Source organism: Lepidochelys kempii, chromosome 2 (genome assembly GCF_965140285.1).
Source record: "Lepidochelys kempii isolate rLepKem1 chromosome 2, rLepKem1.hap1, whole genome shotgun sequence".
NCBI classification, from domain to species: Eukaryota; Metazoa; Chordata; order Testudines; family Cheloniidae; genus Lepidochelys; species Lepidochelys kempii.
In genome coordinates, this window is record NC_136381.1 from 234,126,445 (window position 1) to 234,198,533 (window position 72,089).

The 72,089-nt window shown below is 41.0% G+C and overlaps 1 protein-coding gene across 1 annotated transcript; it reads left to right on the forward strand.

The window, feature by feature from the left end:
* The first annotated feature begins 3,210 nt into the window (after positions 1 to 3,210).
* Positions 3,211 to 46,120, forward strand: SPAG6 (sperm associated antigen 6). Its single transcript, XM_073334224.2, has 11 exons — positions 3,211 to 3,457; positions 3,603 to 3,698; positions 15,689 to 15,855; positions 19,669 to 19,852; positions 27,897 to 28,102; positions 29,059 to 29,232; positions 31,163 to 31,315; positions 33,060 to 33,251; positions 34,330 to 34,446; positions 39,416 to 39,561; positions 43,301 to 46,120. Exons 1-11 carry the CDS (start codon positions 3,433 to 3,435, stop codon positions 43,365 to 43,367), a joined length of 1,527 nt encoding a protein of 508 aa, XP_073190325.1. The 5' UTR covers positions 3,211 to 3,432; the 3' UTR covers positions 43,368 to 46,120.
* The last annotated feature ends 25,969 nt before the right edge of the window (positions 46,121 to 72,089 follow it).

The following is a 72,089-nucleotide window of genomic DNA, read 5'->3' on the forward strand; positions in this document are numbered from 1 at the left end:
AACAAGAGCCAGGTCTATACGCTGCTTACGGCAGAGCCGCCCCCGCCTTTCGGTCCTCCCCAAACTCCCCCGATTTCCCAGGGCTCCAGGGAGCCTTGAACTCTGGGGGAGGCGGTGCGTGGGGGTGCGTAGCTGCGCCCGCCTGGCGCCTCGAACAGCTCGGTTCCATTCCTCCCTGCTTGTCCAAGGGGACTTTCTCTTCTCCGGCTTGGGGCTATGGCTTTAACTCCCGGCTGCTTGGTAGAGAGCAGCGTGCAAACGCAGAGGCTGCCGATTTCCTTTTTAAAAAAATTAATGTTTTCAAACTGGATTAATTCTTTAATCCAGTTACAGAGAAAGGAGGGGCAAAGGAAAATTATTTCCGAAGCTGAAATCTTTTTTGTGAAGACCTTAAACAGTTGCAGGAGACCCAGCTGGGCTTTGTTAAAATGCCATTTGAGTTCTTGTGAGATATTGATTTTCACTAAACACATTACTTTTTCATGCCCTCCAATTAATAAAGTGGAGAGAAAACCCAGAAGTAATGAAAGCAAACAGGGTTTTAAATTAAAACACAAAAGTAGACCTGCTAAATCTCACTCTGTTGAGGGGGTGAGAGATCCCTTCATTTAAGATTCATTTTAAAGCAGCATTTAAAGGCTTTCCCTCGGGGGAGGAAGGATTTTGCTGTGGCTTTCACTGAAGCATTTAAAATCTCATAACTTTATGAAATCTTTCTTCTCTGGAGTCTAGCACAAGGAGAAACAGTGGTGGAGAGGTTTTCCTTATAGGTCGTGAACACAGTGAATTTCAAATGAAGCTGAGGGTCTTCAGCACCTCTTAAAATCAGACCCCGTGTGTATGTATAGAAGACAGAAATGTCTGTATTATCATACATATACTACATTGACTAAAAATGACTCTCTCTCTCTCTCTCAATATATATATAAAACCTAAATCTTGCCACTTAAATATATAGGTGAAATACAAGTGATTTTATATATCACACATTATATATATATACACAGCAAATTTTAGGTGACAAATCTGAGGAATTGTCCCAGATTGAGGTGTTGTTAGCGGAGGTTTTGGAACAAACTGATAAACAGTAATAAGTCACTAGGATCAGACAGTAGTCACCCAGGAGTTCTGAAGGAACTCAAATATGAAATTGCAGAAATACTAACTGTGGTATGTAATTTATCTTAAATCAGCCTCTGTACCAGATGACTGGTGGATAACTATAATGTGACACCAACTTTTTAAAAGGTGTCCTGGTAATTAAAGGCCAATAAGCCTGTACCAGGTAAACTGGTTGAAACTATTGTAAAGAACAGAATTATCAGACACCTAGATGAACATGATTTATTGGGGAAGAGTCACATGGCTTTTGTAAAGGGAAATCATGCCTCACCAATCTTAGAATCCTTTGAGGGTGTCAACAAACATGTGGACAAGTCTGATCCAGTGGATATAGTGCACTTGGACTTTCAGAAAGACTCTGACAAGATCCCTCACCAAAGGTTCTTAAGCAAAGTAGGCAGTCATGGGATAAGAAGAAGGTCCTCTCACTGATCAATAACTGATTAAATGATAGGAAACAAAGGGAAGGAATTAAAAAATGGTCAGTTTTCATAGTAAAGGGAGGTAAATAGTGAGGTCCCCCAAGGATCTGTACTGGGACCTGTGCTGTTCAACATATTCATAAGTGATCTGGGAAAGGGAGTAAACAGTGAAGTGGAAAAGTTTGCAGGCCATACAAAATTACTCAAGATAGGTTAGTTAAGCCCAAAGCTGACTGCAAAGAGGTATAAAGAGATCTCACAAAAACTGAGTGCCTGGGCAAGAAAATGGCAGGTGAAATTCAGTGTTGATGAATGCAAAGTAATGCACATTGGAAAGCATAATCCCAACTATGCATACAAAATGGAGGGGTCTAAATTAGCTGTTAACACTCAAGAAAGAGATCTTGGAGTCATCATGGATAGTTCTCTGAAAACATCTTCTCAAAGTGCAGGAGCAGTCAAAAAAACTAACAGAATTTGGTACCATTAGGAAAGGGATAAATAATAAGACAGAAAATATCATAATGTCACTATAGAAATCCATGGTATGACCACACTTTGAATATTGCAGGCAATTCTGGTTTCCCAATCTCAAAAAAGATATATAAGAATTGGAAAAGGTACAAGGAAGGGCAACAAAAATAATTAGGGGTATGGAACAGCTCCATGTGAGGAGAGATTAAAAAGACTGGGACAGTTCATCTTAGAAAAGAGACAACTGAGCGAGAGACAATAGAGGTCTATAAAATCATGACTGGTGAGGAGAAAGTGAATAGGGAAGTGTTCTTTATCCCTTCATATAACACAAGTATCAGGGGGTACCCAATGAAATTAATAGGCAGCAGGTTTAAAACAAACAATAAAGTACTTTTTCCACACAAGACACAGCCAACCCGTGGAACTCTTGCCTGGGGATGTTGTGAAGGCTAAAAGTATAAAGATTCAAAATAAAGTTAAATAGGCTCATGAAGGATAGACCCATCAGTGGCTATTAGCCAAGATGGTCAGGGACACAACCCCATGCTCTGGATGTCCCTAAACCTCTGACTGCTAGAAGCTGGAACCAGAGGACTGGGGATGGATCACTGGGTTAATTTCCCTGTTCCGTTCACTTGCTCTGAAGCATTTGGGTCGGGCCACTGTCAAGACACAGTATACTGGGCTAGGTGGACCATTGAGCTGACTCATTATGGCCATTTTATGTTAATTAATGTGTTTGTGTTCCACAAAACACACAAAGGCAAACAGGTAATGGGGAGACAGCTTTTCTTCTAGGGAAAAAAAAAAGGCAAATAAATAAATGAAAGCTATAAGGATGTGATAAAACCCATGATATGGTGTCTATGCCACTATATATAGTATAAAGACATGCCATACATTTTATGCTGGATATGTAATATGTCCGCTAGGACAGCCGGATCCTGCATTTACACACTTGTTTAACTTTATGCCCAGCGCAGTGTCTCTACCGTCTATCGCTGCTAACAGACCCCGCAGCCAGCAGGTTCATTGCGCTTTCCCCGCTAACCGCCCCCCACGGATCTGCGTGGCAGGTTTGAGCAGCCAAACACCCGCACGCTCTGCGCCCATGGCCCCGCCCGCGTGCGCGACGTGTCGCGAGGGGAGCAGCTCCGCGCGCTGGGCTGCGGGGTCAGCCGCCTGATGTCACAATCCGGCGGAGGCGGCTCCCGCCCCCTCCTCCCCCCGCCGGCGCCCGGCTTCCGTTTGGTTACCTAGGAGAAGGTACACACTGCGGCGCGGCCCTGCTCCTCGGCCCCGCCGGCAGCGTCAGGGGGTTCGCGCCCCGCGCCCGCAGCCCAAGTCGAGAGCGCCAGGGGCCCCTTCAGCCCCGTTCATTGGCTCGGGAGCTTCACCGCCGCCCGGAGCCATGAGCCAGAGGCAGGTCTTACAAGGTATTTATTTGGGGGGCCGGCGCAGCGAGCCCCTGGCCCTGGCCGTGTGCGGGGCGGGAGGGACTGGCCCGGCTCGGGATCTCTAAGGCGCCACAAGGGCTCCTCGTTGTTCATGCTAACTCCGTCCCCCCTCTGCCACTTGCAGTTTTCGAGCAGTATCAAAAAGCCCGGACTCAGTTTGTTCAAACGGTCGCTGAACTGGCTACCAGGTCACAGAACATCGAGACTCTCCAGAATGCAGGTAACGCGCTTCCTTTCTTCCGCCGATCGGGGCCTCAGCCCCCCGGGCAGGCTCCCGCCCGCAGCGCGTGCCGGGGGTGACTCGAACCAGTCTGCACTTCGGCTGTTTGCGCCTTAAGGCCGGTCTGCATTTGCTTATCGAACTGATATGCCCCCAGCAAAGGAACCCCAAGCGGTGTGGCTGCATGATTCCCGATCGCTATGCCAGGAAACGAGAGAAAGGGAGGAGGCTCAGACTCCCCCACCCAGGAACGAGTCGCTAGTTAACCGTTTTTACTTCCCTCCCTCCCCTACTGCAGTTTTATGAAGGTTTTTATGAAGTTTTATGAAGAGCGCAGGTGTTACATTTAAGGAACAAATGCTAGGGTTTACAGAGTGCTACTATCTAACTTGTGTGTTTAAACTATTGATGGTAGATCGGAAAGGAATGGTAGGAGGTTAGCATTTTACTTTGCCATTATAACGGTGTCTGACAATGTTGGAGTAGAAATATTGATCTCATTGACAGAGGTGAAGAGAAAAACTTTGCAGCTTTACAGGAATACTTTAAAATATAAATGGTTCCTGTTAAGTTCACAAAAGCTAAAAGTTTTTTAGGCACAGTGTGCTGACTGAGAAAATAAAATATCTGTAATTTTTAAATATTCAGCATATATCTGTGGAATTCTTCTGGAGACAGCTCAAGACTTTTTGTTTTGTTTTTGTTTTACCTGTTGCTTAGGTTTCCAACTAATCAACATGTAGGTACTGTATAGTGCTCATTGCAATCATATTTGGGCACCCTGTCTGTTGTATCTTCTTGGGTGAAATTTGGAAGTTTAACTATACTCTTGGATTGCACACACATATTGTCTTGCTTGACTGCAATTTTATTTCTAATTTTTTTAAGACTATGGATACCTATGATATGATCCCCTACAAATTCCAATTTATTTGTATTTTAAAGAAAAATTTGGCAGTATAAATGAACTTTTTTATTTTATAAATAAAATTGTATTTGGAAGCATGAGGAATCATTAATAAATGGACTTTTAAATGAGGCTAGCTGTGATATTGTAAAGCAAAATCCTACTCAAACGGTAAGCAGGTATATATTGTGCTAGTTGTTTATAAATTGTTGAATGCTTTCAGCCTCTGATGTGTTCTTCAACCACCCAGAAATTCAGACTTATTGCTATTCTGGAATTTAATAAACCAAAATAAGAATAGTAAGGCATGTGAACTGATGAACAGTACAACCTGACAACTTATTTTATGGTATTGATAAACTAATTAGAATACTGTAAGCATTTTGTATTAAATACTTGTTTTCCAAGTCTGTTAAACCAGTAGTTTTCCTGAAATGCGATAGACACAAAGAAAACATGTACAACTCGATTAATAAATTTTGAACCAAACCATATCACTATACCTAAGTTCTTGTTAAAGAAAGGTTGGGCTTGACTGTGCAAATGATCCATGAAGGGAACACCCATTAAGTAAGCCTTTTATAGTATTATATGACTGTGTATACCTCTTGATTTTGTCTTCCACACAACATGATCTTGGTGTCCTTACTGATGCAATTTGTCCTCATTTCTGAAACAGGACAGTTTGCTTGAGTATGAATTACTCATGATTAAGGGATTTGGGATCAGGCCGAATATTTTAACAAATTGTATTTCTTTTGGAAACAGTTCTGCAAACTATTCAAGTCAGGATCAGGCCTTATATTTGCTATTTAAAAAAATGACTAAAGAAAGTTATTGTTTTCAGAGAGTGAATAAAAAATCCCAACTAATCAACCAGATCAAACCCACCAACCAAACAAAACACCCCTAACCTCCAAGCACAGTTATACTCTACTTTGTTATTTTAAAACACTTGTGATTGATTAACTTAGTGTAAAGCTATTTGGCTAGTTGAAATTCTGATCACTTTACAAACTGGAAGGAAGAAGTGCAATGTCTCTACAACTAACTAACAATTAGAAAAAGAAAATATCAAAACAGCTTTTTTGAACTTAAGTAAAATGAAAACAATGATATGGTTTAGATGAACAATAACTAATTTTAAAAAATAGGAAATGGGTTTAATGCACTAACTAGCATTTCACTTCAATGTCCTGAGGTCAAATAGTAGACTAGCTCAGGGGTTCTCACAACAAATTTTTTGGTGGCCTCAGAGAGCAGCTATCAGCTCTTGCTTGTGGCTGCTATGACAATTTTTCTTAAAATACTTAATTAATTTTAGGAAAAACAAATAAATATGCACGTATAAATGTCCAAATCATTGTAATTTATTTATGTAGGCTTTTTTTGCACACTCAATAATAAAAATAATGTACAGTTGTCCCTATTCTTTACTGGACCTAAATAGAATAGAAACACAAATAAGGTGCTTTGCATGTTTTGCTTTTTTTGGTTGATTTTTTTTTTTAGACTTGATAGCCAGTAAGTCTACTATTGTGAAAGTGATATTTGTATATTTGTTAATATCACTTTGCACAGCAGACTTACTCATCCTCGGCAAGTTGGGGGACAAATTAAACCCTGGATGGGGAGGTGGGTACGGAGACAGGGGGGCCAGGGGTGATGCGGGACTGGATGGGAGGATGGAGGAGGGAGCGGGGGTCAGGGTGATGGTGGGGCGGGGGGTGAGTCCGGGTCTGAAGCCTTGGGTCCTGCTGCATGGGTGGGGGCTGGAGGCAGTGGGGGCCAGTGGTGAAGTGAGGAGGGTGAGCCCGGGGCCAGAGCCCAAAGCCCTGTGGCTGGGGAACAGAGCCTGCTGCCGTAGGGACAGAGCCTTCTGCCCACCACTGAAGGGCTGAAGCCAAAGCCCAAGGCCCACCACCCCCAGGAAGCTGGGGAACTCACACTGGTTGCCTGCTCCTCCAGTGTTTGTGGCTTCAGAAGGAGGCAGGGTCCAAGCCCTGCTGGTGACCCCGGGGTAGGGGCCGCTGCTATGCTCCCCTTCCACCCCCCCAGTCACCACCCAGGAGGCTGTGGCTGCAAGAATAGCCCCTGGTGACTGCATGTGGCCACGGTGGCCGTGTTTGAGAAACGCTGGACTAGCTTACAAGTGAAAACAATGACTCAATACTGCACCCACTGACATAAATGGAAGCAGGACTGGGGGATGAGTTTCATAGTTTTATCCTAGTTTCCACTTGTGCGCATCATAAAACCATCAAGCAAATTGGCATGATTCAGCCTGTTGACAGTTTCTGTTCAAAATAGGCCCAGGACTGGGATATCTGAAGTACTCCAGTTCAGTATTCCAGTTCTTTTTTCTTTTCTAAAATATGTGTTCTAGGAATTATTTTGGGGAAGTCCTATGGCCTGTGTTATACAGGTCAGACTAGATGATCACAATGGTCCCTTCTGGCCATGGAATCTATGAGGGGCCTGATACTGTATTTGTTGTGCAGCCAAAATTCCTACTGAGTTTTGGCTGGACATTGAATGCAGGATCAGGCCCCAGCCTACTGGTATATTGGAACAGCAATGCACAATGTTTGGGTGCCAGACCTGTTTCAGTTTAGTCCTGTTACTCCTGTTTCATAAGTTTTAAATTTTCTCTCAAATTTTTAGATAAGAAAAATATTTGCAATGATAGTTTTTGTATAATTTTTTTTAAACTGCTGACATTCACAGACATTAAAAACAAAACCTGAATTGCTCCTTGAAAACCAATTCATAATCATATGATTGTAACAACGGCTGTTGGTATTGAAATACTTCAGCAAGTGTCAAAGTGTCAAATGCACAATTTCTAAAACTGAATGTGGTTAATTGCTTAAAAAAAAAGAACTAAGAACCATATTTTGAGGCATTGTTGTCTAGCAGACAACTGTCATGTCTTTTTTGGTGATCCTGCTATATGAAGCTGTTTCTAATGAAACAAGGGGAGAGGGCAATTCCTTTATTACATAAGAATGAAACCATTCTGTATACACTTAAAAGTTGTCTCTTTGCTTATCTTTGTAAATAAAGCTCATTGTTTAAAACAGAGAACTGTTTTAAGAAGATGTAGCACTGGATCCTGAAAGATGCTGGCTGTCTAAACTTCCATTGATTTTAACAGGAGTTGAGGGTGCTTGTCACCTTACAGGAGAGGGCCCCATACTGAATTTAAAGGACTGTCAGGCCTGATCCTGCTCCCAGTGAAGTAAATGGCAATTTTGCCATTGAATTAAATTTGAGCAGCATTGGGCCTTTAAATAACTTACTTTACATCAGTCAGTGTAGAAATCCTTAGCAATAAATACATGAAATTTCCTAATGTCAGTTCAAAAATGAAATACAGTTTGAGAGGGCTCTTGCTCTTTATAAAACAGTGTCCTTGATCAAAAGCACCCAAGCTGGAGATGTTATTTTTAAAAATTTTGATTATACTTCAAGCACCACTTATCTAGTATCATAATAGATGCCATTTGAGGAGGCATGTGAACTAATAGTGAGTAACAAGAAATGCAATATCAGTGGCAACTGTATTGTGGTAGTAGATAGATAATAATACTAACAGTGTAATTGAATTTAAAATATAATGGCTCAGATTGAACTCCTAAATCTGCGTACACAGATCTCCACCACCTTTTGCACAAAAACAGGGTCAGTGCCGGTGCTTAATTTGTAATGAAAGAGGTGTGGGGGCTCAAGCAATTCATTTACTTTTGTAACTGACACACCAAACTAGGAGGTGCCAGGGCTCAGCCCTGGCATAAATTAAACACTGTTTAATGCCCTTAGCAGCACAATTTTCCCCTTTCAGACTTTGTGGAGGCCTTTCAATATGGTCTGGGCTCCATACTAGTGGAGACTGGGGATGTGTTTATGCTGCAACTTGGAGTGAGCCTCCCAGCTTGGGTAGACAGACTCGTGATAGCAGGCGTCAACCTAGTGTGTTAAAAGTAGCAGTGTGGACGTTGTGGCTCTGGTGGAGACTCGGGCTAGTCACCCAAGCTTAGACCTATGGTGTCAGGTGGGCTTGAAAGCCCAAGCGGCATCGTCCACACTGCTATTTTAAGCACACTAGCTTGTGCACCTCTGTCTACCCTCACTGGGAGGTTTGCTGTCAGCTGCAGCCTACGCATACCCTGGGAGGGCTGAAGGGAAGATACATATCTTCCCACCCCGAATACACGCATACCTTCTGGACTTTGTGGCGAATTCTCAGTAAAGACAATATAGCGCCGGCTGTATTATTCTGTCTGCAGAGCCCCCACCCCCAATCCTGTAGCCACAGTTGAGTTAGGGGCCATTACAGATAATGCTTCATGCAGGTGACTCTGGCTTTCCTCTGATACCCACATTTGGTGCAGAGTGTGCCAAGTTTGGAGGCTACCCTATGGCTTCTTCCATGGGGGAGCAGTTCCCCTCTGGGACCGTGAGAGATCATTGCGAGAGAACCTTCACAAAGATTTCCTCCAATAGAGCTCCTTCCTGTATGTGTGCTTTCTTGCTGGCCATTGATGTTTTTGTGAATGGGTCTACTCACATGAGTAAGTGCTACTGATTACTCAAGATGAGTAAATGTTGCAGAATTGGGCCTTTTAATTCATAATTAATGCACATGTCTGGAAAGGCAAAAAAATCCTCCCCCAGAAAACCTGCGTCAACTGGTAAATGTGTAACTGAGACACTGAAAAACAATTCACTTATCAAATTTCATTCTAGTGGGCTGGGATTTATGGAAGAAATCTGTTTTGATGTTAATACTTTTACACATTTCTTTTAAAAATAAATCTGTTCCTTTGGCAGGCACAACCCATGAATTTTGGTATCAGAATGAATTATTAAAAGAAAAACAATGATTTCAAATATTAGAAATTGCATGTTTTCAACAATAATTAAAGATGGACTTGAATCCGCCCCTCCACCCCATGTGATCCAAACTTCTACCTGCCTTGAACTTTGGGATAGTTTGGAATCAAGTCTGAACTTTTGGCACAGGCCCATTTCTACTAGTGAAAATCTTATTCACTGTGAGCCTAATTCTGCCATCCTCACTCATCCTTCCTTAGAAGTAGAATATTCCACAAGTAGTCCCACTGGAATGAATGGGATTACTTGCTGGGCAATTTGATATTCAATAAGAATAAGTACAGCGGAATCAGGTTCTATGAGTTTAGTGGTTTCTTAATTTCTGGAATCTGGTTCTGTACTCTCACCTTCAGCTTGAGTGAGAATTTAAGTTATAATACATTTTCTTGCAGTGGAGCTTGCACTGATGAGGGTTGTTGCTCTTAATTATGAAGTTAGACATCCAGTTGGAATTAAGAATCAGTTTTATTTCACTGACTGAAATGGCCTCAAAGCCAACAGACTAAGGAACAATTCTTGCCATCCTTTCTCATGGCTAGATCATGCCCTTCCGAATAAAGGCTCTGGGTGGCTAGGAGTTGGGTAGAAAACTGAGGGTGGAATTTGAGAATTTGAAAAATGGAATTTGAGAGGCAGTGTAGTCCAGTGGATAGAGAACTGGATAAGGAATTGGGAGACCTGCTGCCGACCTGCTGGGTGACCTGTGCAAGCCACTTTACCGCTTTGTGCCTCTGTCATGTCTATTCAGACTATAAGCTCTTCAAGACAGTGGCTGTGTCTTATCTGTTTCTACAGGGTCAAGTGTGATTGGGTGTGGGGCTTGAGGTCAGTTGAGACTTCTAGGCACTACTGTAGTACAAATATTAAACATTTCCAGCTCTCTATTGGTAGGGTGGTTTTTCTAGAGAGGGCTGAGTGCATGGCCAGAAAAGGATAGTGAGTACATAGAGTGCAGAGAAAGGAGGATGTACACAGGAAGCTTGAATGGTTTACTCAAAGCCACATAGGAAGCTCATAGCAGACCTGAGATAGAGTCAAGATCTCCTGAGTTCCAGTCCACTATCTTAACAACAAGACCATCCTCCTTTCTTTTCTTTTTGAGTTTCAGGTGTTCTCCCCCAAGCAGTAGAAAGAACCAAACAAAGGCTGCTGTCTGTGGCAGACTACTCTTTGTTTGGCTACAGAGTCTTGGAAAGGAAAACCTGGAACCTGTAGCTACCCTGAAGGCTTTTCCCTGGTAAAGTTAGGCAGCAGCCAACACTTGCCTGCTGAAATGAGGCAAATCAGGCTTTTGCACAACACCACCACTTGAAATGTGTGAGTTAAAGGTGATTCAGTTTATAAAGGCTATAAGGTTTCTTTGAAACAAAAATGATGAATTAGAAACTGTGGATAGAAAGGGGAGTCATTCCCTGTCCAAGGTCAGTCACTGTGAGGTTATGTAAGGGAGAATATTTGCCTACTGTTCTTAGTTACTTCATCTCTGAATAGCTAATAGGATCTCTTCAAAGACAAATCTAGACTGTTGGTATATGTAGCATACTTTGTTGTTATTCTTTACTTTCTACATTGCTGCATGCAAACAAAAGTTAGAGAATTCATGAATAAAGTTTTCCTGCCTCTGTAACAAGAGAGGTATCTACAGCAAGTCCAAAAAGCAACCCCCTATCAAAGCTCTATAGTAGGGCACTGCTACTTCCAGTTCTCTGTCTGCTCCTTCTGTTTCTACATAGGAATTAATTCAGCTATCCCCGAAATGGGCGGTAGTGGTGAAATGAAGAGCTCCCTATTCTTATTTGGCTGTGTGCCAAAACATTCTGCCCCTCCCCCCCATCCAGTAATTTTTTTCTTGTTCAGTTCCACATACTTGGGTCTAGTGGTGGCAGTCCTCTGTAAGATGTCTTCCTTTCCATCTCTGGTCATCTGTATTTGTGGGGCAAGGAGATAATGTTCTTCAGGCTACTTCCTTTCTATGGCTGAGTTCTATTTTGGAGCTCAGTCAGGAAAAGGTGATATGGGTCTTTTATGCTTGTTCCCTCAGTAATCATCTAGGGAAGAACCTTCCCCATCCCAATGAACCAAACGGCAGCAATTCGAAGTAGATTGAATCTTCTCTGTGAAGGATTTGGTTTTGCTTCTGTTCTATTCAGGTTCTTATGTTGAGCCCATCATCATGGTATCTGAGTACCTTCCAGAAGAAAGAAGACTAGTATCTGTTGTGTGCTATGTGTTGCTTAGCAGGAAAGTAAGGGTGAAAAAGAAAGTTTTGCATTTTCACCAGAATGTGATGAGCATTGTTGATTGACATTCATGTTAGCAATGTTTGTGCCAAAAATGACCTGATGCACTTGCTTTGAAGAGGTAAGTAGATTGTGTAGTCACCAAAGCCTCCTGAGCATGCTGTGGGATCGTTCCTAAGTGGGCACTAGTAATGTTGTAATAAAAAGGGAGAATGTGCAGAAAAGCAATGGAGGATGTACTGGGATTAACAGACATGGGCAATGTGAGTTGTGTTGGAATAGGAATAGTAACCTTTCTTCTCTTAAAGGCACAGACTTGTTAAACTGTGTAGTATTTTATGTTATACAAAAAACATTTTTAATCTTAAAGAGGGTGTCTGTGTCCATATACATTCTATGATAGGTTCCCCTAGCAGGTAAGCACAAATATGTGTTTTGTTGTTTGTTGGACAGGACCTAGCTAAAACTGCAGCAGAACTGATACTATAATTCTAGTACATGGTCTCTTTCTACTTCTCTCTGCTGTGCTGGGGCAATGTCCGATCCCAGTTGCTCTGATATTGTAGCTAAACTTTTTTTTTAAACTATTTTTTCCCTTCCCCTTTTGGCAGCTATTGGTTTCAATGTGGGAAGGGAGGGAATGGAAATTGGCTTGTGTGGAGGTATGTATCTGGTGTACAAACCTGGATGGGGAGGGGCAGGAGTGGTGGTGACAACTTGTTCCCTCATGTACAGAATCCCTGATTCCTTCACATGCTTATACTTGTGAGTGGTTCCATTGAATTGCATGAGACTACACCTGTGTAAAGTTACTCATGTGCATAAGTGTTCACAAAATCAGGGTCCTAGATTGTCTGGGAAGCAGTAGCCAGCTGGAATATATAGACCTTGTATTAGAGGGCTAGCAGGGCCTTGACACTAATAGTGAGAGAGCTATTACCATGGTCTTACAGGGAGAATAGCCACAAGCCTTATTGCTTTTTAAATTAATGTAAAAGTTCTTACTTATGTTTAAAAAGCAAACCAAACTTAAAGTATCCTTACTGTTGGGCTGTATAGCCTAATATGTGTGTCCATATATTTGTAAAATGAGGAGGTAGTTGGGAGTTTCTTATGTCTAAATGTTGCACTGCTGTTCTAATTTTATGCTTTTCTTTTTAAAGTTAATGTTACAATTATTTTGATTCAAATTCTACAGATTCCCATGGGGTGCTGGTTGGAACATTTTTGGGAGATACAGGGTGTGGACTTTGCTGTAGATGAGGATGAGGGGGGAAATCAAGAGACTGTTGGAGTTGCTGCTAAGTACTGGCATGTTAAGGGAAGGAGCATGTATAATGGGTCATTTGATTTCAGTGGGGCTGCTTGCATGAGTAAGGATTGCTTGAGTGAATAACGGTTGCAGAATTGGTGTCCAAGGAGCAGTTCTGTCCAAGGAGTCTGCTCCCATTGAAGTCACTGGAAAAACTCCCATCGACTTCAGTGGGAACAAGGTTGAGTCCACCCTCCAAAAGGAAAGTCTTCCTTTGTGGCAGGCTGATCTGCCCTTTGCAGACAGAGCTGTCATCACCAAAAGCTGTGGAAAAGGAGGTAGATGCCTTTGCTCTTTTTACAGCCAAGATTGAGGTTAAAACTTGCACTTCAGAGGAGAATTTACAACCTCTAAGTAACCAAATTGAAACATATATATGGAGAGTATAAAACTATTTAACGAGTGCTAGTCAGAGAAATGCTCTGGCACACAATAAATGAGAAATCATAGGATGTGGGGGGACTTTTTTTGAGGAGTGGATTTTTAAGAGGGATCTCAGATCACTGATAGGATCTAGACCAGGAGAATCAAGCTCATTGTGCAGAAGGGTCCAGCTTTTGCTTTTAACCATGGCCTGTGGGTATAGTATAGCTTTAGAACTATATACTGTCCTTAGTGAATCTCCCACTGTTGTCAATACAAGGTTTACATGAAGATCAAGAATACAATATGGCTGCTTTGAGTTCAAACAACAACAAAACTTTTATTCAATACCTTTTGTCTCATTGATATATCACTCTGGGAAAATATGTTCTCCTCTATGACCACCACTATTACTACTCTGTTTCTCAACCTTTCCCATCCTTCTCCTTTCTTCCCATTTCATATTTCCTCCCCCCTCCATTCAATGGTCTTCACACTAAATCCCTTCCCTATTGCATCATCTAACATGATCATCAGTGAAATATTTGTAAGGCTAATATTCAAAGTGGTGTCACTAGGGGTATATTTACACTTCGAGATGGGGGTAGGATTCCCATCTCGAGGAGACATACATGTGCTAGTCTCATTGAGCTAGTGATCTAAAAATAGAGTGTAGCTATGGCAGTGTGAGCACTGGAAGAAGCTGGCTGCCCCAGAACATGCCCATCCAAGACCCTTTGCCTGTACTTGGGATGGCTAGCCCATCCTGCCACTGCCGTGCTATACACTCTTTTTAGCGTGCTACCTCAATGAGAGTTGCGTGAGTAGGTCTCCTTGAGCTGGGAATCACACCCCCACCTCAAAGTGTAGACAGACCCTGTAATTCAGCTTTAATACTCAAATTAAATTAATAGCCAGCAGGAGAGTTCCCCCATCAGCGCAGTTGTTTCAGGCTCAGGCTGTCTGCATTGTCTCAAAGACAAATCTGCATCATACCGTCTTGAGGGCGTTAATCTCTGTGTTTTCACAATCATAAGGGCTAGAAGTATATTTCTGAGAAATGAAAGCTTAAATTTTGCAGAATCTGGATATGTCATGAAGGCCACAAATGTCACCTAGTGTGGATCTGGCACTTGGACCCCTCAGACCTAGACTGCTTCAGTCTCTGTTGCATTCAAAGTTTGATCCACTCAAAATGTTAAAAAGGTTTGTTGACTCTCAAGCCCACCCACAGATGCTCATAGAAATACAGGTTTGGATAAGGCTTGGAAACAAAAAATGTAGAATGATTATTTCCTTCTGCTCTGTTGGCAACTTAGATCATTTTATAAATTGACCTGAAAAAGAGGGATCTGTGCTTTCTGCTATGACAAGGGAAGTTGAGTGGCACAAGTTTAACATACATTAAAAGCAGAAAATCCATCATAGTTAGTGTAAAAGTAACACTGCTCTTGTCTACTGAATTCTATGTAGTATGGAGATGCAGAGAGTGTCTGATCGCTCTGTGCTCAACCGGATCTTCAGTGGGCATTGTGCATTGTGTCAGGAATGGAGGATTGAGCATGTGTCTGAGCCATAAGGGGGACAAGGGCATAGCTGGTAGATCTTTAAACGTTGTGGGTGAAAAAAATCTGTGTCCGGCAAAGCAGACCTGCTACTCTTCCCATAATCTGCTATAGGAGCTGTAGCCTCTGTCCAGATGTCCTGGCCTGTTGGGGCCAGGATGACTTCATGTAGAGCAAAGCCCAAATAAAAAGATTTTGCTTGATTTCTCAAGATTTGCCCCCAAATACTCACCTGCTTAGGTATATTGTTGTATACCAGATGGACTATCAGGAGAGGAGTGGAAAGATGGTTTTGTGATTATTGTGCTGAACTGGAAATGAGACTTGCTTCCTCACATGTATAATGGGGATAACAGTACTTCCCTACTACGTAGGAAGTTCTGGTGATAGATAAGTATCTGAGAACTTTACAGACATTAATTCAAGTGCCGGGAGGAGAGGAGGGGCAAATCAGTACCTAGATATAATACATCGCCCACCCATGTGTTGCAAATACATCTTTACTTGCAGGAAAACAGATGGGAATGTTAGACATTAGCAGGAACAGGCAAATATTTGATTAATTTTCAGTGGAACATTTGTGAATTTACCACAAGTTTCTGCTACTTGTAAAAGTCTATTTAATTTGTTTTTATGAAAAAAAGTCTGTTTAGATAAATCTTTGCTTATTGTGTTGTTTCTTTCTTCTTCTTCTGAATGCAACTCAGGTGTAATGTCTTTGCTGAGGCCTCTTCTGTTGGACGTGGTCCCAACTATTCAACAGACTGCTGCTTTGGCTCTTGGGAGACTTGCCAATTATAATGATGACCTGGCAGAGGCGGTTGTTAAGGGAGACATTCTTCCACAGCTTGTATATTCACTGGCTGAACAGAATGTAAGGAATTTTTATTGTGAAAAAAAATTCAGTGAAAAAAACATAATGAACTGTCTTGACTCTTAGTGCAGTAATACATGTACTGAAGTTACGTATAGCATGTACATTGGTCTCCTGGTAGGTCAAAATATACTGTAGTCATAATTGTAACTCAATGAGACGTTTAAAAATTCTTATTTTGCATTATCTGTAATATATTCATGGAAGCTTTATTTTTCTGAAGTGTTAATGAAAGGATTTGTAGAAGGCTAATTTTTTTTAAATAATCAGAAATGCTGTACTGATAATTGGTTAGAATTTGTCTTTAATTCTGAATGCTTATAAAATGCACATAAATTGAACTGCAGTTATCCTGTAGTTAACATCTCCAAACATGAACATTTGGAAACTTTTATAGCATAAGGAATATAAAATCTAATTATTGGCACAGACACAGTACAATACATTAAAAGGATTTAATCTGCTTGTTTGTCAAATAAAATGTCATATGATATAGCACAAATATATCTGACATGCTCTTCCCCACTTTTCCTACAGTATTTGGATGGATTCCAATTTTAGGATCCTAACTTAGGTTAACAGCAATGTTTTCATGCTTAGTTCCTAGTGATTGGAAAATACAGAAATTTGAGAGTTAAAATATGGCTACAATTCCAATTTATTTAACTGCATTTAGATTGTAGTTTTGTTGTTTTAGATTTAGAAGAATTAAAAATATCAATGCTTATCACTGAAATGAAATTACATAGCTTTTCATCTTTTGAGAATTCAGAAGTTATCACTAATCAAGTAATATTTTCATTGTTGCATATCTGATTAATACTTCTACAGTCATAATAAAATTACATATTATTATTGAAGGAAATCACCCATTCATTCTAAAATATGTGTATATAGTATGGAAGCAAAGTAGGACTTAGACAAAGTTATAAATAATTTGGTTATTTAACTGTATTTTAAAGAGAGAAAATTATGGTCTTTGTTGTTTGTTTGATGTTACACCATTTATTTGATAGCAGAAACTATACAAAGTTAACATAGATGCTTTGACTTATCTTTTCCATTTTAGTGTCTATACTGTCAATGCATCCAGGAGGCAGCTGTGATTCAAAATCACTTGGGGCATCAGCAAGATTAGTGTGAGGTCACAGAAGGCCTACCGTGCTTTAGTGACTGAGGGCAAGTGAAGGAAACTAATTATCCAGTTCATACAGAGTTTAGCAAGACATACAAGTAATTTGTTAGTTCCTATGGGCAATTCCCTATGCATTCCTTTTCCATTCATTTTATGCATCAGTATAAAAAAGGATCAGATCCTGTGAGCACTCCATACGTGGAACTTCCATTGACTTGTACATGTGCAGGAATTACAGGATCAAACATCAGATCAGTGTTTTGTCATATAAACTGAGTGAAAATAAAAAAGGTTTTATAGCACATTCTAAATGCTTTTTGTGAATGTGTTTTATTTCAAGAACAACATATTGTGAATAAGAATAAACCGTAAAAAGTGTCTTTTCCCCACAGTATAACAGGAATAATGCACATGCACATACAGGAGGGTGTATAATGGGGCAGATCCTCAGCTGGTGTAAACTGGCATAGCTCCATTTAGCTATGCCAGTTTACACCAGCTGGGATCTGCCCTATCATGGATATATTATTCCTATTAAATTATGCTTTGGGCAGAGAAACACATTTTTTAGGGTTATTATTCTTATTCAAAATATCTTTTTCATTAAAAGCAACCTATTTTTCAATTTCAGAACCAGGTTCTTCTGCCACTGAAGTCCTGGGGAGTTCTGCCATTTTAATTTCACTGGGATCAGGCCCTTAGGCTAACATCTGTCAATTTGCACACTAACTACATGAAGACTAGATTTTGTCTGGCCCATTTTTATAGGTGTAGCACGGTTCACTTAGGGGCCAGCAGGCCTAGTAGGTTGGCCACAGCTCATTAATTTCCAAAGTCCTGAGGGAGGGGTCCTTGTCAGGCAGTCTGGGGGCATGTTAGCCAAGTTACAGTCTGTCCTTTTCTGGGTTGCCCTCAGTTGGGCTAGGGGAAGACGGAAGGGTAGGGAGAGCTGGGCCCTCCTTCTCAACTGGATCCTGGACCAGGGACCAAAGGGAGGATGGGGGTGCTATGCTTCCATCCCCACTAACTGATACCCCAGATCAGCCTTCCGTGGGCCACTTCCTATCTTCACAGTGCTCTCTTCAGTTTGGAACATGGTCACAGCCCTCTGCTTCCCTCCTCACAGAAGGTTGTTCAAGCAGTCTCAGTGATTCAGGTAGTCAGCTGGGGCTTCCAAATTGCGGTGTCCAATGATTTCCCCCTTGTCAGGTAGAAGGGGAAAGAAAAAGCGGTCAGGACCCTGGCTGTCCATTGAGGTCTTACCCACGGTCCAGGTTCTTCTCCTAACTGGCTTCCTTCTTATAGACAGCCTTTCCTTCACTCTCCCCCCAGCTTGATTCCCAGAGTCCCATTTTAAGCAGGTCCTCCATTTGGAGCATATTCTGCAGCTGCTGAGGGGCAGGGCCTTCTTGGCTTGGTCTTGCTCCTTTAGTCTTAGTGAGGGGTCTGTAAACCCCATCACAATAGGCATGTAGGAGGTGTTGGCCCTCAGATGCTTCACAATCACCTGTGTACTCCCCACACAAAGCCAAGGCACAATCTTGGTAACTGCTCAGAGAAAGGACAAGGACTGCTCCCTAGGGAGCGTTACCTAGGGAGGTGGTAGAATCTCCTTCCTTAGAAGTTTTTAAGGTCAGGCTTGACAAAGCCCTGGCTGGGATGATTTAATTGGGGATTGGTCCTGCTTTGAGCAGGGGGTTGGACTAGATGACCTTCTGGGTTCCTTCCAACCCCGATATTCTATGATTCTATGATTGATTCTAGTGCCCACAGGGGCACAAGGAACCCAAAGGGGGTAGGGAAGAGAGGTGGCCAGGTGTACAAAGGGGAGCATGCTATGCTGTCCTAAGAGAGTTAGAGAGGAAGGGTGATCCAGTGTTTAGGGTACTAGCTTGGGACTTGAGAGACGTTGAGCAGATCATTTAGGGCCAGCATTTTAATGGTATGTAGGTACTTAATGATGTACATAGGCAGCCAGTGGAATTTATAACAGCACATAAAGCAGGCTAGTGCCTAATTCTCATAGACTTCATTGAAACTTAGGCATCCAACTCACTTAGGAATTTTTGAAAATCTTATTAGGCATCTATCTGCATCATTAGGTGCCTAAATACTCTTGAAAATCTGTCCATTAGTCTGTGTGTTCCCCATCTGTAAAATGGAAGTAATATTATTGGGCTTGTGAGGATAAATACATTCTACAGTATTGGAGGCCATATAAATACCTTAGATAGAATCTGTCCTGGAGCTTGCCCTGTGCTGGGGGCAGATAGGTGCATAACATACACAGTCTGGTCCAACAGATCAGATTTATTGTATTTGCATAGCTTTTGTGAGTTGTGAGCATTCATTTATGCAGATATATGTATCTTTCCTGTTACCTTTTTGTCACACCTCCTCAACCCTCCCATTTTGTCTGTTTGTTTATCTATTGCATATTGTCAGCATCTTAGATTGTGAACTGACTATGGCAGGGTCTGTATGTGTTAATTGTCTGTTCAGTGTCTTGTACAATGGAGCCTTCATCCCTAATTTGGGTACTTATGTGCTACTGCAATAGGAATTAATAAATAGTAATAGTAAAATACTTATTTTAATATTTGTTCTGATCTTTTTGATTTTTGAAGTAAATGATGTCAGTAAAAACGTATGTTTTGTTTTGTTTCCAATTTGTGTAGCGTTTCTACAAGAAAGCAGCTGCATTTGTGTTAAGAGCGGTTGGTAAACATTCTCCTCAGCTAGCCCAAGCAATAGTTGATTGTGGAGCACTGGATACACTTGTGATTTGCTTGGAAGATTTTGACCCTGGAGTAAAGGAAGCTGCAGCCTGGGCACTTGGGTATATTGCCAGACATAATGCAGGTAATAGGTTTTGTGTGTGCTATCTTTCACCGTACTATTGTTTGTTTAAAAGAGATTACACATTGTGATAAGTTGATTTATTCTAATTTATAACTCAGAAAATGATTTCTCCCCAACATTAAATCTTACATTTGGAACTGAATTCTACTCTATTTTACCAATCCACCAAGTTTCAGATCTTGTGTAACACCTGTATATTTGGCAGATCTTAATGCCTGGCAACATGAGAGAGGCATTCCCCCATGAAATGCCCTTTGGCTTAGGAGGAGATGCATTGGGATGAGGACCAGCAAACCACAGATTCTGACTTCACCCCTTTTACTGAGTGGTTTTAATATTTCTGTGCACTTCATAGCCCTTATTACTGAACAAGGACTCCTAATCCCTCCAGCATTTATTCCCTTACTTAACAAATAGCATAACTGAGAGGTTGTACAACATCACTTCTGGGAAAACTCGGAATAGAACTGATGTCACCTAACATCACAGAACCAAATCTCATCTGCTTGGCTGCACTGCCTTTCAGAACAAATGTGCCAAATCTATTGGCTTGACTATACTATCTGTAATCATTGCTCTTAACCTCTAGACCACACTCTTCTCCCAGAGCCAGGAACAGATCCCAGGAATCTGGTACCCAACAGTCTACTACTCTCTCACATATAGTTGTGTAACATTACTTTTAATGTGTATATCATGTTCCTATTTAAGGGCTGATCCAGGGTAATAGCTTACTTCTACCAGCTGTTCCTTTAGTTCAAGTGGTAGAGGGTTGTGCTGTGGAGTTAAGGGTTGTGAGGTCAAATTCCCCTGACCACTTGTATTTGGGGGGGAAATAGCTGGTGTTTATTTGGATGAAAGAGCTTAGTGTGTTAACCCTGGAATAATTGTAGCTGTTGAAATGATTTTATATTCTGAAATATTGTATTTAGTATGAATTTTGTTGTTTTTATGTGAGTGTGCACTTGATTATAGATTGTGGGAGATCTTGCTTATATGTCCAGAGAGTAGGAGACCTTGCTTGTGTAAGCTCCCAAAAGGTCAGCACTTGACTTAATAAAGTCATCTTTCCAGAACTTCTGTCCATGTAGACCAAGCTCCTACCTCTTCCTGATGGAACAGCTCAACTTCTGACTTTTGACAACAACTTCTGACAACAAATCCGGCTTTTTCGTTTCTGTCCAGCCCTCTTCCCATCCCAGTTTCCTTTAGTGAATCACAGTGCTAGCTCTTCCAGTCCGACACTGCTACTTTGAACATTTTGATACTACCTTGTGAGATGATTTGGGCCATAGGTGTAACTGTCTCATTACAAAGGGTCAAGCATGGTCCACAAGCTAGAGAAAGAAATCTAGGAAGAAAGGTAGGAAAGAAAACACTTTAATTTCTGATGCACACATATAAAAAGATCCAAGTGTAATTGATAGGAAATAGCTTCTGCTGGTTCTGATTCCCAACATCACCCCCAAACTTCAGAGTAACAGCCGTGTTAGTCTGTATTCGCAAAAAGAAAAGGAGTACTTGTGGCACCTTAGAGACTAACCAATTTATTAGAGCATAAGCTTTCGTGAGCTACAGCTCACTTCATCAGATGCATCTGATGCATCTGATGAAGTGAGCTGTAGCTCACGAAAGCTTATGCTCTAATAAATTGGTTAGTCTCTAAGGTGCCACAAGTACTCCTTTTCTTTACCCCCAAACTTGTAAGTCCTAGAATTGCAGTTCTTTTTCAGGTGTTTTCAAGTATTGTCTGAGTAATTGGCCCTAATTTCAGACTGCTTCAGTGAATGTGTGATCTTGTCTCATCAGGTCCACTTAGATAACTGGCTAGGTGATAGTACTGATGAAAAGGATCTGAGGGGTTATAGTGGATCTCAAATTGAATATAAGTCAACAATGTGATGCAGGTGCAAAAAAGTCTAATGTAATTCTGGGGTATTTTATCAAGAGTATCGTATGTAAGACACGGGAGGTAATTATCCCATTCCACTCTGCATTGGTGAGACCTCAGCTGAAGCACAGTCTGCAATTCTGGGCTCCACACGTTAGGAAAGATATGGATAAATTGGAAACAGTCCAGAGGAATGCAACAAAAATTATGCCAGGTTTAGTAAACCTGCCCTATGAGGAAAAATTAAAGTAACTGAGTATGTTTAGTCTTGAGAAAAGAAAACAGGAGGAGGACCTGATAACAGATACATTAAGGGCTGTTACAAAGAGGAGGTTATCAGTTGTTCTCCATGTTCAAGAAGTAATGAGCTTAATCTCAGGAAGATTTAGGTTTGATATTAGGAAAAACTTTCTAATTATAAAGGATAGTTACGTTCTGGAATAGGCTTCCAAGGGGCGTTGTGGAATCCCCATCACTGGAGGCTTTTAAGAACAGGTTGGATAGTCTAGATTTACTTGGTTCTGCCTCAGCACAGGGGACTAGGTTTGATGACCTCTCAAGGACCTTTCCAGCCCTACATTTCTGTGATTATATGAAAACAAGCCACATTCTCAAAGCCATTGTCTCAGGGCATTGGTATGAGATAGAGCTTTGCACCTATTTGTCATCAGTTTGAATCCAGTCCAGTTCAGTAGGGATTAAAAATTACCATCTAATGGATGTTTGGTGGCCCCTGTATAAGAGAAGTTTGACAGATCTCAGTTCCAGCTCCTGCATCATAAGCTATGCTTTGCATGAATTGGCAGACCTGAGAGAAAGACGAACAACTGGATGAATTGTGGAGACTGAAATACCTGTTTTCCCTAATGGAAGTTCTCCTCCAGCACCCTGTTTAGGATTGATGCATGCTGGCAGTGTGTGGGACTTCATCAGAGCCATCAAGCAAATCCTCTAATCAGCAATAAATTCATACAATTTGTTTAATACTAACATTATTGTTATATGCAAATTAGTTAATTAAAATATACATAAAATGTTACACATGAAGGGGAATCTTTCATACCATGAGGCTGTGAGGTTAAAGCCCTAGAATCCCCCTCTCTCTGATTCTAGGACTTGGATCCTAGTTGTTGCACAAAACTTGGTGGCTATGATTTTAGTTTATAAATGAATAGAAATAAGGCCTGGTTGGTCGCTTAGCAGTATAATCTCATGGCTTCATAGAGAGAACAATAGTTGGAATACTCATCTCAGTTCTTCATGAAGATGTGTGAGTATTGTATCAATCCTGTGTCAGCTTCAACTGACTGATCTGGATGGGATACAATGTTCTAAAGGTAACAAAGGACTCAGGGCCCAGTCCAACTCCCCTTGAGGTAAATGGGAGTTTTGCATTTGTGATAGCTGCCATCTTGGTCAACATACGAGAAAGATTGATCCCAGAACTGCTACAGGTCATACAGGGGCCACCAAACATCAAGAGCCAAGGCTCTGTAGCTGTGGAACATAACTCCTATCCTTTGCAGAGTGGCACAGAGGAGGGACCTGTGATATACTCACTAGTGGCAGGTTTTAGAGGAGTAGCTGTGTTAGTCTGTATTAGCAAAAACAACGAGGAGTCCTTTTGGCACCTTAGAGACTAACAAATTTACTTGGGCATAAGCTTTCATGGGCTGTAACCTACTTCATCAGATGCATGGAGTGAAAAATACACTGATGAAGTGGGTTATAGCCCACGAAAGCTTATGCCCAAGTAAATTTGTTAGTCTCTAAAGTGCCACAAGGACTCCTCGTTGTTTTTGTTGATACAGACTAACACGGCTACCCCTCTGAAGCCTGTCATTATAGTTGAATTTGTCTGCCTACACCAGCAGCTTAGCTGTGCATTTGGTTCCCTGTAGCCATGCTTCCACTCTTACTTATCGGATTGCTTGCCCTCTTTCTGACTCTGGTGGTGATTTCCATTTTGCACCAAGACCTCTCCTCTATGGAGGGCCAGAAGATTCATTTTGTAGCCCCTAGCTTTTCACTTCCTGCCCTCTTATCTTTACAATTCATCATCATCATCACTCCCATAACCACATTGGTCGTTGGGGCACCATCACTGATGAGCAATCAACCAATTACTATTAACTAACACTTTTTTACACTAGTAATAGTCAAATGTTCATTTCTTTTGACACTTCTGGGGCCTGATCCCAAGCTTTTGGAAGTCAGCGTAAAAACTCAAATTGACTTCATTGGACTTTGAATTAGTCTCTTAATGACTGCTGCTCCCTGTTCACTTTCCATTTCTGGTGAACAACAAAACTCATGACTTGATCTCAGCTTCATTTAGGTACAACTCCATCCTCTCCATTGACTTTCCATTGTCTGTAATCTTGGTGTCATTGACTCTGAGGTTTCCTTATCCCTTCACATTTCCCATGTCTGCAAATCTTCCTGTTGGCCTCTCTACAGTGTTGCCATGTATGTCAGTGCCTTGACTCTACCTTGCTGGAATCCTCCTTTCATTTTTGGTTATCTTGACGATAGCAATTCCTTTTCACAGACCTCTCCTGTTGCCCAGCATAATGCTTCCTGCTTTCTCTTGTGGACAGAGAAGAACTGCCACATCATCCATGTGACCAGACAATTCCCCTTGTTCCCCATTTCAGGTTCCAGTTCAAAACTACCCTTCTTGTTTCCTAAAATCTTTCAAGGACCAGCACCAGACTGCCTCAGGAACCTCTCCTCTCTCTGCTTCTCCTCCCTCTGTTCATTAGACACTGGCCTCCTCTCTGTCTCTCCACATAATCTTTCTACTTTTTGTGATGAAGATGCTTTTATTGTATCTCCTTCCATCCAGATCAGCTTCCCTATCTTTTTTTGTCTCTCCATTTGCTTTCAAACTTCATCTGAAAAAATATTTTTTCTCCCTTTCCTTATCAGTTTTTCCACCCTCTCTCTCCCTCTGCGTGTGTGTGTGAGAGAGAGTGAGAGAAAAAAACTTTGCAATTGTATAATTTAACTCTCTAAAGTGTCTTGGGGGGGTATAGTTTGAATGAAAGACACTATAGAAAGTGAAGCTATATTGAATCTCTCTTTTTGAGAAAAATAAATTTTGTTTCACATGTGCACTTTGCAAATAAACACAAGCAAATGAGAAGGTTTCTGAAAACAGATGATGAGTGTTTCTTTGACCACTGCTCTTTCTTAATGCATGTTGGCAGGGCTTAAACTGGGCTGTGTCAACTCAAAAAATGTATGGATGGAAAAAATCATTTGGCCACTAGTGGAGAGAGAACACAGACCTAATGACAGCATTTGGGAAGTACATTTGGGATTTTGGGCACGGAGAGCAAGGGAAATGATGGGGTAGGGTATGACAGTGAGGATAGGTAGCAAGATTGGGGGCAGGGGGAAATGAATGGTTGGAATCTTGCGTCTCTCCTTAAACACTGACATGAGCAAATATGGGGCCTGATCCCCTCCCCCATGCTACAGGAAAGCTTATAGGAGAGGGCTAAAGGAATTAAAATCTCCACAAGGTAAACATCACAGAGATTTCTCTGCAATTTTTCTGTTGGGGGAAGAATTTGTCCCAGTCCCCCCTAAAGAACAGGCCACAGGGACCACACACAAAGCTCTTGAATCTTGGGGAATCAGAGATAAGCCAGGGCCACTGAATTTGTCATTGGCTGACCCTACTCTTTGGCAGCGTAGCTCCAACAAAGCCATGCGGAGAAGGAACCCTTTAAATGGAGATTTTCCCATCAGTGTTATGCCCCAGGCCATGTTACATTTCCGTCTTGGGCTATGCTAGGCATTAGTGGTGTGGGGGGATGGGAATGATATGTGTTTCCCTGCAGCCCTGTCTCAACCTGCTCACTCCTCTGTCAGCCCACCTTCCCCCTACCTTTGTGGATCTTAGGGGTGCAGTTGGGAGCCTACATTAATTATGTCTTCAGCCATGCAAACAGATACATCTTACAAACAATATCAGAAAAGCAGATACTCATGGTTCATATTGGTCATGTTTAAATAAGTATTTAAATGTCATCAGTCTTCTAGACCTTCAGAAAAGATTTAAACTAAATCACACTTAGTTTGTGTTCCTTTTTAAATTTTGTGGGTCATTAATTTAAAAAAAAGTGTTAGGGCTTAGCGGTGACCTTAAGACATTATACCACTTCTCCTCTTCATCCTCTTTCTTTATAAAAGGTGATGACAATATCCTGACAGTAAGCCACGAAATATATTTTTCCAGCAGCGTCACCTATCTCCTTGATGTGATTTCCTTGGCATCATCTCCTTGGCAGTCTTCAGGCAATTGCGATGGTGCCTTTGAAGTTGCCTCTAAAGAGGCTGTTACATTAGTAGGCTGCTCAGCTGGACTGTCTGTTTTTATTTTTCTGGATATTCTCTTTCTTTAACTGACCTTTTGATTAGGAGTAAATCATGTGTCTATATCAATTAGTATACAATACCAAAACATATTTTTGGTGGGAGTCAAGTATTACTTTACACATTTTTCATTAAAAATACATAAAATGCAACAGTTTGTCACTTGCATTCAATATCTTTGTGCTCAAATAACCTTCTTTACTAAATTTTGTTTTGAAGTCATGAATTGTAAATGCACACTCCAACACAGAGTTTTGTTGAAATCCTGGGCTTTGTATATATATGTATCGCTTTACCTTTTAGAGAGAGAGATCTGCTGTGTGAGTGTGTATTAGATGCATATGACTTGGGTACATACGCAAATCCCTAATTTTCAATAAAATAGTTCTTTGAAAGTGAACCCTGGAAGATTAATTGTAATAATCTTTTAAAAATTCCTGTATTTATAATATAAATATTGCTTCATAAAAACAATTACTTTAACCATGTAAAGTCCTAAGTACAGTGTAAAAACATGTGTGTTCAATGCATGTCAGGGTGAGCATCTGTGGTCTACTAATTCAAAAAACACATAGAGTCATAAAGATGATTTGGGTACTAACAAAATACAAGCAGCATAATGACTGCATAACTATACATACTTAATGAAAGATTGTGTGTGTGTAAAAAATGTGTGTGTGTGTGTATATATATGTATATGTTTCTTAATATGGATTAAGTCCTTGATTGATGGACTGTAAATGAAAAGCTAAGCTAGGTCCTTGAAATACAATAGCCATATGTTGCCATGGTACTGTAAACCAAGTTAAATGTTAAAGATAAGAATGGATGTGCATAACAAGGATAGAACGTAGCAAAACCTTATTTAAGACACTAAAAGGTTATTTGAAACTAATGTGTTTTGTATTCATTCCTCAACATCTTAAAATGGCTATCATGTAGTTTTTGCACCTCATTATCTAATAATTTCTTATTTCATTACTGTGATTAATGCCAGATACAGGGAAAGAGCTAATGAATTTCTAATACTACAGTTCTTGAATAAGTCAGCTAATTACATGTTTTTTTTAAATTAAGATGAAGTTAGCTAAGGATGTTGTGCTAAACTCAAATGCATAATCTCACAATGACAATACACCTCATTTAGCTAAATATATGTGGTAGAATTTGTATTTTAGTGCCATCAAAATGTTCTTCTTTTAAATGGACGGTGGCAATTCCTAGTGGGGTTCTGTTACAAAACAAGGTGCATTTTTTTTTCAATGAACAGTGTAAAACATATGTTTTTTAAAAAATAGTAATACTGTATTTGGCACATGATCCATATTAATATCTGCTTATCATTTAAATGGACAAAATGTTGTCTAATTAGGGTGGTTGGTAAAATTTTGGTACTTTAGCTTTCTCTGTTGTTAGCCATGCATAAAATGCTTGCCTATTGATCAGTGCAGAATAGCCAGGGCTTAAACAGCTGACATCTGCTTACTCTTTTTTTTTTTTTTTAAACACAGAATAACAAACCATTTCAGCTTAATCTACCTCAAATGTGTGCATGTAAATGGGGGTCCATCTATTGACCTGTATTCTTTTCAGTTGTGGATTGGTCCACATGGTTTATGAAACCAGGAGGGCTGATTTGAAATGCAGATGTCGAGACAGTGAAGTACACCCTCCCCTTTTTCCTTTGCTCTATCTGTCAGGGTGAAAAATGGCTTGCACAAGGGTCAGTCACCCATACTCACTTAATTACTTTTCTTGGACCTACAGAACTGTCACAAGCTGTGGTGGATGCAGGAGCTGTTCCTCTTTTAGTACTCTGTATCCAGGAGCCAGAAATTGCTTTGAAAAGGATTGCTGCCTCAGCCCTCAGTGATATTTCAAAGCATTCTCCAGAGTTAGCCCAGACAGTAGTGGATGCGGGGGCTATTGCTCACTTAGCTCAGATGATCCTGAACCCTGATGCTAAACTGAAGGTACTTAAAATTTTTTTTTCTAAATTACACCAGGCATTATTTGTTACTAAACTGAGGACATTGGTATCCATATTTATTTAGAAAGATCTTATTGAAATGTCTAACAAAAAAAGCATAACTACACAGTTGATAAAGAGTTCTGATTATTTTTGTGTGTTCAATAGCTCCTCAATAAGGAACAGTGAAACTAGTCTTTCAAATGAATAGTGTTTGTGTTCTAGGGCAGCAGTGCACAGAGAGGTTTATGTAGTGACATCTAAGAAACAAATTTGGTGTTAAATGTAAAATCCAAGCCCCTAAACTTTAAGACCTGTTAAATGGATTTAATAGATATTACGTGTACAACCCAGTTACTGGAAAGCAGAGTTACACATTTCTGGTTGTGTTATAAAAACATTTTAGTTTAATATTTAAATACAATAATGTATTTGTTTTTGGAATACATTGAATATGTGTTTCAATAGCTCTTAAGTTGTCATATTTATAGTTTAGTTTATAGAAAATATAGTTCCATTCCTGTGTACAGTTTTACTGTCTTATTGTTACAGCTATAAATAAATAATAAAATATCATGATTAAAAAGAATATAGCTAAACACTTAAATGGAATATTTTAAATATAAGAGCTGTGGTCTCAATCTTATGCTTTGCAAGCAAAAGCAATTACTATAGGTTTCTATATTTTCTTTTATGATATAGTGTTAAATTATGACTTGTATTTGTGTTTCTGTTATATAGCATATTTTAAGAGGTAAACCTAAGGAGAAACTTTTATCAGATACTAGTGAATACTCTCAGCTATTAGACTGGTATGTGAATTGACTCAATATAGCTTTGGTTGTTTGCTCAGTGTTGCTTTGTTTTTTCATGGAGCAGATTGTGTGTATGATGATACTTTGTGTGTTGTGGGGTGTTTGTATAATAATAATAACTTATAAAACATTTTCTGTTTACTAGCGTCAGGTGCTTTCAGCTCTCAGCCAAATAGCAAAGCATTCTGTGGATCTTGCAGAAATGGCGGTTGAAGCAGAAATTTTCCCAGTTGTACTCACATGCCTGAAGGACTCAGATGAATATGTCAAGAAAAATGCTGCAACTTTAATTAGAGAGATAGCAAAGCACACGCCTGAGGTAACACCTTGAAAATGCAAATACAAGGTCGCATCATTAGATTTTACATTTTAAATACAATGCCGTATTATTCCGTCATTTGCTTTTAAAAAGGGAGGGCAAAAGGCTCTGTCATTTCCACTAGAAAAATATGGAAATGTTTTTGTTGGTGTTCTGAGATGTGAATTGAATATGAATTGGATTAGGAAACTATGAACAATGTACATAATTAGCTTTTCCTTACCAGTATGTCTCAGTGCAGAGAATGGGGAGTGCACTAATAATACTTCAACCACAAACATTAAAAAATTATGAGTCAAGATACCCTCTTATCCTTCCAATCATGAGATTGGCTTAAACATCACGAGGCATTTTAAAATGCTGGGATTTTTTTCTTTTCCTTCTGGTTGTTGAACCTTTAGGTGATACTTGAGTCACATTTCAGGTTTTTTCCACAGCCATAAAAACTTGCTTTTAAAAAGCAAGAAAAACTTGCTTTTAAAAAGCCTAGAAAGCTGAGCTTCTGAACTACAGAAACTGGAGGCTTGAAACTGAACGCTAAATATCATAAGACTCAAGATAAAATCACAAAAGTCGGCAACAATGGTCTGTGAATAATTGTGCCCTAACCAGGCTCTAGATAGAATCCTAATGACTCTCATTGACACTGGAAAGTTCTAATCCACAAGCTTGACTTTAGACTGATAGCTATTGGACCAAAATCATCCCTGCTGTAAATCAACTGAAGGAATTTGTGCAACACTAGAGCTGACTCTGGCCCCAGGACTTTTCTAAACTAGTCAGATATATCAGTTATATGAACATTCTGGAAATTGTCCCCTTGGCCTCCTTCTGCAAACACAAGGGAACTAGTGCAGCAGTAGGATTTGGTGAGCTCATGCAGTGGTCCAAACCCCCTCAGTGCTGTGGAGCACATCTCTACTGGACTTCCCTATGCATATTTGAGGGGACAGTGGAGTGGGGTGTGGGGCTGGTAGGTCTGGAGGTTGCAGTAGTAGTCATGGAATAGCTTTGTGGCTGTTCTACAGCCTAAAGGGAGGATTCCTTCCCCTCTCTCTTGGATTTCCCTTCTGTTTTCTGTGGCTGTGCACAGATACAAGTTTGACCCTAAGTGACTGCAGTCAACAGCCATGTAGAGTATTTATATTTTTAAAGTACTTAACTTTTAAAGCGGTCATCTTCTAACCAAGCTGTTGCATTAACAAAATGGTCCTGTTCCTAAAATGCTTTGGGAATTTTAGATAAAACTGAAAATACCCGTCAATATAGGTGGAAAAATCCCCCATAATAATATGAAATTAATATAATCTCTAAATGTTTGTGATGTCCTAAACCACTCAAATGATGCTGTCTAAGTGATGTTAGAGGTGACATCATTTGGAAAAATATAAACCACAGTTTAATCTACTCTGTGGGCATTAAAGACCCCAGTCCTGATTATTCTTTGCACCAAGGCTTCTTAGAGCAAATTACACATGAACCTGCTTTAAGGACTCTTCACACACTGAGTGGTGTAATTGGGCCTTAGTGTAAATGAGCATCTGGCTCAATATGTAAATTTCTACAAGTCATTAGCATGTTAAACTTTCGTCTGCATAATTCATCAATAAATACTTACTAAATAGATTTTTGGATTAGGCAAGTCCATAACGTTCAATGTCCAGCTTATCTTGCAGTAAAATTAATAGAAAACAGAGACATTCATCACACTGTCGACGTTTTGCTACACTATTAGCACTCATAAGTCCAAAGAATGGATCTGATTCATCACTCCGTTATTCCAGTTTTACTCCAGTGTGACTTGATTGTGAACAATAGAAATACACTTTTTAAAAAACAGGAGTGAAATACTTAATACTCTCCTGAGTATACTGCTTTATGGTTATAGATACGCTACAGTATCTAATTTCTCTAGTTTATTTTCTTTCAGCTTTCACAACTTATAGTCAATGCAGGAGGAGTTGCTGCTGTGATTGATTGTATTGGCAACTGCAAAGGAAACGTCAGGCTGCCTGGCATCATGATGCTTGGCTACGTAGCAGCTCATTCTGAGAACCTGGCAATGGCAGTGATCATCTCCAAGGTTAGCTCCTGCTTCCTTGTTTTCTTATAACCCTCACAGTGAGTTTCTGAGAAGAAGAGGTAGAATATAGTCCCACAAATGATTGGGTGGAGTGGTTTATTGATTTGTTTAGCAATGCACATCATAGAAAAAGTACCAGCATATTTTTCTGTTTTGTATGTCCCTTAGGTTTTGATCCTGCAAACACTTAATCACATGCTTAACTTTCAGCACTTGAGTAGCTTCACTGAAATCAGTGAAGTTACTCAAGCACTTAAAGTTAAGTACATGTTAACTTTAAGATCAGGGCCCTGGTTTTCAGTTATGTACTTACAGGTAACTATTAAGGAAAGAGTAAAACTACATCAGTATTAAATTTCACACTTGGCAGTAACAGTGCACTTAAACTGCTGATAAAACATATCCATTCTTTTCAATAATGAGACTAGGCAGTTGTATGTAATTTTTAGGTTAAATTATTCAGTATAAGAATTATAATTTGTGTGCCTTTATTAAATAAACAACTTAACCATATTACAATTTTTTAAAACATGTATAGTTTTGATACAAGATTACATACCCAGTGATATGAGTGCATCTTCTGTAATATTACTCAAAGTGTTCAAAATGATCGGACAGTCTGGAAAAGTAAGGTCCTTAATGAGTTGCTGCTTTTGTGCAATGTTGGTACGGATTGGTTTACCAGAAAAAGTATCTGTTGAAATGTAAAATTATGCTGAGTTGCATTTGCACACGCAAAGAAAAGAAAAGGTGTGACTTTATATAGCATGTTTCCTGTTAAAATGAATATTTGTGCCCACATAATAATCCTTTTTGAAACAAAAATTTATAATGGCATATCATTTACTAAACCACTATGACTGCACTGCTACTAGTATAATAAATTTACAACAAAAATCATCATGCTTACACACAATCTTGGTCCCTGAAATGCATTATATAGCTTGATTCAGCTGTGCATATGATACTTTGGATTTAATAAGTTTGATGTTTGTAGATTTTTCAGTTTTAAATGAATGTGTTTGATAATAATGTTGGAGGGTAGGTGAATTACCCTATGTGGAATAGTTGAGAAGAGGGTTTAATATTTCTTAAATATAATTGTATCTAACATAATGTTTTGATGTGTGTTAAGGCCAGTGGATAGTTGAATAGGTGTTATGCATTATCAAAATACATAATTCTAATTATAAACTGGGCATGACTAAGGGAGCAATCTAACTGACGAAGGTCCCAGCTCATGTGATTATGGGTCAACATCTCCCTAAGTAATAAGGTATTGGTCGTTCTTAGATCAATTGTGTCCAATGAAAAAGGAAAAAATGACATTATGAAAGACTCCTGTTCATAAAAAAAGTATAAAGTAAATAAAAAAGTACTAAAGACCTTGGAACATCAGTGTCTGACAAAAATGGCAGCTTTGCTTTCAGCTGCAGCCTGAATTGTGGCATCAGCTCTTTGAATCCTTTGGAGTAGCTGACATGTTCACTCAAACTGCCCTCAAACTTAGAGAAACTGGCAGATTTAATATTCTCTCTCCAGTTAGACTTGTATAGATTTTTTAAAAAATTCTTTCTGGCCACATAGTTCACTTGAAAAATGATAGCTCTATCCCATGTTCATCTACAATTTATTCAAGCCAGAAAAATAGAAATAGAAAAAACAAGCTTTTTCTAATAATCTGTTTCAGTGTCTAGTCCTGCCCTAGATTCATAATGTTTTGTGTTTTTAATGAATACTACAGGGGGTGCCACAGCTGTCTATCTGCTTGTCAGAGGAACGAGAAGATCATATGAAGGCAGTGGCTGCTTGGGCCTTGGGACAGATTGGAAGACACACTCCAGAGCATGCACGTGCTGTTGCTGTAACGAATGTGTTACCAGTGCTGCTTTCCCTGTATATGGAAACAGAAAGCTCAGAAGATCTTCAAGTAAAAGTAGGTGCAGTGTCTGAAATATTATGCATTGTTAATCGTCAGATTTAAGTCCTTCAAAATTAGAGTGTTAATTGTTATTCAATATTATCATGCTACCAGTCAGTGAGTGATGTCTAATGGTGTATTTTTACTTTTTGTACACATAAGCCTTTCTTACAACTTTATAAGTGCTGTCAGCATGAAATGTGTTTTTGCTGGCTTAGAAAAACCACTCTTGGGTAAAGTATAGTCCATATTTAGGGCCATCATTACACATTTACAAGGGGGCCAGTTACTGTCTGCCTATTACCCTTTGTTGAAATAGATTTTTGTGTGACATTACAGGAAATGATGTAATGGTATAATATCTATATCTATATCTATATCTATATCTATATCTATATCTATATCTATATCTTATCATATCATGTCATGCCATTGTGAAGGCAACTAGAGAATGATCAGCCCCAAATCTGTTGAGTAAGAAGACCCCACCTTCATATAGCCATTTTCAGAGTTTTAAGGCCAATGGTCACAAAATAAAAATTAAAAAAAAGGCCAACATTCTCTGAACCTGCAGTCCTACTCAGTTAGGTCATTACTTTCTGTACTTTCTCTGGTTTAAGACCCAAGCACTGATGTACACTCACTTCCCTCTGCAGAGGTGGTAGCGCAAGGTGTGGCTCCAGACTGGCAGGTCTCCTAATAAACTACTACTCAAATACAATCTTTTAAAAACATGCTTTTAATTTAACTTTTTTGTCATATTACAGTACTTTCATTTATATTTGTTTAGGGGGCCTACTCCCTTTTCCCTTGTACTCAGAGGACAATTGCCATTACTTTGAGTAGATAACTTAATAGGAATATGATGCACTGATGGTTTGTTTTGCAGTTTGATAAGATGAGCCGACAATTGGTTCTTCATTAAATTAATTGATGGATTGTATAGTTTTGATTCAGAAAAATGCCCTTTTGAAATAATTCTGACCAAAAAAGCAAATTGATCAGACTTCAAACCCCAGGAGGGTGGAACATAAATTCACATTGTTGTTTCATTGGTGTCTTACTATAGACATTTTGTTTTGCCTTTCAATAGACTAAAAAGGCCCTAAAGAACATCTTGCAGAAATGCACATATCTGCCAGCACTTGAACCCTTGCTGCATGATGCGCCTCCCAATATTCTGAAACACGTAGTTGGGCAGTTCAGTAAGGTAAGAAAAGGCTTTGCTTGGTGAATGATAGATTAGCCATCTGTTACCTAGACAGCATGTTTGCAGTGTTGTTGTAGCTTTGTTGGTCCCAGGATATTAGAGAGACAAGGGGGGTGGGTGAGGTAATATCTTTTACTGGACCACCTTATATTGGAGAAAGAGACAAGCTTTTGAGCTACACAGAGCTCTGTCTCTTTCACCAACAGAAGCTAGTCCAATAAAAGCTATTATCTTGACCACCCTATGTCTCCAGCTTAGACAGCATGTCATCCAGTATTCCTGAAGTATTCCTAAAATCAGTCTGAGCTGTTCTTTCAGGAGGTGGGTGGTAGGGGCCTCAAATATATCCATTTTCCTTTTATTAACCTAAGATCCTACCTGGGACTGACCTGTTCTAGCTGAAGAGGGGTAGATACTGCTGTCTCTGGAACTGTCAGTGATAATCCTGGATGGGGAAGAAAGCAGTCACCATAAGTAAGGCTACGATTTAGTCACGGAGGTCACGGCAGTTACGGATTCTGTGATTTTACCGGATGTCCGTGACTTCTTCAGCTGAGGCTGTGGCTGGAGCCAGGGCTATGCTCCCCACATAGCCCCATGGCTTCCACCGGTGGCCACTGCCGGGGCTGTGCGCCTCTGCCCCATAGTGAGGGCTGCAGCTGGGGCTGTGCACCTCTGCTGTGGCTTGCATGGTTATTTTTAGTAAAAGTCACGGGCTCGTGAATTTTTGTTTGCTGCTGGTGACCTGTCTGTGACTTTATTAAAAATAACCGTCAAAAAATCTTAGCCTTACTCATAAGCAAGACACTGTCTTCCTCCTCTGCCAAAGTAGAAAATTATCCCTTATGCAGAGAACCCCACTAGGTCAGTGCATCGCTTAAGTTCCACTGAAGCCATGTTTTAGGTCTAGTGCAAGCTCTCTGCACGGGTGAATTGAATCAATTATTTGAAAAATTGTTTTAAAAGTAAAAGCTTCTCCAGTTCTGTGTTTTATCTTTTGACTCCAGTCCTGGACTAGGTGGAAAAATCCTAAATCTTCTTCCAAACTCTTTAAAATGTGCAATTGTGTCTGTTATTTCAGTAACAGATTTGAGCAAAATATAAAGAAAGGTAAAAATTAATGTAATTAAAATATTTTATTTAAACTCTGAATAATTGTCATGGATTTTAGGGATTTTAGGGATTTTAGTTGTTTCTGCCATGGTGACCAGCTGTTAGGGAATCCCACTCCACTATAGGCCTTTCTTCTTTCAAATACAATATTGCATAAACCTTTAGTAGAGAGTGCCAGATTGTCCTGCTGTGGTATTCTTTGCTGGAAATGCCCAAATAAAATGTTCTGATATTATCTAGTACTACATTTCACAGGTTTGTTTATACATCTGTCTAAACCAATAAGGATTGCACATTTGTTCAAAATACCAGTGCCACGTTGCTTATGTGTGTTGACCACTGGAGCTGGCCAGGAAACCATTTTCCTATCCTGCAAAAAATTTTGAGGTACTGAAAAGTTCAACATCAGGATGAAAAGTCAATCTCAAAAATGTTTGTGAACTGAAAATCTGAAAAAATTCTTGGTTCAGCTTATTTGAAACATTACATTTTGATTTTGACCATTTGAAATTTTTATATTCTTCTTTGAGTGCTGTCCCTATGGGTGCACCACTTCAGGTGTTGGTGCATCCTGGTGCTGTTGATCAGAGATCTTCTGTCGCAGTGTTTGGATGGGATGCGCATGTGCAGTAGCTGTCTCACTGCACTGTTGGAGTCTCAGCTAGTGTGCGCACGACCCAACCCCTTCAGTTCCTTCTCAACCATCCTTGGCTGAAGATGGAACTTGGGGCAGTGCGTCAGCGTCTTCCCCTGTAGAAAGAGAAAAAAGAAAAATATTAGGTAGATACCTTAGATAAGTTAGGGTGAGAAATTGCTATTTGTAACCAGTTTCTTTAGTGAATTAAGCTTAGGATGTGTATTTGTTTATTTTGCTCAGTGATCTGCTTTGTTCTGTTTGCTATCCATTAGAATCACTTAAAATTCTAATCCTTTATAGTTAATAAACTTGTTTTGTTTTCTGAAACCCAGTTTGTGCAATTCATAACTGGGGGGGGCAAAGAGCTGTGTCTATCTTCCTCCACGTTCAGGGAGGGGGCAATTTTCATGAGCTTATGCTATATAGAACTCTATATAGCGCAAGACAATCTAATTTTGGGTTTGCACACCAGAGTGCTGGGCAATCCCCTAGCTGAGTCCTCCCACACAGCTGATCGCAGTCTCTGGGTGTCATTCTGAGTTGGGTGTGTCCCTACTTGTGTGTGTGCGCTGGAAAGGGGCTTGATAATCTGTCACAGCAGCACAGAGTAGGGGCAGCCCAGGCTGGTGGGACAGGTGGGCTCAGTGGGACCTCCGCACATCCGGTGGCACCCCAAAAAGGAGGTCCAATCCATCACATATCTCAGAGATCTGCAGAGCAGCTACATGGGCCTCAGAACATGTGTTCATTAACTAGTGAGCAATTACACAAGATTCACAAGCTGATGCCATGCTGGGTCTACCAGTCCTCTCCTCCACTATGCATGTAACTCCAAAGTCCCCCCAGCCATAGTGGACACTGTTCTACAATCACCTGAAGTGGAGCATCCACAGGGACTGCACTCAAAGAAGAGAGAGTTACTCACCTGGTGCAGTAACTGAGGTTCTTCAACATGTGAGTCCCTGTGGGTACTTCACTACCCACTCTCCTCCCCTCTACTTTGGAGGTTGATACAAGGACTCTACGGTAGAGAAGGAACTGAAGAGGTCGGGCTGCATGCACGCTAGATGAGACTCCAACAGTGCAGTGAGACAGCTACTGTGCACGCATGTCCTGACCGAACACTGCTACCAAAAATCTCCAATCAACGGCACTGGGACATACCAGCACCTGAAGTGGAGCACCCAAAGGGGGACACATCTCAAAAAACTTCAGTTACTGCACAAAGTGAGTAACCCTCTCTCTCTTTTTTTTCTTTCTTACTATATTCAAAAGGAAAAGCAGTTTCAACCTGGAAAAATGGATTTTTTCATTTAAAAAAATGTTAAAACAAAATGTTTTTTCAATTTTGAAAATAATGGTTGAAACTGACTCTTCCGCATGAATGGTTTCAACAAATCAGCATTTTCTGAAAATTCCCAACCAGCTCTGCTGACCACAGCAAGTCATGAAGGGAGTTCTTAATAGCTAGCTGCCCATTGTATGGATTCTTGCTGTTTCTAATGCTGTAAATGGCTTGGACACAGTTTATATTGGATGACATGTTGGTTCTTTATGCTTCTCCTCACCCAACTATGCTTGGGTGGTTTATGTGTAATGTATACATTTATATGAAGTTCTTTGCAGTAAAAGTGTTTCTTTTGCACCATAACTCGGAAATTCTCTGTCCTTGGACATTACGGAGATTGCTTCCATCAGCTAACTTATAGCCAAGTAAAAGCCTTATTGTCTAAAGTGCACTTCACTGTGGGGAGGCTATGGCCATTTGAACAATGCCCTGAGTACAGGTCTGTGCATCACCACACTGTCTCAGTGTGGGTTGAGGGAAGGACTGTGCCTCTCTGAGAAACACAGTCCCTCCCTAAGATCTCTCTTGCTTAAGGGGAGGGTGCATCCTGCTCCCCCCAGCCAGCTTTGGGAGCCAGTATGGAGGGAGGAAGGGGTGTGGCTTACCCCCTTGCTATCCCCTTTTAGGTAATTTGTGCCCTTGGATGCAGCAATTCCACAGTGAAGGGATTGTAATTGTTCCTGGCCCTTGCATGAAGTGGTAATGGGGACAAGCTCCTTGCTTTCTCCCTTTGCCCTCTCTACCTGAGGGCCAGGACAGTCTGTTGTTTAATCCTTCTGGGGGTGTTTTATATGGTACAAAAGGAACTAGAGAAATGAAGTTTGTCTGATCAAACTGTTAGCTCATCTACATGATGGGGAACGTGTCTCATTCCTTTTCCCCACTCTTTTAGCATAGTTGCTCTTTTTTTCCAACATGCTAGTTAACAACAAGTGAAACACAACCAAATTTAAAACTTGGTTTGCCCAGCCAGATTAAATGGGGCCAGATCAAGTTATAAAGTGCTTTTGCCCATGTAGGGTTTAATCTACAGGGTTGGGTACAACCATGTTTAATCAATCATGGCTATTTTTGTGATGTAGATGTAGTTGTAACAGCTCATTGTTTCACTCCACATACCATTCTGGCCTAGTAGACCCACTGGCCAACTACTACCATTCTTTTTGCCTGCCCACAACCCTCCTCCTCCTCTGGAGAGAGCTGCATATCAGCATCATTCAGGGGGCTGCAAAATCCCTTTACTTACCACTTCTGCTTTCCATCCCTTTTTTGCAGAAGAAACGTTGCATTTTTACTATCTGTAGGGGCCATCCATGGCTACACAGACGGATTGCGGGATTTGATCCATGATTTTTAATATCCAGAAATTTGAGTTGATAGTAACATTCCATATTAGATCATAAGAATGATATGAAAATCTGCTGTACAAATAAACTGAGTGAATCAATATAAAAGATTTAAAAAACTCAGTGGTAATGGGACAGGTGCAATTATCATTCCATGTTAGTTTTCTGTTTGTTTCATCTTCACAGGCAGGTTGTTTTGTAGAAACAATTAAAATATTAATTGCATAAAGCTGTCATAAGCATTTTTTATGATTTACAGTGGTGTATATTAAATGAACAAGTCAAATTATGTTGCAGCTCTGTGGAGGTGGCTCAAGATTTAATTGTTCCTAGTTAACCAACAAGTTAAAATAAAACCTTTATTACAGGAGGTGCTACATCTTTGAATATTGGTTGCAATTCTGTTTTATCTCATTCTCTGTGTATGTTCTCTGATTTTTTTTTTTTTTAATATTAAAGCTTAGCAATGTAGAAGGCTCTTTTAAAGGAAAGTTTAACACTCATTATGTACTTCATTTTTTGTAGGTGCTGCCGCATGATAGCAAAGCACGACGTCTCTTTGTAACAAGTGGTGGACTTAAAAAAGTTCAAGAGATAAAAGCAGAGCCAGGGTCACTTCTTCAAGAGTACATCAACACTATTAACAACTGTTACCCAGAGGAAATAGTAAGGTGAGGAAACTGAAGTCGTAGCAATTCATAGTTGTTACATTGTTAGATTGTCTTCAAAGCAATGACACAAAACGAGAGATTTAAAATATAATTTAAGGTCTGTGTGAATGCCCTTTTAAAATTAATGATCATCTTTGGTTATCAGCCCCAAAGAGTTGTTGGATGAACAAAAAATTAGACAGATACTTTCCTGTCGTTGTGAATGCTTTATTATTATCTTTTTTAAATTGCCTCTCAGGTTCAAATTTACCTCTTCCTAAATAAACCCAAGATTGACTTTTTGCAGGGAACTAAGTGGGAGTTGGGGAATAGAATTAACTCCCACATCTACCAGTCAGGCTCTGGGGCTGCAACACCACCCTTCTGGATGCCATGCTAATCGGTAAGCTGCAGTAGCAGTCTCTGCCCCATACATGGAGTATTCAGGCCATGGAATCCAGCTAATGTATCTTTTGGTGTCTCCTCTGACTTCCCAAACACTGTTCTTTGAGCTAACTTTAAGCCTGTTCCGAGGCTTCACTGAAACTTCCTTCAGTGTACCAGGGTGCAGAGAGCCTCCTGCTCTGTTGCTGCAACCACAGCTGCTCCTTCCCTGAACCTCCTCATGAGGCTTAAGTTCTGTATAAAGGACCATGCACCAGCTGTCTGCACCAAGGTGAGTTTTGCTCTTAATGAATACAGAAATACTGTTAAATAGCTGGCACTCAAAATGTCGCCAACCTTAACTTATAACAAGGAGGGAAATCTCCTCCTGAATTCTAGATATCCATTTACCAGTTCTTCACTTCAGCAACATACTTATGGGGATGTTGTACTGTTGCACTCCCTGTACTGGTTCTTTGCATCAGCGTCATCAATTTTAACTATCGTAAACAGCATTTGTTAGCTAATAGCAGTGCTTAATTTGCAATGAAAGGTGCTGGGGCCATGAACTGCCAAGCCTTGAGGTGCCAGGGCTCAGCCCTGGAAAGCTCTGGCACAAGTTAAACACTGGCTAATAGCTGCTGCAAATTAGAAGTTGTACAGAAATGGAGTCCTGTTTGCTTCTGCAAGGGAAAACTCAGTGACTGCCAAAGGGGTAAAGAATCATGAAGACATTTTCAAGCTATGAAGAGTAACAATACAGAATAAAAAAATACATTTGTTTACATTTTTTGGCTATACTTCATGTTTCCTTTAGCTACAAACTACTTTTTTTGTTAGGGGAAGCAAAGAAACATGCCATTGGTGTAATGAAGAAAATGTGCCCTTTAAGCTTCCTCCCCTCCACCCCCGCCACCTCTTTGGGCCCTTATGGTGCTCCAGAGGTCAGGGCTGGATTTGTCCTGTAAAGCTGCTTTTTCAGGCTGTCTGTCTGCAGATTCAGGAAGACAGCTACATTAGTTTGCATTTGGAAAGTTATTTTCACAAAAGCTAATAATGGATTTACAAAACAACTATATAAAGTTTTAAATTCTGTAGAAAATCAGTGAGGAGAATGGAGCAAACAGAAATTCCATGCATTATTAACACTCCCCACCCCCCGCACTAGCATTTGGGATTTCTGATTGAACACATTTCAGTTATAACAAACCTTACTTCTATCTCCTTGTAGTCAGGGCTTTCACTGTTCTTAGATGTGCAGCATACATGTGCCACAGTGGCTCTGTATGGATCTTTAGACATACAGTATTACTGTGTTTTCTTAGGAACATACACAGTAATACAAGTCTCAGATATTATGCTGATGGGTATGGTATAAGAACCTAGACAGACAGCTAGCAGTGCAAGACTTCTGTACTATGTAGATTGAAGGCTCTTTCTGGTATAGCACTGAAGAGATTTTTGCTTATACAACTAGGGTGCATGCCTCCACTCTTAATAACTTTTAGAATTAAGAATAAATATAGCTTCCCTATTGGGCATAAATTGATAATGTCTGTATTCAAAACCTTATTTGTTGTTCTCGAATAAGATGACCATAATATGATTTGGAAATATTGAGGTAAATACAGCTATTCCTTTCCTGGTCTGTGTGTTGATTTTGAAACTTCATCCAGCTCTCTTAAGTCTGATATTCGTGTAACATCAAGAATGCAGGACGTGGTTTTTGTAAGCTTTGGTGGCTTGTAAAAAAGGGAGCAACTTGACTGTTGTAAATTCCTCAATGCAAAGTCTTCAATGAATCCCACCGACAAAGGAAATTCTCCAGAAGTTTCTCAAGGGAGAGAGACTTTGACCATGGTTGTTTCTAAGCAAAGCATTGGAAAAATTTAACGTAGTTTTTCTTGGTCTTATCTTGCCAAGTTGGAATAGAAACAAACTAGTCCAGCATAAAGAAATCAGTATGCAATGGACTTTCAAAAGCCTTTGTTAGGACTTTATTTGTGGGTAAATAAAGGATAAAATTCTCCCCTGGACCCTATAGGTTAATAGAATTAATAATTCCTTTAGATGTCTTTAGAATATTTCACCCCACGGATATAGGTTTTTAAAAAATCCATGAATGATTTACCAAATCAATGATCCTTTGTAGTTTGCAGTTTTTCTAGGTAATAAAAATAGGGCTTAATTTACAAAGAAGTGAGCATAAAAGTGCACATCTGACTTAGACATGCAAATATCTGATGCACATAGGTGAGATTTTGCATACATAGCTGGGTATGGGCATAAACACTGATTTACACACACACTGGGGCATGTATGGATTTACATCAGATCCGGGTGTACATAAAAATGTGCACAAATTTTAAAATTTGGCTTCTATGAAGTCTAAACTAAGCGTATTTATTAGAAATCTCAGTGCAGACAAAATTCTAGCATCTATGTCAAACCATGAACTATAGTGTAATATGCTTGAGGCCTGCAGGTTTGGAAGGATTTTATAAATTTTCACCAATGAACCTTTAGGTAAATGGTACAGTTCTGTTAAAAAAGCAAAAACAAAAAGCCTTCAACTGGTCAGCAGCAAGCTTATTCAGAAAAGGGCAGCCTGCTTAAAAAACAAAATAAAATAAAATAAAATGCTGGCCTCTGATTACTTGAGGCACACTGGTCTGTTCTCAAAGCCAGTCAGAATGCAGTAGGTCAGTAAAGTCACAGTGAATTTCTACTCTAATAAAAATCTCTTGAATAATATAATCTCCATCAGTCATTTGGTATTACAGACATAAGATCACTGCCATAAAACATTGTTACAAGATCACTGTTACTAACATTGTACATTAATCAGCTTTTTGCCTTTGCATTAGTTCTCGACACATGCACTTGCATTTCTCTGGCAGCCGTAAACCATTATGCTGTGACAGCCATTCTGTGGAAACTCCTGCTTTGCATTAAGGGCCAGTGTTTCTCAAGATCTCAACACCCAGCAGCTCCCATTGAGAAGAGTTCTGTTGGGTGCTGAGCTCTCTTGAAAACTGGCCACTTCCTTTAAGTGCCGAAATGGGAGCTGAGCTCTTTTTGAAAATCTGACTCTAATTGAATACTGAGCAATTCTGAAAATCTGGTCCTATAAGTCTGAATACTGGCATTTTACAGTCATTTTGCTCAAGGGTAAATGACGACACAAGATGCAAGGTTGTACAGAAACAGTCTCTTACAGGATTACAGGTGGATAATTACAGATCTTCTTGAGCTAGAACCCAAGTTTGAGTCTAGCAGTTTTTGTAATAAATACACTAGATATTAGTATAATTTAAATATTTAGCATAATATATATTCTCTTGTCTAATACACAGACAAAATGTTTCTTTTTCAGGTATTATTCTCCTGGATATTCTGATGCACTTCTGGAAAGGGTGGAAAATTATCAACCAGTTTTATAAATGCTTCAGTTTTTCTGTTAAAATACTCTTTCTCATATGTGCTTTTATGATGGGCATGAAAATACAGTACAGTATAGCCAGAAAGTTTTGCTGAATTCTGAAATATTTATCTTTCTCCTATTCTCTGAACTATTAATCATCATTGTTAATCCTTTGTCAGTTTGAAGAAATAACCTTGACCCTTTCTTGTGCTGTAGTGTTTGTGTAAGCTTACATTGAGAACAGGGCTTCTCAAATGTCAGGAGTTCATGTTTCTCAAAAGTCACTCATGCTGCAGGCAGCTGAGCACTGCCTGGATGTACTCGGGAGCCCTCTTCAGTTCCCACTGTCCTCAATGGAAGTTGAGGGAGCTCAGCGTCTCCAGCAATTTTGTTCTGTATATAATTAGTTTCTCAAGTTTTGCTCCTCCTTTTCTGATTTTTCTGCCTGATCCTACAAGTAGTTATTACCCCATGTTTCACTAGAACTCCATGTGAGGGCAAGGATTTGTGATGGAAAAACTCTTTGTAGAATCAGTCCTTATTCTTTATTTCCTCAAGGAAAGTTAGTGGTTATCTGACCTGGACCCAGGCTTTGGCTTTCCCAGTATCATAACCATTTTCCTGTTTGTACCTTTATATATACGTTAGAGCTGCCCAGGTCTGAGAGAATCCTAACCCTTTTTTATTATGCAATCAATTTATTATGTTTTCCTCTGAAACATTTCCAACCCCTCCCTGATGGAAAGCAAGAGACTGACTTATGAGGTACGATTTTGGTCTCTAGGGGCCAAAGTAGGTGTAAAATAGACAAGCGTCAGGGTCTGACAGCGATATGAGGATCAAATCCTACCTTGGCTGGTGCAGTATGGTAGACCAGGAATCCTGGCCAGTGCATCCTCTGCAGGAGTCCTGCTGCTCAAGGCAAGATTTCTCATGATGGGAAGGGGCAGCACACTTCTCTTCCCCTCTGATCAGGGGAGCACCCAAACGGAACTTTCTGTATGTACATAGGGGCCAGATCCTGTAAGGTCGTGTCAGATTCAGAGCACTTTCAACTCTGATTGAAAGTACGCAGCATCTGGCAGGAAGTACTCAACAGCTCACAGAATGGGCCCTCAGAATAATGCCTGCAAAATACTGAGCATCTTCAGTGAATTGAGGGCACTTTACTCCCAGTGATTTGAACAGGACTTGAGGTTGCTCAGCATTTGTCAGGAGACAATTGGCACACTGCAGAATTGGGTCCAAACAGGACCAGAGCCTAAAGAGAGTCCCTCATCCATAGGTCATGCCCACACAGGTATGTTGCAGATATTAGCTGTTGGCTTTTTAGTGCTTGCTGGAGCACTATGGAGAGATTTTTCCCTCTTACATGTTGTAATAAGACTCTTAAATTCCTCTTATCCCTCTTGGGTACCAGTGCAGCACAGGATAGGATGTAGCCCTGAGTATTCACTAGCTTACCTGGCATAGTCATTTGTCATTCCCTTTGAACTACTGACCATTTTTCTCCCTCTAGTATGTAACATTTTCTTTGAAAGAATAATAAGAATTTTGTTTCTACAGTGGAGTGTTGAACTACTCAATGTGGGGAGAGACGTTTGAAAACCCTGCATTAAAGAGAACACTTTTGACATACAATAAAATGTGTCAAATTAATTTTTCTACTTTCTGAAAAAATGTATTAACTGAGTAAGTTTATAAAACAGGAATTAACTATATATAACAGGAGCAATGCTTCAGTGTAGTTGGAAATAATTTAGAGTGGGTTTCCTTGGCCAAATTCTAAATTTCTATTTTCTTTTATTCTTGTCAGCATCATTTTCAGCAGTTTACAAAAATATTGATGGGCTATCTTGACTAAAGGACTAATTCTACAAAGGGCTGAGTCCCTGCTGTGAGGTGTGAGTACTATCAGCTTCCACGCTTTTCAGAGGGAGTAGAGTACACAGCACCTTGCAGTATCTAGCCCTAATTGAAGTGGAAGCTGAGAGGCTTCATGAATTCTGATATGGAGTTATTCATAGACCATACCAGGTGGGTTCCTTCCTTAGCAACCAAAATATCTAAAGGAAAGTAAACACCATATCATACCCCATGAATGATACACTGTGTACATCCCAGGGATTCTGCACGGGTAAATTTCAGGGCCTAAACCAACCACCGACCTCTAAATCTTTTTCTAATTTCTCACAGTAGACCAGATCATCCAATCACTCCAACTGTGAGGACAACACAGTGTGAAAGGAGGGTGCTTGGTGCCTGGCAGAAGCTGGCCCAATACTGGGGAATTATTATTTAAGACAATTATACATTTTATCCTAGGCCAATAAAATCATTTGGCCTCTAACTGCTGTAGTAATAATCCAAGGATCCTGCTAGATCCTGCCATGCTGCTGCAGCCAGGGGAATGGAGATGCTAGAGAATCTTGTGCTGGTTGCCTGCAGTTGAACAGGCTCCTTCACTGGATTGCACTCCCTCCTCCTGTGGCTGGAGGACTCCCCAGGGACACTGATGCTGCACAGGGCAGGATTTAGGTCTTAAACAGCACTATCACTTATTTGCATTTTCAAATTTAAGATCACTAGCTCAATGACGACTGTTTTTTGCAGTGCTTCAATAGCTATGTTTTACAGCACTTCAGACTTCTCTCTCTTGGTTTAAATAATATCTATATCTATGTTAATGTTTACACCATTACTGTGGCAACTGTCAAGTGTGTATCTTTTGTCTCAATTCCATGTAATAAAATATAGACATTTGCATTTGAATTAACTGTAGAAATTCTGGTTTTGTACTGGTTTAATGGCATCATGTCCCACACAAACTTATGGAAGTTGGCTTGATGAAAAGGCCGATTGTGCAAGGGTCAGCTGCTGCCTCAGTTTACCTCTGGAGCAGTGCTTCTATATCTCCCTCTGAAATCTCATGCACCCACGTATTTCAAATATAATTCCCACTTGTGGGGACTGGTTTATTAACCCATAACACAAAATAAATATAAACTGTCCCTTTTACCCTTCCAGGCACAAGTAGTTATGTTCCTTTAAACTCACAGCTTCTTTAGCCCTTCTTTGGGCTCAGGTAATTCTTTGCCCTACTATCAGGGCTTCTCAGTTCAAGTCCTTGTGGCTCTTAGTTGAAGGTTCTTCACAGCTCTCCTCCTAGGGGCTGCATTTGAATCCTGGCAGGCTTCCCCCAGGCTCCCACAATCCTGGCTTTACTACAGGAGAGCCTTGCAGGACGATCTGGTACAAAGAACCCAGGCTGGCGCTCACCTTTCCATTTGAGCAGGATTCTGTTTACTGAAAGCACCACTTCTGGAGTTGTTATGTGACTCAGCAGAGGCTAGGGCCTGGAAACAGTGCAGGGATGTTCAGAATAGTAATCCTTTTAGCAGCAGTATTGGCTGGTCCACAAAAACTATCTTTTTCATCTAGCTACTCAGGGATCAATAGGATCTGCAAAGGGGAGCTTACACAGATAAACTCTACTCTCACACATATGATTCAAGGCAGGTTTCAACCAACTCAGAGAAATAGTAGACAAGGTCTCATGGAAAGACCAATTAGGAAGGACAGGAGTTGAAGGGAGCTGGTAGTTCTTAAAAGATGTAATAATAGAGGGTCAAAATGAAGCTATTCTGACACAGAGGAAAGATGAGAAGAGCCATAGGAGGCCAATGTGGCTGCACACTCCACTTTTTAACTATCTAAAACCCAAAAGGGATACATACAGGAACTGGAAGGAGGGGCATGTCACCAAAGAAATATACATAGGAATATCATGAGCGTTTAGGGACAAAATCAGGAAAACCAAGGCAATGAATGAGTTACAATTGTCAAGAAATGTTAGAGACAACAGGAAGGGGTTCTTCAAATATGTCAGACAAAGAAGATCAGGACGCTATGGGTACACTGCTCAAAAGAGAAGGTGAGCTGGTAACAGAAGACGATAGGAAGGCAGAGCTGCTCAATGCCTACTTTGCTTCAGTCTTCTCAGAAAAAATGTGACCAGAGGACTAGTGAAGTTACCATAGGCAATCACAGAATATCAGGGCAAAGAGGAAGGGATGCAGATCGGGATAAGTAAAGAGATCTGACCAATTTGAATAAATTCAAATCACCGGGGCCTAATGTTATTAACGGATACTGAAGGAATTAGCTGAATAAATGTCGGAGCCACTGGCAATAATATTTACAAACTCATGGATGATAGGAGAGATCCTGGAAGACTGAAGAAGGGCTAACATAGTGCCCATCTTTAAAAAGAGGATAAAGGAGGAGCCTGGGAACTATAGACTAGCCAGCCTGACTTTGATGCCTGGGAAGGTACTAGAGCAATGTACAAAACATTCAGTTTGTGAATATCTGGAGGATAAAGGGGTGATCACTAGCAGCCAGCATGGATTTACCAAGAACAAATCATGACAAACCTGCTTGATTTCCTTCTTTGACTGGATAACTGATTTGGTGGGTAGGGGGAACGCGGTGGACATAATATACCTGCACTTCAGCAAGATTTGTGACACAGTCGCATTCTGATAAGCTGGAGAAATGTGGGCTCCGCGGAACTACCATTAAGTGGATGCATAATTGATTAAACAACCACAAGGAAAGAGTAACTATTAATGGAATGATGTTGGATTGGAGAGAGGACTCAAACTTCCACAGGGATCTGTTCTGGATCCGGTGTTGTTTCATATCTTTATTAATGACCTAGATGTAGGAATAGAGAGCATACTGATCAAGTTTGCGGTTGACACAAAGCTAGGGGAGATTTGCCAACACTTTGGAGGAGAGAGCTAAAATTCAGAGGGATCTTGATAAATTGGAGAACTGGGTTATAGACAACAAAACAAAAATCAACAAAGACAATTATAAGGTGCTACACTTAGGGAAGAAAACCAAATGCACAAATACAGAATGGGGGAAAACTGGCTTCGCAGTAGCACTGCTGAGAATGATCTGGAAGTGGTGGTGGATCACAACTTCAACATGAGTCAGCAATGCAATGCTGTTGCTAAAAAAGCAAATGCAATTTTAGGTTGCATTAACAAAGGCACAGCACGCAAATCATGGGAGGTGATAGTACCACTCTGCTCGGCACTGGTTAGGCCTCAGCTGGAGTACTGTGTCCAATTTTCGTCACCAAATATAGAAAGGATGCAGAGAAACTGGAAAGGATCCAGAGGCAAGTGACAAAGATGATCAAAGGGATGGAATACAAGCCATATGAGCTGAAGGAACTGGATATGTTTCGTTTGGAAAAGAGCAAAGTGTGAGGGGGGGACCTGACAGTGGTCTTCAAATACTTGAAAAGTTGTGTGATGGGGTGGGACTCACCACTCCGACACCTCCTGCTGGCTGTCATGGGAATTAACTCTGTTTGCCAGAGTACCTTCCATTGGTGGTGCCTCGCCAACGTCACTTTCGTTCCAGGACCTGCATCACTCCCAGGACTGCAGCGTTTTCTTCCGTGATACTGCGCTCTGGCTGTGCTGGGCTCTATGTTCTCCCCTTATGGGGGACCTGCAATCTCCATCCAACCACTCCCTCAGTGGCAATTATAGTCCTTTGTCCTGGGGCCACTTGCCATGTGGCTCCAGCACCTTTTCTGACCTTACCTCAGGGCCTCAGCCAGCAGGCCCTAGCAGCCTGCCAGGAGCTCTGTCTAGCTCCCTTGATCCCTGCTTGCAGCACTGAATTATTCCAGGTGCTGGGGCTCCTTCCTCGTACTAGGAGTCTGGTCTTCTCCCCTCAAGCTCCAGTCAGCTACTGAACTCTGCTCTGCCCTGCAGCCCTTCTTAGATGAGCCTGCCGGGCCATGATTAGCTGCTACTCTCAGCCCCTTTGTAATTTGCTGCCTCTGGCACAGCCTCCCTAGGGCTGCTTTTAACTCCTTTTCTGCCAGTGAGGGGCAGCTGCCCTATCACAGGCTGCCATAAAAAAGATGGAGAAAGGTTGTTCTCTTTTGCCACAGAGGGCAGGACAAGAGGCAATGGGTTCAAACTACACCATAGCAGATTTAGATTAAATCTTAGAAAAAAGTTCTTACCTGTAAGAACAGTAGGACAATGGAACAGACTGCCTTGGGAGGTTGTGAACGCTTCTTCACTGGAGGTTTTCAGAAGGAGTCTGGATAGCCATCTGTCTTGTAGGATTTGTTGTGTCTAAACCATCCATCTTGGCAGGGGGTTAGACTAGAGGACCTTTGTGGTCCCTTCCAACTCTGATTCTATGGCATAGCAGATTTAGATTAATCGCAGGAAAGCTTCCTAACTGTAAGAATAGTAGGACAGTGGAACAAACTTCCTGGGGAGGTTGTGGAAACTCCTTCACTGGAGGTTTTCAAAAAGAGGCTGGATAGCCACCTGTCTTGTATGGTTTAGACTCAACAAATCCTGCATCTCGGCAGGGGGGTTATACCAGTTGACCCTTGCAGTCCCGTCTAACCCTATGGTTCTATGATACTATCTTCTGGTCTGGGAGATGTTAAGGTCTATTTTTTCAGGTGTTTAGCAGCAGAGCCCTGAATCTAACAGGCCACTGGGAGATTCAAGGACCATTTCTCTATCTTTTTATCTGGAGTAAGACGTTGTGTTACAGTAGTGACAGAAAAAAAACTGGTTTAAATCCTCAGCATCGATATGTAATTGGTTTACTAGATTTGTGGATCAAATTGGCCAATTGGAGCTCTGAGCACCATGAAATAGTAAATAGGATTGTAGCACATAGAGGCTGTTGACTATGAGCCACTGAATCGCTGTCCAAAGCGAAGATGAGGTGGTTGCATATCTATCTGAAAGTATGTCTGACCATATATTGTCTTCTGTGGCTGCTTGGAAGCCAATGTCCTGTTTTGTTAAACCAATGGACCTGATCATTGGGAGGGGCAGAGTGGGAGGAGGAGAGGATGGCCTGGTTAAAGCACCAGACTGTAAATCAGGAACTCTAGGTTCTGTTCCTTGCTCTGCCATAGATTTCAGCTGTGACCTTGGTAAGTCCGTTACTCTATGCCTCATCTGTAAAAATGTGGGTTATAATACTTCACTCCATTGCAGGAGTCCTAATTCATGGATGTCTGTAAAGAATTATGGATTGAAATTCTGACTAATATAACTAAAATTCTGATTAGGAAAGGAAGATTATTCTTTTAGAATTTTAGTTGCACTAAATACTTAAGGATTCTGTGCATTTTTCTCAATTCTTTCTTAGACAATTGGAAGGAATTTTCTTAAAAGAAAGAGAAAAATATCCAGAACTAATTCCAGTGACAACAGTCCCTTTCTCACTTGTATTAAATGTCCGTGTCATCTTTTCTTATAATACTGAAGTGTTACTCTTGGTGTTACTAGAAGAAACCACATTCTGCAATCAACTCTATAATTTGAGTTAGTGTGAATACTAATTATACTATCACCACTGTACTGTAGTTATATGTACTGCAGAAAAAATCAAATTAGGAACAGTGCATTAGCAAAGCATGTTTGGGTGGCTAAAATTATTGCCTTATATGCTTACAGCAAGAAAACTACCATTATATTGTGCTGCATATCACAAGCATCTCCTTTCCCATGAGTTAAATGTATTAGTCAATTACTGTTCTCTGACACCAAAGGCCTGCTCCTGGGAATAGCTGACTGACTCAGTGAAGTGCGGAGGGCCCTCAGCTCGCACTGCCTTCAATGGGAATTAAAGATGCCTGGCATCTTGCATCATCGAGTTCTTAGTGGGGACAATTTGATATTGTTGTATCTCAAGAGGGATTGTTCATTTCCCCAAAAAACTTTTTATTCAGTAATCAGGAGCAAACAGTTCCACCATGAGCATACTCTAAGCTGTGTGATAGATCAGTGGTTCTCAGCCTGTGGTCTGTAGACTCCTGGGGTCCGGAGACTATGTCTAAGGGGTCCATGAAAGGTTGTAGTTACCATAGATCAGTGCTTTTCAACCTGTGATCCATGGGCCCCTGGGGGTCTGCAGACTGTCTGAGGTTTCCAAAGGAGTCTGCTCCTCCATTTGAAAATGTTTAGGGGTCCACAAAGGAAAAAAAGGTTGAGAACCACTGTACTCGATCATACCAAGAGCGTAGCGTATATGCATGAAAACAGAAAATAGAAAGTAAAGGCCAGCCACAAACCAAAAATGGGAGATCGCAAAAACGCAAACGTAAGAACAAAAGAAATATACTGGTACTGCTCAGGCGAGCATACAATGAAACTCTACGTGTTCCATATACACTCAGTCTCCGTTATGCTTCATTGTGCAGCACCCTCATGCTTTGGTTCATATGTTTTCCCGGTTCTAGCCCCTATCCAGCATCCTCTCTATGTTTGTATATTAGACATTACTCACCTATGCAGGCTATCATGCATTTAGATTGTGATCTAATTCCTAAGGTTTTGGTGGGTGTTACTCTGCCCCTTCCCTCTTTATAAACATTGCCGGGAATAGGAAGTTAGGGTAACCTCCCAAACACAGCTTTATTTTCTGAATGACCTGACTGATGGTACAAAAGGGCACAGGAAATGGAGATACGTGGCCTGATTCACCTCGCACACTGGTGTAAATCACATAATTCCATTGACTTCAGCGATGATACACAAGGATAACTGGGCAGAGAATCAGGACCATGAAAACCAGCTCTCCTCTAACCATCATGAGTTAAGGATATTGTGGGGGTGAGAAGCTTGTGAATGCAAAGAGGAAAAGCATAACAGCCATTTCTTGCCATATATGTGCTTGTGAGAGAGAGCATGAGAGTGCGCAAGGACTTAGTGTGGCAACACGGCCAACAGCCAGGAGTAATGCTTTCAAAACAAAGGTTATATAATCCTCTAGTTCAATAAATGTAACTTCTCTGTGCCTAGTGCATTACTTCTTTGCACAGATTCACTCTCATATGTAGGTAGCTTGCACTCCTTTCCAGATTTTCATTGTTAGGGCCCAGACCTTTGGGATTAGTGAATCTCAGATGTGCTGCACATCTGTGCAGGGTTACTGTAGTAACAGTACTTTATTCTCATCCCGTGTTTTCCCTGTTAAATTGTGTGCGATCAATACTGTCTGCAAAATAACTCAGCAAAACGGAACACAGCTACAAACCCATCTCGGGGTCTAGTACAGCTCACACCAGTGGAGAAATGCATTCTTCGGGGTGCTGCAATGTCATCAAACATCCATGTTGTGGATTCCAGTTTTACCATTCTTTAATAATGGGCTGTAACAGATAATCAGAGTAGCATTGTACGGCAGGAGGTGAGGTGTTAGTAGGAATCCCAAACATGTTTTGCAGGTTTATATTGGCCTTAAAACTCACATCTCATTTACAACACAGGTGCATATTCAAGCACACAATCTCAGTCTTAAATATAAAAATATTTGGCAAAAATTTGAACGATTGTTAGTCTGCCATAAAGAATAAAATCTCTCCTTTTATTGCTGAAGGGAGCAAAGAGCTCCCTCAGAGTTTTGTCAGTGACTTTGATGGGAGGTTAATGAGAACTTTGGGTTTAGTTAGAACAAGCATTGGGACTTTTAAAAAAAAATTTGGTGACACAAGCAAATAAAATACCAAAACACTTAAATTAAGCTGGGCACTTGTTCCTTAGCTCAAGCTAATGTGGGAATTATTAGGAGTGAATATTTTTATTATTATTATTATTATTATTATTGGGGAAATGAAAGGTTTCCTTTAGCTATTCTATAAATACATCCACAGCAATGGATAACCCTTGTCCTTTCAGCCCTCTTGCGCTGAGGAACTCTGCTCCAAAGAGGGCTCCTTCTGCATTTCTATATAAGAGGTGATGGAGTTAAGGAGCCACAGGTCCTGCCCCAGGCTAACTTCATGGCTCCAACACCCGTTCCTGACCAGGAGGGGAGTACATATGGGGGCTACTATAGGGTTCCCTTAATCCTCCCCACCGCCCACTATCCCCACACAGCAACCTGCACCAACCTCATGTACTTGGCTTGACATACGGAAGAGGATTTGCTCCTAAACATTTCCCATGGGTTTTGTGTGAGGATTCATTAGTGTTTTGAAGATGAAAACTGCTGTATGAGTACTAAGCATTATTGCTATTTACTGAACAGATCAATGCACAGTTGACTGTTAATTTGTTTTCAGGTGGCAATTGTGTTATTTAAAAGGCCATCAAAATTGTTCATTTTCTCCACAGTTTACAAGAATGTTATTTCACACTCACAGCATCACACATGATTTATAGGCATGTTATGACAACAGGGCTGTGAAACCTGACTTTCATTTGGCGCAGTGGTGGAGGGATTTTTTTTTGCTATATTTATTTATCTACCTACCTATATAATTTATTTAGGGCATGACCCTGCAGCAACCACCAATGGGAGTTTTGCCATTGACTTCAATGAAAGCAGAATCACGGCCTCTCTACTTCTGATAACAGAAACATACAACCCACCCTGCCAACTACCCAATTTTTTTTAAAAGTCCTATACATTGGTAATGCAAGTGTGTGTCACTGAATGGGATGTTTTGTAAATCTGGGTATCATTACAAATAAAGGTTAGAATGCCCCAATAACAATTTGAACTAATGTGAACTTAATTACCTCTTGTTAGGAGATTAGAAACTAATTTAAAAGGTGACAAAGGTCAAGGATTTTCCTCTCATCTAGTCACCCTTCATTGTTTATTTTTTTAAACTGCCTTTGAAACTTCTTTATAAACCGTTTGAGTTTCTGTGCATAATTTACACAAGGAGCAGAATGCACTCTGGTTTTATTGGTACTTGTTCACTGACCATGCAGGAAGAAAATGAGATTCTTTCCCTCTCTTGGCTATAGTTTGGATTTGTAATAAACTAAATTCCTTCCATGTGAAATTAAACAGAGATGCATATTACCATTCTAAAGAGGAGCACACAGAACTATAGCAGCAACCCAAAATCTAGATTAGATTCTCCCCCACCCCCAACATTCCCCTTCCCCTGCAGGATACAAGTAACTCCTAATCACTGCAGTGAAATTACTTTGTATCCTGGGGAGGGGGAGGGGAATAGGGCTCTTAGATCCGAGTAGTGTTTATGCACCTTCTGGTAAAGCTGTGATCCTTGCACCTATCTCCAAGCAATCTGACAATTTCAATGTGAAAAACACTGGCAGTAGTGTCCCATTTTCACAGGATGGATGTCGAAAACAAGAATCAGTAGACAGTGATTTGAGGGACATACAGAAGCATAATTATTTTATTTATAAACAGACTAATTTAACTTCAACACAATGTTGCATGCAAATGAAACCTGGATACTACAATACTTCAATACGATGGTGGTAGATGCATTAAAAATACATAAAAGATAACTATCAGATGTATTATATTAGACACTGTGCAACCCTGTAAATGACCCATAACATTAGTGAATAGAACTGATCCTGAAAACCCTTATTCAGCTGAGCAGCCCCTCTGTTTTAGTAGGAATACACACATTAGGCTTGTGCCCATTGCAAAAGTTACAAAAACGCAGCACATCTGAATTTCTGAAATAGTTACATGGCTGAGGCAAGATATTTTAACAATGCTCTGATAGAATTTAAAACCATCATGCAAGAAAATGGGCGAGTAGATATGTAGCAAGTAAACATTTTAAGCCTGGTGTAAATTCTATCCTGTTTCAGGATGGTCAGTTTTACTACCACAGATTAGCCAGCTGGGTGAAGGAAGAAACATCAGACAACTGAAAAATTTGATGTAATTTTATGACACGACACAGGGGCTCCTTATTGTAAACTCATCTTTGTCCCCAAAAGCACAGCAGTAACATTGCAAGTGGCCCTTTAACACCGGTGTGCACAACCACCACCATGTCTCTCCATGAATCCCACAGGTCTGGCTATATTACACTCCCTGGAAATGCAAGAGCTAGATTTTCTTCCTCCTCCTCAGCTGAAAAATGCTACTGTGCAGGCTCCAACTCCAGAGGTGATGGAGCATGAACCCACCATAATGCAAAGCAGTTCTAGGCCATAGCATGCCGGATTAGCTGAGCCATTAGCAATTATCTTTGAAAAGTCATGGAAGATGGGAGACATTCCAGAAGACTGGAAAAGGGCAAATATAGTGCCCATCCATAAAAAGGGAAATAAGGACAACCTGGGGAATTACAGACCAGTCAGCTTAACTTCTGTACCCAGAAAGATAATGGAGCAAATAATTAAGCAATCAATTTGCAAACACCTAGAAGATGATAAGGTGATAAATAACAGTCAGCATGGATTTGTCAAGAACAAATCATGTCAAACCAACCTGATCGCGTTCTTTGACAGAGTAACAAGCCTTGTGGATGGAGGGAAGCAGTAGATGTGATATATCTTGACTTTAGTAAGGCTTCTGATACTGTCTCACATGACCTTCTCATAAACAAACTAGGGAAATACAACTGAGATGGACCTTACTATAAGGTGGGTGCATAACTGGTTGGAAAATCGTTCCCAGAGAGTAGTTATCAGTGGTTCACAGTCATGCTGGAAGGGCATAACGAGTGGGGTCCCGCAGGGATCAGTTTTGGGTCCGATTCTATTCAATATCATCATCAATGATTTAGATAATGGCATAGAGAGTACACTTATAAAGTTTGCGGATGATACCAAGCTCGGAGGGGTTGCAAGTGCTTTGGCGGATAGGATTAAAATTCCAAATGATCTGGACAAACTGGAGAAATGGTCTGAAGTAAATAGGATGAAATTCTATAAGGACAAATGCAAAGTACTACACTTAGGAAGGAACAATCATTTGCACACATACAAAATGGGAAATGACTGCTGAGGAAGGAGTACTGCGGAAAGGGATCTGGGGGTCATAGTGGATCACAAGCTAAATATGAGCCAACAGTGTAACGCTGTTGCAAAAAAGGCAGGATCATTCTGGGATGTATTAGCAGGAGTATTGTAAGCAAGACACAAGAAGTAATTCTTCCCCTCTACTCTGCGCTGATTAGGCCTCAACTGGAGTCTTGTGTCTAGTTCTGGTCACCCCATTTCAGGAAAGATGTGACCAAATTGGAGAAAATCCAGAGAAGAGCAAACAAAAATTATTAAAGGTCTAGAAAACATGACTTATGAGGGAAGATTGAAAAAAACTGGGTTTGTTTAGTCTGGAGAAGAGAAGACTGAGAGGGGACATGATAACAGTTTTCAAGTACATAAAAGGTTGTTACAAGTAGGAGGGAGAAAAATTGTTCTTCTTAACCTCTGAGGATAGGACAAGAAGCAATGGGTTTAAACTGCAGCAAGGGCAGTTTAGATTGGACATTAGGAAAAACTTCCTAACTGTCAGAGTGGTTAAGCACTGGAATAAATTGCCTAGGGAGGTTGTGGAATCTCCATCATTGGGGATTTTTAAGAGCCGGTTGGACAAACATCTGTCAGGGATGGTCTAGATAATACATAGTCCTGCCACGAGTGCAGGCGGCTGGACTAGATGACCTCTCGCGGTCCCTTCCAGTTCTATGATTCTATGATTATAACTACTGTGGGCAAGAAACTCGGGGCAGTAGCTGTTTCTCAAACACTTCAGAAAGTTCTCATCTCTGTCATCAAGGCTTTGCTGCAGAGAGTAGAAGAGCTGGATCTAGCCCCTATATGAATACTAGTAGGTTGCAGGGGAGAGAATTCCTAGGTGACTCTACCCTGACTCGACCACTCATCAGAGGTCTGAATTTGTCCCTGCACCTACTAAGAGGAGCTCCCTTTCTGAGGAAGATCTCTGGGGTGGGAGAGACTTGAAAATCAGTAGGAGCTGCTGAACCACTTCTGTAAGTATGGGATAGTGTACCAACCCCATGAGAAACCAGGGTCATGATGAGAAACCCTGTTTGTTATAGAAGGGTTGGTTTCTAATGCCCCATGTGGCCAGAAGTACCCATCCTTCTGCAATGGCCAAAAAGGTGAGGGGTGGGGGAACAGACATGGGGTTTCCCCACTTACACAAATACATTAGACCACCAGAAAGCATGATGGAGCACGTGGGTGAGGAAAGTTCACCGCCACTATTGCAGAGAGAGCTGCTGTAGTGAATGACAAGGAAACTCACAGTAGACAAGTATTTCTCCATTATATAATGGCTCCCAGGAAGAATGAGTTGCAAATGGAGGTGAAAAATTAGAGAGGTTGGTGGAAAAGCTAACCCTCTACAGCTGATGCCCAAATAGGACATGGAATCCCTATCAGGATCACTTATCAATCAATAATTACTATGTGAGGTTTTAAGAGAGGCTCAAACTATTAGTGCACATGACTCTGATGATCCCGAACAAGTTGAGGATGAGGACTGAATGCACATGGCCCACCTTCCTGGATAAAGTAGGTCAGGCAATAGAATATAACAACATAGGAATTACTATACTAGATGGATGCTTCAGATCATTTTAATTGTTCATCTCTGATCCACTTCTAATTCTGCTGTATCTTTTTTTTTTTGAGATAGGGCGACCAGAGCTGAATTCGAGGGTGTTTTGTTGATTTGTATATTATTTTCTCTTTCTTCTTTATATAGTTCATCATTTTGTTTGCTTTTTGCTCACCACTTTACATTAAGCAGAAGTTTTAATTGAGCTGTCCACAATATCTAGGACTTTTCATGAGTAGCTACAGTTAATTTAGACCCCTGTAATGTGCAAGCAATTCAAATTATTCCTTCCAATGTGCATTACCTTGCATTAGTCAACATTTAATTTAATCTGAGTCATTCACCTGGCTTTATTAGGTCTCTCTGAAGTGCTTCACAGTCTTGCCTCAACTTGACTAGTTTAAAATCTTTTGTGTCACCCACCATTTTTGACACCATGCTGTCCACTCCCTTTTGCATATCAATTCATATATTAAACACTAGTCCACATACAGACCCTTCAGACACCTCATGGTAACACTTTGCTGTGATGAAAGTTGGCCACTGATTCCTAGTTTTTGCTTTCTGTCTCTTAGCCGGTTTTTAATCCAAGACAATATTTTATACCACACTCCATAGTTACTTAGTGTTCTTATTAGCCTCTTGTGAGGAACGGTGTGAAAGGTGTTTTGAAAATCCAGATAAATTATCTCAGCTAGTTCTCTTTTACTATTATTTTGCTGACATGCTCAATGAATTCTGGAAGATTAGACAGGAATAGTTTTCCTTTACAGAAAGGTGTTTGTCCTTGTCATATCATATTCCTGTCGGGGTTTTGTTTTTCTATTATTTCAGCCAGTTTAACTGACACTGACGTTAGGCTTACTGGTCTGCGTTTCCCAAAATTGCCACTCCTGCCTGTTTAAAAGATAGGTTCAATATTTGTTCCCTCTCCATTATAAACAGGATTTTAATGAGGTGGTGGCTCAATCACTTCATTCTTACTGACAGATTTCAGAGTAGCAGCCATGTTAGTCTGTGTCCGCAAAAAGAAAAGGAGGACTTGTGGCACCTTAGAGACTAACAAATTTATTTGAGCATAAGCTTTCGTGAGCTACAGCTCACTTCATCGGATGCATGCAGTGGAAAATACAGTGGGGAGATTTATACACACAGAGAACATGAAACAATGGGTGTTACCGTACACACTGTAACAAGAGTGATCAGGTAAGGTGAGCTATTACTAGCAGGAGAGTGGGGGGTGGGGAGGGACCTCTTGTAGTGATAATCAAGGTGGGCCATTTCCAGCAATTGACAAGAACATGTGAGGAACAGTAGGGGGAGAAATAAACATGGGGAAATAGGTTTCCCGCCCCCACTCCCCGCTCTCCTGCTGGTAATAGCTCACCTTACCTGATCACTCTCGTTACAGTGTGTATGGTAACACCCATTGTTTCATGTTCCCCTTGTATATAAATCTCCCTACTGTATTTTCCACTGCATGCATCCGATGAAGCGAGCTGTAGCTCACGAAAGCTTATGTTCAAATAAATTTGTTAGTCTCTAAGGTGCCACAAGTCCTCCTTTTCTTCATTCTTACTGTTATCCCCTTTAACCTCATCAGTTAGCCAAATTCAGTGTATTGTGGGCTGTTTCAGTTATGAGGGGAGATTGATGATACAGTCAGGTATTTTCTTTGTTACAATCTGTTTATTTACAAGGAATGTACAAAGCCTTGTTTCTCCAAACACAGGAGGAACCAAACAACAAGAGCTACTTTATACTTATAGCAATACAACCAGAAATGTACAGTGCACAAGGTTACTATTTTTAATGAGAATTATTTTTGTGTAACAAATATTTGTACTCTATTTTTTAACATGTATTGTTCACTGGGACGAACTCTTATGGGCTAGTGGGGCAAGCACCAGACCCAAAAGCCCTCTCATGAGGCTTCACCCAGGGTTACAAACCATGTGTGTCCAAGCTGTGTATCTCTGTGTCTGTGCTTCTCCTGCTTCTCTTTTTTGCACACACACAGAGCTGTCTCCTGTGGCTCTTTTTTGCACATATGCACCTTTACCCAAAACAATGTGCTCACATGGTTCAGATTCCTGGGCCTACTCATATATGCCTTTGTTTTAGGTGCAGGGCTGCTTAACCATCTTGCACAGCTATGTAAAATGAAGGGGAATGGCCACACGCATCAGCCTCAACGTTGCTTCACCAAACCCAAAGCGTTCCATTCCTTCAAAATTCTTGAATGGTTATATCATCCAGTCTGAGTGACATGTTGCTTTTTCATTTTTTTCCAGCACTTCTTCTTTGACACTTTAGTCTCTGACAGTCCCTCATCTTTAGGTTGAAGTTAACTATCTCCTCAACATCCTCTGTGCAGGAGACTGATGCAAAAGATCTCGTTTAGCTCCTTTGCAATGTCCTTATTCTCCTTAATTGCCCCCTTCCACGCCATGAGCCCACAGGTCCATTGATTCTCTTGAAGGCTTCCTTCTTATGTACTTAAGGAATTATTGTTTTGTTGTTTCTGTATCTTTGGCTATTTGCTCTTCATATCTCCTCTTAACCCTTCTAATTTCCATTTATATATTGCCTGTCATAGTTTATTCTCCTTTCAATTGACTTTACTTTCTGTGGTAATAGTTACATTTTCTTGGCAGAATTGACATATTTTCACAAAAATAGCCGGTGTATGCCATGAAAACGGTCGGATGTCTTCCTTAGGAACAAGCATACTGGAATTAATTATGACTGCATATGATATAGTAATTTTAGTGACCAGCTGAACAGTGTAAATTGAAGCATTTCTTTGTACTACAGGATTGGTGAAGGCAAAGGTGAACATATGCAAAACCAGTTTCTCGCAATGTTTTCTGTAAATTAAGGTATGGATGAAACATCACTAAGAAATGAAACAATTTATTGCACATACAACATCCCTAAGGTGCTGTGCAGAAAGCTTGATGAGCCCCATGATCTTTTTTAATGAGCTCTTCTGTTAATAGCGAAGAGACAACCTCCTGCAATGAGGGGCAACAAGAGGAGCTGAAGACTGTATGATGCACAGGATGCTATGTGCATATGAATCAGTGCAAGTGTGGAGTGAGGCATGGAAGGGACCTCCAATGCTTGAATTATTTTATATCCCAGTAGACAGGGACAAAATGCAGCTACACTTTCCTTGCTGGCCTTAGTAAAGTGCAGAGCCCAGTCATTGCTTCAAATAAAAAGACTCATCATAACAACATCAAATCAAACCCCAGATCCTGTCTATCATACACATTCCTTAATTCCATAAGGGCTTGTTTGCTTTAAAGTTGCTGAGAGTATTAAGCAACTTCTGTCTCTCTTTCTCCTCCCTCAGTGTTGGTTGGGGTGTTTAGAGTGCAGGTGCTGGGAAGTATTGATGGCCTGTGATATACAGGCTGTCAGACTAGATCAGTGGTTTTCAAACTGTGGGGCACGAATGTAGGTCACGGAATGTAAGGCACTGGTCAGTACCACCACTGGGGCCATTAAAAGTCCTGTCGGTGGTGCTGCCTGGCTAAGGCAGGCTAGTCCCTACCTGTTCGGACACCACACTGTGCCCTAGAAGTGGCCAGCAGCAGCTCTGGCTCCTAGGTGGGGGGGCCATGGGGCTCTGCACGCTGCCCCGCCACGAGCACTCGGTCCACGCTCCCATTGGCCGGTAAATGGCCAATGGGAGCTGGGGGTGGTGCTTGCTGGTGAGAGCTGCACGGAGCCACTTGTGCACCTCCACCTAGGAGCCGGACCTGCTGCTGGCTGCTTCTGGGGTGCAGCATGCTCCACAGTGCCAGGACAGGCAGGAAGCCTGCCTCTGCACCCCTGCTCCACCACTGATTGGGAGCTGCCTGAGGTAAGATCATATCCCAACCCCATGCCCCAATCCTCCACCCCAACCCTGAGCTCCCTCAATCCCAGAGCCCCCTCCTGCACCCCAAACCTGTCATTCCCAGCCCCACCCCATAGCCTGCACCCGCAGCCCAGAGGCCTGACCCCCTCTGTACCCCAACCCCCTGTCCCAGCCCAGAGACCCCTCCCACAGCCTGAACCCATCATTCCTGGCCCCCACCCCACAGCCCTCACCCCCAACCCTTTGCCCCAGCCCTGAGCCCCTCCCACTCCACAAACACCTCATCCCCAGCTCTGTTGGGTCACGGGCATCAACAATTTTCTTCAGCTGGGTCACCAAAAAAAAAAGTTTGAAAACCACTGGACTAGATGATCTGGTATTCCCTTCTGGACTTAAACTCTCGACTCAGCCTCCCTCCATCTCTATCTCACCATCTTCTTCCCATTAGTTCTTGGTTTATTGCTGAGTGGAAGCATCAGTAGAATAAAGGCTGTAGCTGCTGGTGACCATCACACTCACCAAAGCTTCCTTGTAGAGATGGGCCTACAGATGGCAGAGACTTTCCTTCCCAATTACATGTTGCTTCCAGATGCTACGTGGATGGTACTGCAGGATTGCTGAAGGTGTGGGGGGGTAGGAGTAAATGGGATGCTTCTCTTTAGAGTGGTAACAGGGGTCTTTCTCTGGGCTGGGCTCATCAGGTTTCCCCTGACAAAATGACCCAGTAGTGGAGCTGAGAGAAAGTGCACCTGGACATTAGCAAAGGGGAGTGCAGGCAGAGAGGAGGTAATTACACAAACCAAACAAAAAGGAAGCAGAGCAGTTGGAAGAAGCAAGGGATTTACCCCCTTACCTAGTAACACAGAGACTTAACAACATGGAACTAACAAGATGCCACCACACACAAGACCAGCTGCTTTTTTCTTGCATCCTCTCCCCACTTTCTTCCTGTCTATTCTGTATAGTCATCGTGCAAGCTCCTGGAGTTTAGGGCCTTGTCTTTGTAGGGCTGTGAAAGAACAAAGTAATGGTGACAGTTTGGGGGATCTGTCGATAACCTTATGAATTCCATTTGATTTCATGAACTTGATATGTGACTATGACTTTCAGTGCTGGTTAAAACTTCCATTTTATGACAGAAGACAGACAGCTGAGCCACTGACTTTGAATGACCCTCAGCCAGCAGCCCCACTCACAGGCAGAGAAAACGGAAAATCCCAGTGTGAGAAGAGAAGCAGGAAGAAGTGTCATCAGACCTTGCTTTTAAAAGGGACTAGCTCTGTAGCAAGAAGAGGTGTAGCAGGATATGCTTTGCTCCTGCCTTTTATCACCTCAGAAACCACTGCAGCTCCACTGGCTGAGTATCCACACCATGCCATTTACTTATGTTCCTTCCACCTACACCTTTACAGTCCTATGCAACAATGCAGTTTAAAGTGTCCTCTGTGCTTTCAGCCCCTTCCCCATGGCCTCAGAGGACCAGAGGTCTCCCTTTTCTGAGATCTCTGTCAGACTGGGCTCAGCTAGCCGTGTTCCTCTCTCCTTGACTTCCTTCCTGTGCCTGTCTTATCAGTCTTGAGCTGATGGGCTAATCGACTCGTTAGCTCAGCCAGTCCCCCCAGCTGATTAGATAATTAACTTCAATTACCCCAGTCAGCCTGGGGTAACCACTTGGTAACAGAGTGCAGAGTCACCTGTTAGCGCCCAGCACTCTGTCACAGGGTAGTAGACCATTGCTAGAACCAGAAGACTGAGCAGAAGGACAGAGGCCAGGATGGACCTGGCCCCCCTCAAAAACATTGACCTAACCCCAAAGGATTCCACAGAGTGATGATGGATCTGAAGAAGGGAATTGTATTCAGGTGCTTGTTGTTTTCTATAGATCTGTAAATCTTTTCTGCTTTCTATGAGTAAAGTGTGTGTGTTTAGTAAGTTCCATTGCAAAGGAGCTTCTGTGTTTCTTGAACATAAGAATGTAAGTATGGCAATACTAGGTTAGGCCAATGGTTGATCTAGCCCACTATCCTGTTTTCCAACAGTGGCCAGTGTCAGGTGTTTCAGCAGGAATGAACAGAATAGGGCAATTTACCATGATCCATCCCCTGTTGTCCAGGCCCAGCATCTGGCAGTCAGAGATTTAGGGACATCCAGAAGATGTGGTTGCTAACAGCCATGGATGGATCTATCCTCCATGAACTTATCTATTTTGAACTCAGTTATGCTTCTGGCCTTCACAATATCCCCTAGCAACCAGTTCCACAGGGTGACTGTGTGTTGTGTGAAGAAGAAATTTCTTGTGTTTGTTTTAGACCTGCTGCTTATTAATTTTGGTCCTTGTGTTGTGTGAAGTGGAAAATATCTCTTCCCTATGCACTTTCTCCATGCCATTCATGATTTTATAGACCTCTGTCATATCCCCTCTTGGTATTCTCTTGTCTAAGCTTAAAAGTCCCAGTCTTTTTAATTTCTCCTCTTATGGAAGCTGTTCCATACCCCTAATAATTTCTGTTGCCTTCCTCTGTACTTTTTGCAATTCTAATATATTTTTTTTTGAGATGGGGCATGTAGTATTCAAGGTGTGGTCATACCTTGGATTTATATAGTGGCACTATGATATTTTCTGTCTTATTATCTGTCCCTTTTCTAATGGTTCCTAACATTCTGTTAGCTTTTTTAACTGCTGCTGCATAATGAGCAGATGTGTTCAGAAAACTATCCACGATAACGCCAAGATCTCTTCTAGAGAAGTAACAGCTAATTTCGACCCCATCATTTTGTATGTATAGTTGGGATTATGTTTTCCAGTGTATAACACCTTGCATTTAGCAACACTGAAAGCAAAACTGGTGTTTCTTGCTTTAACTTTCACATGGTCCCCAAATTGTTAAACTGCCAATTGAAGTGCCCATGAGGGTGGCACTCTAAGGGACCTTGCATAGTCTACTGGGAGACTTGGGAGTTCAGTACTGGTCTTGGGACCTAGGGCAGCCTGACCATGGGGTCCCACATTCCAAGAAGGGGTCAGAACAAGAGACTGTGTCTCCATATTGCCAACCTCAAGAGATCAAAAATCATGAGCTCAACCCCAAAACCTGTGGGATTGACCTGAAAAAAATCTTGAGATTTAAAAAAACCTATATTGTGTGTTTGGTCTGTTTTAGGATTGCTGGACTCCTCCTGCCCACCCCCAATGTGTGTGACAATTAGTGCTACCCACACTCCAACATTGATTGGGAGAGATATTTTTGGCTCCTGCTGCAGGAGCTCTCACTCCCTCATCTGCCCATACCCTGCCCAGCAATTAATTCTGCTCCCCCCAATATCCTAATCATCCTGCCCCCAGCCCCTGCATCAGTTCTGCCTCCCCCCAAGTTTATCCCCCCCACCTCACCTCTGCCCCTCCTAGGGTTCTTCACTCCCCTCTCCCAGGCCTGGGGAGAGCCTCCATCTTCCATCTTCCAGGGTGGGGAGAGCAGCTCCAGACGTTCTCCCCCGCTTCTCAGCCAGGGTGTTGCAGAGGAGCTGTCTAGTTGCTCACAGGAAGGGAGGAGAGAGCGAAGCCTCCCTGAGCTGCTGGACTCTTTAACCTCCTGATCCCCTCCTGCGAGAATGGCTGGGGGTGTTCTGAGGCAATGGGGGAGAGAATTCTTCCTGTAGCAGCTCGGATTGGTTGCTCAGTGCCAGGAGGTGGGAAAGTGGAGAAGGCAGCCAATCAGAGGTGGTTTTCTCCCCATGAAGTGCTCAAATTTGTGAGAGGGTTGGGTTGGAGCTTCTCATGTCATTGCAAGAGGGGCTCCAGCTCCAGCTGAAATCCTGTCACTCATCCAAAAATCATAAGAGTTGAAAACATGGGTGCCTGGACACTGCTCAGCCCCAGCTGGCTTAGCAATGCAGGGGATACAAAGGCTGAACCCAATACAGCAGGCTGGTGTCTGTCCACTAGCGGGGACTCAGCCAGCCCCATAACCGCAATATTTTCAGTACCGGTGTTTACTGGTGTAGCACGGAGTGAGATTCATACCCCAGAGGCACATTTAATGCATTGTTCAATTGCCTGGTTTGTCCAAAGGGGAGGAAGTTCAAATGGGAGGTTGAGTTCCAAACTAGACTGCTGGGGGAGCTGTTCAGTGTGGCTCCTGTCTGGAAGCCCAACAGTGGCACTCCAGGAAAGCAGAGATTAGGTGGAGGCAGGAAAGCTGGCCTCAGAAGGAAATGGAGGAAGTTAGATGCAGGGGTTGGTCAGAGTGTGAGGGGATGACTGGGCCCTTCAACATGACTGGGAGATATTCCCCTTTTATTGAGTAAACTGTTGGATGGTCAGAGAAACCCAGTTCAAAGGGGGTTAAAGTGCAAATAGAGATTGGTAAATCCTCTGTACATAAAGGAGAGCCCTGCCCAGGGAAAGGAAGGAACCATCAGGAGAAGTTACTGTGACTGTTTCTTATAGCAATACAATTCCGTTCGGCTTCTCAAATGTGTGTTCTGGTACTCACATATTCCTCCCTCTCCTCCCCTCTCCTTCCCTCCCCTTCATAGGGACAGGGAATTTCACGTGTTTAGGTGGTTCATCCTGAAATCTTTTGAGAACTGCAGAGAAGATGCATAGAGATATTATCACAAATCGTTTATATTACTAATTGTTGTTATTTCTGATGTGTATATAGTTGAAAGTTGTGAGCTCATTCCTACAGTACAACTGGAATATTTACGTTGGTAGCTGCAATCAGTAAAAGAAGAGAGAGACAAACAAGAATAATCATAGAAGATTAGGGTTGGAAGAGACCTCACAAGGTCATCTAGTCCAACCCCCTGCTCAAAGCAGGACCAACCCCAACTAAATCATCCCAGCCAGGGCTTTGTCAAGATGGACCCTAAAAACCTCTAAGGATGGAGATTCCTCCACCTTCTTAGGTAACCCATTCCAGTGCTTCACCACCCTCCTAGTGAAATAGTTTTTTCCTAATATCCAACCTAGACCTCCCCCACTGCAACTTGGGATCATTGCTTCTTGTTCTGTCATCTGCCACCACTGAGAACAGCCGAGCTCCATCCTCTTCGAAACCCCCTTCAGGTAGTTGAAAGCAGCTATCAAATCTCTTCTCACTCTCCTCTTCTGCAGACTAAATAAACCCAGTTCCCTCAGCCTCAATGGACTGGAGGAGTGGTAGACTCTATAAGAACAGCATTTATCAAGCAGCCAAGTGCAATATGAAAAGGAAACAAAAAGAAAATATTATATATTAGGAGTTAAGAGAACAAGCACAACCGTAAATAGGCATCTACTACAGACTTCTGTGACTGGAGAATGAGAATGAAAAGTTTCTGGATCATCTGTTAAATAGATCTAAATCACTGTTCTCAAGTGGGATTTCTGCTGAGTGAAGAATACTGCTCAATAGGAGACCCACAGAATAGATTCTTAAACTGCATGAAAATGTCATGACGGTAAAGGGGCTAGAAACCACCAAACCTTTTTCCACAAAGGCCAGCTAGTTTACAGCAATGCTTTTTTTCTGGATAAGGCGGACTCCTCTTCGTAACCAAGCTGACAAAGAACATGAAAAGATAGAAACATAAACTAACAATGGACAACAAATAAAAATGCAGTGAGTAACTGTAAAAAGAGGCTAGTCTTTCAACAGATTAAAAGTGACCACACAGATACCTTTTTATGGAACGAGATGAAGTACTACAGAATGATGAGAATGCTTGGATGTTATATCTGTCATCATTATAAGCACTGACAGATGAAGATCATCTCTCCATTCTGTTTCTGTTTTTCTCAGTCCCGAGAGAGTATAATCCAGCTGTTTCCATCACAGAATTTATTTACCACATTTTTTCCATTGCTTCTTCTTTTTCTGTATGTTTCCCACCTTGAGGTATCCATTTGATGTTCAGTCCAGTGTCTTTTCTTCCAAATTCATTGCTGTTTCATGTCTTTACTCTTCTCAGGGATATGATAATTTTTTAATATTATTTTCTCCACTTGTCTTTCAATTGATATAATTAAAAGCATATTACTATCCCTGCTGTATTGAGCTACTCACTGATTTTTGCATCATCTTTCTTGCTGTAGCCCAGCTTTCTGCAGTGTACAATATGGAGAGAATGGAGAATGAGGGAATAAAGTGAGAACATACTAGCTAAGTACACTTCTTTTTAATGGCCAATTTTCATAACTACATTCCCCATCCCAAATGTTCTGTACTGCTTCAAATGACACCCTTGTGGATATTGTATCCATGTTTATTTTCCAGTCTACTGCAGAAGTGTGTCTAAAAACACAAAGACAATGGTGTAGCAAGTTCAACAATTGTTACAAGATTTTAGGGAGAGGCAGATTTCCTGAAACTGCAGCTCAAGGTAAGGATTTTATTTAAAATATTTTGAGAAGATATCTGCAGTCATTAATAAAGACTTCCAAATGCTTTGCATTTTTAGTTCTTTGGTACATGATTCAGCAAAGCTATTTAAATCTATTTTCTAATGAGAAGTTGATTGTATAAAAATAATATCCAAAGATGTACCTTCCTGAGCACTTCCCAGCTGACTGCTACGGAGGAACATTCATCATAAGATTGACTTTTATATGCATGCATTTATAATAATTTAAAAATTAAGATGGCAGATTAAAGCTTAAGTTTCTATGAATATCATACTACGCATATGTGACGTTATCTGATTAAAATATGATTATATAGATCATTGTTGCAACCACTATTATATATTTGCAACAAATCTTGTACAAAATGTGGCATCTAAAATATCTTTGAAAAAGTTATGATTTGCTGATTATGACTATACTAGCTGTATGCATGTATCATTTTTGTATTTGAAGTTATGAATATTGGCTCTGTACCGGGATTTCAAATGTTTGCTCCTGGGGCAGTGCCCTCGAGGTAGTTAGTCAGCACATCTTGGAGGGACTATTCAGATTGAGTGGCCCATCAAAAGGACATTTAACTCACAATGGACCATGGGAGACGCCTATCTACACTGAGTAGTCTGTCCTATAAATATAGGTAATGGCTTCCTGCAATGACAGGGCGAAATTGGGCATGAACATGTGACTTGCCTATGTGACTCCAAACATTATCTGGTCACCTGTGATTCTCCACTACCTGTGCTGAGGTTTTTGTTTGAAACAATAGGCTTCCCTCCACATGCCAGAGGATATAAATGGCCCTGGAAACCCCTCCATTTTGCCTCTGTCCTACTCAAATCTCTGGACTGTGGACTAATACTAATGGAAGCATCCTAACCAAGGGCCTGAGGTCCTTCAAATGATTTGGAAGTGACCAGAGACTCATTAAGATAGCAATTTATTCCATCACTGCTACAAGCCTGAACCAAGAACTTTGCAATTACTGTATGTATTTGATTCCTTTAACCAATTTTAACTCTCACCTTTCTTTCTTTCTTTCTTTCTTTCTTTCTTTCTTTCTTTCTTTCTTTCTTTCTTTCTTTCTTTCTTTCTTTCTTTCTTTCTTTCTTTCTTTCTTTCTATGAATAAACCTTTAGATTTTAGATACTAAAGGATTGGCATCAGCGTGATTTTTGGGTAAGATCTAAGGTATATATTGACCTGGGTGTGTGGCTGGTCCTTTGTGATCAGAAGAACCTTTCATTTGATGAGGCTGGTTGTAAAGAGCTACTCATCTCTGAATCCAATGTTTTTGGTGGTGATATAGGAACTGGAATGCCCAAGGAAACTGCTTTTATGATTTCTTGTTAGCCAGTGTGGTGAAACAGGAGTTTACTTTTGTGGCTGGTTTGGTCTATCTTATGAAAGAATAACCACCGGTTTTGGGTTGTGTTTGCTCTATTTCTCTGCAGTTCATCCTGAATTTGGCATCCTCAGTTGTGACCCACTGTGACATGGTGACAGCATATTCTAAAAGTTATGTTTAAAATAATTTCAGGAATCACATGGGTAAAGTACTAACATGCCCCTAAAATTGTTTAAATGGCTTACCTCAGTCCGAACAATAACCAACAAATAATGCAATAGTAATGGAACTCAAATGTCACTTGCACGTGTCACCTTTCACCTACGAAGGCAAATCTTCTTGGGAAGATCATGTGATGGGGGACTATTAGGTAATATTAACAAATTAGATCAGGTAAAGGATTTTGTAAAGAAAAAAGTAACTATATTTTAAAGTACATGACCAGCTGATGAGCTTAGCCACACCTACCATTACTGATGATAAAGCCACAGATGGCTGAGCATGCTTAGTCCAAAGGGCAGAATTTTCTGGTGGAGTATGTTGAGCATATCTTGAGTAAGATGATGTGACCTATATGAGAAGCCAAGCATGTAACCTGTCATCAAATGCAACTGAAATGTTTTTTTGAACTTTATAATACACCTGAGATTAAACTGTTCCAGAGGAGAGAAAAGTACTCCCTTTCCCCCAGAGTCAACAAAATGGCATGGCATCCACCTCTGACTAAGAGGAAAATGAAGACCATAACATGCCCTTGCAGAATTGGCACTTGCACTGACATTCTAAGGGGAGAGTTCAGAAAAGGTGAAAAATCTAGGAATTAAAATAATTTTAGCAAAGCAACATACTGCTGCCTCTTTGACTCTAAGTCACTTTGCTGGCTAGTATACTTTCCTTACATCCTCGGGAGCTGAAAGTCTGTAGCTGAAACCAGCCATCAACTCTGCAACAGATTGACAATATTAAATCTTTCCCAGTCCCTATGAGCACACACAGCAAACTTGGTTTCAGGTTGCTGAAGCAAAAGATTTCATGAACATGAGCAAAAGCCTCTTAATTCAGCTCCATCAGCGCAATATATTAGTTCTCTTTGCTAATTTCTGCACTAAGTGCAAAGGTTTTTGAATCACGGTTTGAGAATCAGTATCATGCTACAGTTTGTCAGTTTGTGACATCATGTTCTGGACTAGTGATGATTAATAAAAATACAGATAAAACCTTAGACATAGTGTTATGAAAGGAATAAGTTGGTGCTCTTGGATTTTCACTTCCAGAACCACCTTCTTTGCACTGCACAGAGACTTATTTTCTGTGTGGCATAGCTATGATTCTGTGCACTGAGCCTTTAAATGTAAGAAGCATCATGTCTGTTTGCTAGGGTTGTGAGAATTCAAGATGGAAGAGAGACATGCTCTGTTTTCTCTATTATCTTTGTTATATTTTTTTTTTTACGCTCTCATCCTGGTTGCCAGTTTTCTTTACATTTTCTATACTCAAAGAGCAAAATGTGCCCTTTCCCTCTGTACAGGGAAACAACAAGGAAAGAAAAACAGAGAAAATCTTCAAGGCAGAAAACAGTGTCTCTCTCCTGGTATAGGATCCTCTATCTTCAGTCTTCTCACAGCAGACAGGCAGGCAGACTTCTAGCATTTAAAATTGCAGTACAAGAAAACAGAATTACAGATACATAGTTCACAGTCTCCAATTATTATTTCTGTTCTAAATTGACCTATTCTGAACCAACACAGTTTGAACCTTACCAATATGCACTAATGACTGGGGGACCCAGTACAAATAATGGAGTTTTGCAATTTAGGGATTTTATATTCCATTGTCATTTTTCATCTTTAAATGTTTCTTTTCTTCTCCTGTCGCATGGCCAAATCCTAGAGTAAATGAAAGTTAAAATCTTACTTACTGTCTTTGTTTAGAAGTAGCAGCTCATTTCTGAGTATAGCTAAGTAAGGGCCTGATTCTATAACCCTTACTCACATGAGTGAGTAAGGACAACTGCAATGAATAAGGATTGCAGGATAGGACCTTTACTTAGGTATAATTGCCCATGAACTGCTTCTATATGATGATAACAGTTTGCAGGGTTGGACCCTGAGCCTCTAAAAGCAAAAAGTCATCTTCTACCAATCTGAAAAAGGCTTCAGAATATGAATTGTGAAACATGTTCCAGTAACTGGGTGAATATTTCATATAGTCCACTTGATCAGGCAGCAACCTGCTATTTGGCACTGGGATGAAGGAGAGATCTTGAGAGCAATTCAGATAGGCTAAAGTGAATGAAGTCATGTTCATGTTAGCGTTCATTAGAGTGATGGGGATTACACCCATATTGCCATCTGAAATGAAATCATGAGTTCATTAAGATAACGCTAAGTACCTTGCTAGAATCAGTGAAGAGACCACCAGGCTTTTGGTGAATTGTTGATTGAATTTAATCACAGACGGTATCATTTTAAAATAGTGACCATCATGAAAAAAATAGGATCGTTGTTATATCAGCATTCTACTTCTTTAGCGGAAAGGTGCCAATTGTGTGCATGCCCATGTGTGTACTCAGGGTTGCTGGACTCAGGAGGGATTTACCTACAAGGGAAAGCACACAGTGTGTGCACCTCCACCTCCACCCTCCCTTAAGGGTTCTTCTGGGGGAGGGCAGCTATAAATTTATATCAAGGCACCACAGGGAGTCCTGCCAGCACAAGCTGTCCGAGAGATGTGTTGAATCAGTGCATGC

Excerpts from the sequence above, each read along its gene's own strand:
- SPAG6 (XM_073334224.2), top strand. The coding sequence starts at position 3,433 with ATGAGCCAGAGGCAGGTCTTACAAG. Across the intron at positions 29,233-31,162 it reads TAGCAAAGCACACGCCTGAG|CTTTCACAACTTATAGTCAA; the intron begins GTAACACCTTGA and ends ATTTTCTTTCAG. Across the intron at positions 34,447-39,415 it reads TAGTTGGGCAGTTCAGTAAG|GTGCTGCCGCATGATAGCAA; the intron begins GTAAGAAAAGGC and ends CATTTTTTGTAG.